General features: G+C 47.3%; 3 protein-coding genes across 7 annotated transcripts in view; all 3 read left to right on the top strand.

The window, feature by feature from the left end:
• LOC134053711 (protein argonaute-4) overlaps positions 1-9,525 on the top strand; it is a 14,763-nt gene extending 5,238 nt beyond the window's left edge. For 2 of the 3 annotated variants that reach the window (XM_062508861.1, XM_062508862.1), the window contains exons 6-18: positions 1-120; positions 286-373; positions 795-942; positions 1,019-1,138; positions 1,355-1,483; positions 1,631-1,764; positions 2,232-2,416; positions 2,657-2,816; positions 3,811-4,126; positions 4,394-4,528; positions 5,284-5,385; positions 5,575-5,774; positions 5,867-9,525. The exon at positions 1-120 is cut by the window's left edge and continues 15 nt beyond it. In XM_062508861.1, coding sequence (XP_062364845.1) covers positions 1-120; positions 286-373; positions 795-942; positions 1,019-1,138; positions 1,355-1,483; positions 1,631-1,764; positions 2,232-2,416; positions 2,657-2,816; positions 3,811-4,126; positions 4,394-4,528; positions 5,284-5,385; positions 5,575-5,774; positions 5,867-5,975 — 1,946 coding nt within the window. In that variant the 3' untranslated portion in view covers positions 5,976-9,525. The remainder of the gene's footprint in view (positions 121-285; positions 374-794; positions 943-1,018; positions 1,139-1,354; positions 1,484-1,630; positions 1,765-2,231; positions 2,417-2,656; positions 2,817-3,810; positions 4,127-4,393; positions 4,529-5,283; positions 5,386-5,574; positions 5,775-5,866) is intronic. The other variant, XM_062508863.1, reaches the window with a different exon arrangement.
• An 8,391-nt stretch (positions 9,526-17,916) lies between these two features.
• On the top strand, positions 17,917-33,942 carry LOC134053948 (protein argonaute-1). Of its 2 annotated transcripts, XM_062509326.1 has the most exons (18): positions 17,917-18,084; positions 18,841-18,961; positions 19,092-19,273; positions 19,527-19,663; positions 19,764-19,898; positions 20,167-20,254; positions 21,324-21,471; positions 21,574-21,693; positions 22,474-22,596; positions 23,008-23,141; positions 24,343-24,527; positions 24,679-24,838; positions 25,282-25,372; positions 27,044-27,238; positions 27,368-27,502; positions 28,369-28,470; positions 29,272-29,471; positions 29,898-33,942. In XM_062509326.1, the coding sequence occupies exons 2-18, from the start codon at positions 18,857-18,859 to the stop codon at positions 30,004-30,006; spliced, it is 2,349 nt and encodes a 782-aa protein (XP_062365310.1). In that variant the 5' UTR covers positions 17,917-18,084; positions 18,841-18,856; the 3' UTR covers positions 30,007-33,942. The 2 variants fall into 2 exon arrangements, with proteins under 2 accessions (XP_062365310.1, XP_062365312.1); XM_062509328.1 differs by lacking the exon at positions 28,369-28,470.
• Positions 33,943-36,834: 2,892 nt separating this feature from the next.
• Positions 36,835-60,073, top strand: AGO3 (argonaute RISC catalytic component 3). Of its 2 annotated transcripts, none has more exons than XM_062509271.1 (19): positions 36,835-36,853; positions 43,487-43,658; positions 44,693-44,813; positions 45,354-45,562; positions 46,727-46,863; positions 48,964-49,098; positions 51,244-51,331; positions 51,463-51,610; positions 51,906-52,025; positions 52,528-52,650; positions 52,826-52,959; positions 53,373-53,557; positions 53,831-53,990; positions 54,606-54,696; positions 55,473-55,667; positions 55,993-56,127; positions 56,697-56,798; positions 57,846-58,045; positions 59,045-60,073. In XM_062509271.1, the coding sequence occupies exons 1-19, from the start codon at positions 36,835-36,837 to the stop codon at positions 59,151-59,153; spliced, it is 2,583 nt and encodes an 860-aa protein (XP_062365255.1). In that variant the 3' UTR covers positions 59,154-60,073. The 2 variants fall into 2 exon arrangements, with proteins under 2 accessions (XP_062365255.1, XP_062365256.1); XM_062509272.1 differs by lacking the exon at positions 36,835-36,853 and adding an exon at positions 44,846-44,848 and having other exon boundaries at positions 42,408-43,658.
• The last annotated feature ends 8,783 nt before the right edge of the window (positions 60,074-68,856 follow it).

Here is a 68,856-nt window from a genome sequence, read left to right as displayed (position 1 = left end):
TCTATCGTGCCCAGCCTATCATTGAGTTCATGTGCGAGGTCTTGGACATCCAGAGCATCAGTGAACAAAGCAAACCTCTGACAGACTCCCAGCGTGTCAAGTTTACCAAAGAAATCAGAGGTAAAAGCTTGTCCTAAAGCTGCTGCAAGAAAACACTGAAACCTGCTCATACTATGTTGTAATCAAAGTTTGCAAGGCACATGGAGAACTGGGATGCTCCTTTTTGCCTTCAACCTTTTCAAAGGTGATTCCTTTCCCTGAATTTATTTTCTGTTGGGTTTTCAGGTCTAAAAGTAGAGGTTACCCACTGTGGCCAGATGAAGAGAAAATACCGAGTTTGCAACGTTACCCGGCGACCAGCCAGTCACCAGACGTATGTATCAAGCACTGCCTGACAGTTCTTAAAATCTTCAACTTATTAAATATATCTGGAATGTATTTGGTATTTTGTTCATGCAGGAATAGTTGATTCTGGAGGTGAAGCAGCTGTGTGGATTTACAGGAATGTTTAGTCTTAGTGGAATAGAGTAATAGTGTGGGGTTTGACTAATGTTCTATTTCCTTCAACCCGGGAAAGCCAAGCTATATCCTGGCTTTTAAATATAGTTATCAAAAGCTCCTGTTTTTAAAATAGCTAAAATTCAGTATATAGTCTAAAATCTTTTCATGAAGAAGAGATCTGGTAACTAAGGAAAATAGAGATTTGCTAAAAGTAATCTGGAATAGGTTTTTCATACCATTATTTCCTTTAAAAAAATCTGACAAAGTCTAACCAAAACAAATGTCATTTCTAGGTTCCCTCTGCAGCTGGAGAATGGGCAGGCTATGGAGTGCACAGTAGCTCAGTATTTTAAGCAGAAGTACAGTCTGCAGCTGAAATACCCTCACCTGCCCTGTCTCCAAGTGGGTCAGGAGCAGAAACACACGTACCTGCCACTGGAGGTAAGGATCTGAGTCTTGCACTGTGGGGTGTCCTCTATTAAACGGTGTCACAGCACCTCTCCCTGCTCCTGTGCAGGTGTGTAACATCGTGGCTGGTCAGAGGTGCATCAAGAAGCTGACAGACAATCAGACATCGACCATGATAAAAGCAACAGCCAGGTCTGCCCCAGACAGGCAGGAGGAGATCAGCAGATTGGTGAGTATTTTTCCAGCTTCAGTCTGTGTTTGTCACTTCTCATAGCTTTTCCAGAGCGTTGGAGCAGGTGATGATGAGGAGCATGACCAAAAGAGAAGTTAAAAAATATGTCTTGGTTAAAACAAATCCTTCTAAACAGAAAGGCTGTTGATGACAAAGAGGACAGAGTCACCTGGAGCTTCAGTGTAGTGACATCAGTACTTGATTTGTCCCCAGGTGAAGAGTAACAGTATGGTTGGTGGGCCTGATCCCTATCTGAAGGAGTTTGGAATTGTTGTCCATAATGAAATGACAGAGCTGACAGGCAGAGTTCTGCCAGCCCCAATGCTTCAGTATGGAGGCAGGGTGAGTTTCCATGTCTTGTAAAACTCCTTATCCTGAGGTTATTGAAATTCATGAGGTATTTTGTGTATCTTGTGAGGCTTCCTCTGGTGGGCTACAGTCAAAAGGGAGCAGCTCTTGATTTCTAATTTGCCTTTGGTTTTTACCTAGAACAAGACTGTGGCCACACCAAACCAAGGCGTGTGGGACATGAGAGGGAAACAGTTCTATGCTGGCATTGAGATTAAAGTTTGGGCTGTTGCTTGTTTTGCTCCTCAAAAACAATGCAGGGAAGACTTGCTGAAGTAAGTATTTTCCTATTTATTCAGGATTCTATTTCAAGGTGTATTTTTCTCATGTTTCTGAAAGGTCATGTGTGGTGTAAATTGATTTGCCCCTGCCCTTTAAATTACTCTACAGAATCTTAAAGAAAGTGCTTCTGTGAACCACTGATTGGGAAGAATCATGGTTGCAATAATGCTCAGATAAATTAGGTGAATAAGTAAAAATTTACAAGAGCATCAGTATTAGTTTGGGAGTCTGCCTAAGAATGTTCATCTCACATGTCTGTTTCTGTAAGGCTTGTAAAATTACAGAAGCTGATGACCTTCCTCAGAGAGGATTAGAGTTGAGTTTGTGAGTTCCTGATGGGGATAGAATTGCTAAAAAGCACTGGAGTGCTGTGAAATAGCAGAAACAGCATAGATCTGGCTTATAAAACTGATGAGTGAACCATAGTGAAAAGGCCAGAACAAATCCACTTCTATTTCAGGAGTTTCACAGACCAGCTGCGCAAGATCTCCAAGGACGCCGGGATGCCGATCCAGGGCCAGCCCTGCTTCTGCAAGTATGCCCAGGGTGCAGACAGCGTGGAGCCCATGTTCAAACACTTAAAGCTGACTTATGTTGGCCTGCAGCTCATCGTGGTGATTCTGCCTGGGAAGACACCTGTGTACGGTATGGAGAAAGGGCTGTAAAGTGATCAGGAGTTGTACTGCAAGTGGGTGGCAGAGGAGGCAATGGGTTCTCTTTTTAAAAGCGTATTTTGGAGCTAGTTTGTCAGGCTTGGTTGGAGAAGTTGTGTATTACCAAAGAGCAAACTGAACCTTTGTCAGTGAAGTCTCAAGGATCTGAACTATAGTAACACTTGAAAAAAATAAGAGCAAGAAGGAACCACTGCCTTATTTTCTGTCACAGCTGAAGTCAAGCGGGTTGGAGATACTCTTCTAGGCATGGCCACACAGTGTGTTCAGGTAAAGAACGTGGTCAAAACCTCACCACAAACACTGTCCAATCTGTGTCTGAAGATCAATGCCAAGCTCGGAGGAATCAACAATGTGCTGGTACCTCATCAAAGGTGAGATTAAATCAAAACCTCTTTATAATGTCTGCATTGTCAAGGAAAATGGTGTCGTTTTGTTGTGTTTGCTAAAATGATACTTTTCAAAATAAAACACACTTTAGAAATTCCCACAGTCTGGAGTGGACAGTGGAGGATATGTCTGCATTTGGAGTGTTCCCAGTAAGCCCTGAGCCAAGGGGAGTCAGAGCCATCCAGCAGTCAGAACCACCAAACTCACCAAGGTTTTTTTCCTGTCTCTTTCCTGCCTTTGGATTCACTCAGTGTACTTTTCCTCTTGCCACCTCCAAAAGCATCCTGTGTTTGCATCCAAATTGAAGGAGAAGAGTGAGGAGGAGTGACTTGGAATCAATGCTTGTAACTTGGTCTGCCTTTGATCCTGTCCTTGTCACTTTCTGTTCTTTGTGGACTGTAAGTGCTGGAGGCAGAGAATTTTGCCCTTAAAGACTTTTCACAGGTTTTAGTTCTGTTCAGTGCTTTGGCTGTACCTTCCTCAACTGTAATTTTTTTTTCTTCCTGGCCTTCTTTCTTTTTGCTGTTTTTATTTTTTATTATGAGTTGATAGGAGGCCACCTCTCCTCTTAAGTCAGGGTGAGGAAGTTGGGGTTATTTAGCCTGGAGAAGAGAAGGTTGTGTGAAAACATCACAGCACCTTCCAGTATCTGAAGGGGCTGACAAGGAGGCCAGAAAAGGACTGTAATAATGGCTTCAAACTGAAAGAGAGTACGTCTAGATCAGAGATTGGGAAGAAATTGTTCCCTGTGAGGAGGGTGGGGAGGCCCTGGCACAGGTTGCCCAGAGAAGCTGTGGCTGCCCCATCCCAGGAAGTGTTCAAAGCCAGGTTGGGCAGGGCTTGGAGCAACCTGGGACAGCGGGAGGTATCTTTGCCCAGGGCAGGGGGTGGAACTGGCTGGGTTTTAAGGTCTTTTCCGACCCAAACCCTTCCGGAATTCTGTGACCCTAACTAATAAACCTTAATCTTATCAAACAGGCCCTCGGTGTTCCAGCAGCCAGTGATCTTTTTGGGAGCAGATGTCACCCACCCTCCCGCCGGGGATGGGAAGAAGCCATCCATAGCAGCCGTGGTGGGCAGCATGGACGGGCACCCCAGCCGCTACTGCGCCACGGTGCGCGTGCAGACCTCACGCCAGGAGACTTCCCAGGAGCTGCTCTACAGCCAGGAGGTGATCCAGGACCTGACCAACATGGTGAGGGAGCTGTTGATCCAGTTCTACAAATCCACTCGTTTCAAGCCCACGAGGATCATTTACTACAGAGGGGGAGTGTCGGAAGGACAGATGAAACAGGTATTGTCTGATAATTTTTTGTTGTTGATGAAAATTGATATGTAGTTATGTGGATTATAAGGGGTGAACTCTTGAAGAAATGTATTTATTTATGTGGATTATATTTGTTATTGGAAAAATTAAGTTTCCTTGAATTGTCCTGAGCAAGCACAATGTGCATTTACCAGTATGATCATGTCCCTTACGATGTGGCGCTTGTACACAGGTTAAAAAAAAATCAAATACCTCCTGAATTTGTAACATAATAATGAAATCTTCTGCTTGTAGGTAGCTTGGCCAGAGCTGATCGCCATCCGGAAGGCCTGCATTAGTTTGGAAGAAGACTATAGACCTGGAATAACCTACATTGTTGTGCAGAAAAGGCATCACACCAGGCTGTTCTGTGCTGACAAAACTGAAAGGGCAAGTACTGACTCCACGAGGGGGAGGTGATGACACAGGAAAGTGGGGTTGTTTTATTCAGTGGGGTGGGATCCATCTTTACCACTGAAGCTGTAAAGCAGCAGCAGTATTGGTAACAGGCTTTCTCTACCAAAATAACCAGTTCCTCCCTTTTCTATTGCTCTACACAGATGGAACAGCTTGTTCCCCCTTTTGGAATAGGTGTGCTCAGTATCCCAGTATTTGTGTACCTGGAGATGTATCCTGGGTTTTTATAGTCCAGGATTCCTGATGATGAGCTGACCTGGCTGTCCACTCTGTTCCCTGTTCTGTCTCCAGGTGCATCTAAGATGTGCCCTTGGCAAAAATCCACAGGTCAGCTGAGGAACATTTTAGGGAAGCACTTGATCTGAGGTTAGCTTAAAAACCCAGATCTCCGGGGTGTGAGAGCAAACAGGGGTACAAAATAAATTTATCTCAGCAATGTGCATCTTCAGATCCTGATTTACTTGTGTAGGCTTTATCCCACTCTGCAGTTTTAATGGTGCTGGCAAGGGTTTTATTTTCCTCTGATGACACACCAGCTGGATTTGGTGAAGTTTCTAAAAATGAATTCACAGAGAACATTTTCATTCCGCCTGTGTAAACGACCTTAATATTTTTTCACCTTTTTGAGCAGTAAATTCTCCAGCAGCTTTCAATAGAGCCTACCTTTGAAAGCATTTTGGGGTCACTCCAAAAAAGCCCGTGTACTAATAATAAACCTTTCTCACTAGGTTGGTAAAAGTGGCAATGTACCAGCAGGCACTACTGTGGACAGCACCATCACACATCCCTCTGAATTTGATTTTTACCTCTGTAGCCATGCAGGAATTCAGGTAATGTCAGCTCTGCTGTGCTCAGGCTGTGTGACTAAATTCTTGTAGTTGTCCCTATGGGAAATGTCACTTCATTTTGTCACTAGGCAGACTCAGACTGTGTTGGTGCCTGCTGGAAGGCGCAGCCTGCAGGTACCACCTCTGTCCTTGCTGTTGCTCTCCAGCTGACTGCTCACCTGTTCTCTGCAGGGAACCAGCCGTCCCTCCCACTACCAGGTGCTGTGGGATGACAACTGTTTCACAGCAGACGAGCTGCAGCTGCTGACGTACCAGCTGTGCCACACGTACGTGCGCTGCACCCGCTCCGTCTCCATCCCCGCGCCCGCCTACTACGCCAGGCTGGTGGCCTTTCGGGCCAGGTACCATCTTGTGGACAAGGATCATGACAGGTAAGGAATGGCCTCATCATCCTGGTAAGCAGGGAGTGAAGCTGAGCTGTGCTGCTTGTCCCAGTTGTTCACGGGTGTGTGTCTGCTCACAGCGCTGAGGGCAGCCACGTGTCGGGGCAGAGCAACGGCCGCGATCCGCAGGCACTGGCCAAGGCCGTGCAGATCCACCACGACACCCAGCACACCATGTATTTTGCTTGAGAGCACCTGGAAAGATGAGGCAAAACAACAACCCATGCAGTCCTGAAGCGTTTGGAAGCCTCCTGCTCTATCCAGGGCCGGGGGATTTCGGACTGCCCACTACCAGCAGCTCCGGACAGTCGCACTGAATCTGTTCTTCACTGCAACGTCTGATGCACCAACACAGTTGAGCCATTTGTTTAATTGTTTTCTGTACTAGAAATCCATAGACTTGTCTTTTCTGATGCATTGGACTGAATTTTTACCTCAAAGCGCAAAGGCCGATCATCCTGAAATTTTTCAAGGACTTGGCACGAAAGGTTTCTATCAAATCTTTTGCTAGCTGTGGTTTTTCAGTTCTCCTCATCCCATGAGCTGACGGTGACTGCTGCTCTGTCTCCGTGCCCTGCTTCGTGAGTATGATGTGATGGCAAAATGTTTTATCCAGCTCGCTGTAATCCTTCTGTCATGTGGGGCCATAGATTTTTTAATGGAGATTTTAGACTTCACTACTGTAAATGCCTTTTAACGAACATGACTTTCACAGGTATTGCAGTTTTTTGTCAGTTTTACTAATTATCTTTTTAATCTCTGCAGACTTGGGCTGCAAAGCAATTGCACTATACTGCGAGTTAATAGGTGGTTCTTGTTCTGTGAATGTGTAATATATCCAATAGTGATGCCTGTCAGTAGATTTTAATGATAATGGTTATAAATAATACTGCCATGGTATCGTAACAAGTACTGAACCATCATTTCCCCCCTCTAAAAATGATAAAACAAAAAAAAAATTAGCTTTTAGGTATTTTGCAGACTTTTACAAAAGTGCCCACTTTATGCTGCTGTGTGGTTTGATAAATCTAAGTGATTTTAAAACTTTTTTCTCATAGAAGGTTTAACTTTGGCAATAAATCTTTGTTTTTTAAGCCCCCCCAAACAGTGTAATTTTCTAGCTGAGGATTGTGCATGAGTTTAACAAACATTCTTGTGTCATTTTCTGAACACACAATTTGGCAGTTTCTGAAACAAATTAGAAAAGACACATTTCCATGCTTTTTTTAAGAATTATTTTTAACTGTTTTATATTCACTGTTGGTGTCCTGTCTACAACATTTTTTATAAGCTTGGAAACTGGGTGTTCCATGTAGGAAAGGCCAACGTGTGCAGTTCAAATGTATTGTGTGATAGGCAACCTGAGGACTTGTACCAGCATTTTAAACTGTTTTTTTTTCCTGGGAATCTGGGTTGCCCACACAACTGCATTTACAGCATGTTGAACCTGTGTGAGTCTCAAATGCTGATTCTGTCCCAGCCTAGAAATTAAGGTTTTTAATCTGCTTGGCTTTTTTCAGATGCAACCTGTAATCCAGAACAGGGACCTGGTTTTCCTGGTGTTCCTGTAATCCATGAACATAGTAAATTAAGACTAGATTCCTTATTATATACCTGAGTTAGTGCAGATTAAAGCTTATTCCTAAACCGAGGAGGAGTTTGAGAAGCCCAAGGATTGCACTGTGGTCTCTGATACTCGTGTGGGGTTTGCTGCTAAGTTGTCTGCTGTCCCAAAGCTTAGGAACCAGCCCCCTCCAAATTTCAGCAATAGGAAATGCTGTTTCCTTCAGTCTTTAAGCTTGTAAATAAATGAAAGTTTACATTTCTAAATGCTGTTGTTTTCAGTTGTACCGGAGTACACTGAACATCTTTAAACAGTTTTATAATCTCCTTGCCAGTAGTATGTCTCATAAATTAAGTTTAACCTCTTTTAATTTCTGTTGAAGATGGGACTGAAGTGAACCCTGCTCCTGGCACATGCCAGGACAGGTTTAGATTGAAAAAAAAAAAAAAAGAAAAAAAAAAGATTGTTTTAAGTTTTTTAACTTTTTTTTTAAAGAATACCTCACTTGTGTAATAAAATCAGGACATGTGGGTGGGAGACTGACCGCTGCTTTTCTCAGTACTCGTTCAGGGAGAAGACACAAAAACCCTTTTTAGAGTGAACTCTGACTGACCCAACACACACGGAGAACTTTGGCACCTTGAAAAGCACCTGAGCACCTGTAGGTGGTAGGATCCAAGATCCTTGATTTGAGTTTCTGCACTAGGAATGGGGCTGGTTTAACAAGGGTGCATAAAAAATTAACTTTACCACCAATTAGTTGTCCAGTGCCAAGCACTCCTGGTTGAGACTGAGGGAAGAGAGAGCCTCTCCCTGGTTTGCCTGTGACTGGATATTTGACCTCAGACCAGGTGAAGCATCAGCCCCTGGTGAGCCCTGCACCAGCACCCGAGCAGGGCTGCTGTGAGCCCACCCTGGGCACAGGGCTGGAGTTTTGGGGGGAAAGCACTGAAGTTCAGGATCCAAGTTGCAGCAGTGCTGCCCTAGGCAGGTCTGAGCCCAAGTCTGGAGGACTTGAGGACCTGGGTGAGCCCTGTGGGCCTGAGTGACTCGTTCTGCATGTGTCAATCAATGGGAAGATGTGCATTCTGTAGCTGTAGTTTTAGGATGTTTTGATTTTTGTTTTTTGGGGTTTTTTTATAAATAAAGCCTGTTGGCCACTGTTTAGCTCTGTGGTGTGAAAGATTTTAAATGTAGCAAAGTTCAAAGAGTTGGGGAAGGGGGTTGTTGATATATATATATATATAAAATATATATTTAAAAAAAGGGGAGGGAGGGGGCAGAAATCCTGTTTTCCACCTGGTTCTGCTTGCTTTGTCCCTGCTGAGTTCTGAACAAGCTCTGGCAATCCCTAGTTAGCCTGTCTCACCAGTCTGGCTCTTGTATTGCTGTGTTACCCAGGGTGATGCCCAGAGCCACATCCAAAGGGCACAGAGGTCGGTGCAGGGGCTGTCCTGTGGCCACCCTCGCTCTGCCCTTCGGATGGGGAAGGGCCCTGGTTCAGAGCTGGCGTCTGACAGCCCCGACCCCTTTGTGGATGTGCTGTAGGAGTTTTCTTGCTCAATAGCGAGGGAGTGACTCTGCTTTCATTTTCAGAAGGCAGGGCCAGAGGACATTGGATCCATCCCGATCCTGATCCACTGCGAGGCTCTTTCCCTGTGCACTGGAGGAAAGATCTTGCACTAAATACCACTTACAGATTTTCTTAGACCTTGCTATTGACATTTTCATATTTCTATGTCTAGAGGCTGCAACTTCAGTGTAAAATGTTTGCATTTGTTCAGTTTGACTTCTGATGTAATCTTTTGGTTTCTATATTGTTAGACTTGTAATGTTTCAAATGGTATTTTATTAACTTTGGACTGGATGTATGTCTCTAGCAATACGAGGTACTTTCTAAACTGTCTTGGGGCTCACAGCCCCGTGTCGAGATAAGATGCTGGTTGTGTACAATTGCAATGTATTTTTTTTTTTTAGCCTGCAGGGATATTTTGTGTTCATGTGTCCAAAAATAATAATAATAATAAAAAAAATTGGCATTCTTGTGCCAAATGTTCTGTTTTTTTTCCTTATTGCTGTCCAATAAATGCAATGTACAGAGTGAGCAACCAATACTGTTGCCTGTAAACAAATGTCTTAAACTATTTAACTTTTAATTAAAACTTGTACACAATGCGTCACCTGTGGAACTCATTACCACACTATATCTATTTCTGATGCATTAAGAGTCAGCAAGTTAAAGAAATACACATGGGTGATATCTCCCAGGATCCTAAAGGAAGCTGAAAGTGCAAACCCCAGGGGTGTGGTTCAGAATGGGCCTGTTTTTGTAATGTTTGGGAAATTACAGAGAAAATTTGGTGTTCGTGGACTGTACTTGCCTGGAGAGGGTATTCTATATTAGAGAGAGTGAACTAATAAATACAAGAGCTGTTGGCTGCTTCATCTTCTCTGTGTGAGGTAAGGGTTTGTCTCAGAAGGCTGCACTGCACTATAAATATTGCAGAAAGGACAGGAAAAGGTTTTGGAGGAGGCCAGAGCATGGGAGCTGTGATTGAAACCGGGACAGGATTGTGTGAAATGCCCAGCACCTTCTGCAGCCCCGTGTTAAGTATCAGTTCTGTTTGCAGGACAGATCCTGGGGCTTTGGCACTGAGCTTGCTCAGCCTCACGGAAACCTGAGGAGCTCAAGCCCCAAGGTTTCTTCCATCCTGTTGTCTTCCAAACGTGATGTAAAAGGCTCTTGGACCAACCCTCAGGAACCTAGAACTGAGTGAATCTGGGATTCTGTGCCACAGCCTTGCTGTCTGTGCAGCGCCAACTCTAATATCTCAGCTGAGTCCTGCTCCAGGCACTCCTTAGGGATAGCAGGAGCTGCTGCTCATGTTTTGGGAGAACAGCACAAGGCGCGAATGCTTTGATATCCTGAATTCTTGTGGCTTTTCCACTGTATCCTGGAATGGCCCAGCGAGGAACGCATACCTGGGCTCATTATGGGAACGATGCTCCTGCGGTTTATGATGTTATTTACAAAGTCAAGGCACAGGGTCGGGATTTGCTCTTCCTGGGAAGGATGGGTCTGGAAGGTGGTGGGAAACGGGATGGAAAAGGGACGCTCTGCCTGTTTCTATGCATTCAGATGGAGCAGGGCCACGGGGAATTCCTGCCCTGCTCCCGCCTGGCTAGGCTCAGGGCACTTCAAGAACGACCGTATAGCTGTCAATACCAGAAATGGCCCTTCCTCCTCGGCCCGGCCTCAGAAAATTAGTTAAAAAGAAAAAAAAGCCACGAAATAAATATTTGTGGCAAGGGCGCAGCGGGAGGCCCGGGTGCCGGCGGGCGGGCAGCGCTCTGCAGCGAGGCCCCGGCCGGGCGCCCCTCCGCTGCCCCGAGCGGAGCCCCGGGACCGCCCCGGTCCCCGCGGGCCCCAAGATGGCGGCGGGGCCGGCGGACGCCGCCTTTGTTGCGCGCGGGGCCGGGCGGCGGCGGCGCGTGCGCGCGGCGTGAGGGGCGTGAGGCGGCTGCGGCACCGGCCCCGGCCCTGCCCGGCCCCGGCCCCCGGCACGGCCCTGCCCCGGCCCCCGGCTCGGAGCGGCGCCCGCGTGGATGGGATGGAAGCGGGACCCTCGGGAGCAGGTACCGCGGGCGGGGATGGGGGGGGGGGGGGGGGGGGGTCGGAGCGCTGCGCGCCGGGAAACGCCGAGAGGGCGACGGGGGGCGAAAGAGATGAGGCCGGTAGAACGGGGAGCGGGTGTGCGGCGGGGGCCAGGGGGCCTGTACCGGGTGGGGATCGGGGCGGGGGGTGGAGGAGCGCGGTGGAGGGATGTGCGGAGGGGACCGCGGCGGGTGGCGATGGGTGTGGCGGCGGCGCGGGATGTGCGGGGGCGATGCCGGGGATCGGGGGGTGTCGGGGGGGGTGCGGGGGTCTGAGCAGAGGGGGTGCGGGGGGGGCTGCGGGGCCGCCGGGCGGGCGCGTCCCCCGGGCGCCCCGAGAGCAGCGGCGGTGCGGCCGCCGGGGAAGGGACGGTGGAGGGACCCGCAGAAACCTCGCAGGAGGGTGCACAGGGCCGGGGTCACGTCCAGCCGCAGGTCCCCACAGCTCGGAGCGAGCCCCGCTCAAGGGGCCTGTTCTGCACAAAGCAGCAGGAGCATCCCCCCACCTCTCATCCTTTCCCCCAGCTCCCACTCCATTCCCCCTACCTCCCACCCCCATCCATCCCCACCGGCTGCCTTTCTACCCCCTTCCCTGCCATTCCATCTCCCCAGCTCCCCATCCATCCCCCAGCTCCCCGTTCCCCGAGTTCAGGGAGCGGGGCGCAGGCTGGAGCTGGCGCGAGGCCGGCGGCGCCGTGTGCCGTGACAGCACGGAGCGTCTCCTCTGCCCGTGCCAGGGCATGCGCGGAGCCGGGGCTGAGCGTGGCCCCGCGGCGCCGGGCTCCAGAGCCACCCTGTACCCCCGTGTTCCCTGCCCCGGCTAGGGGACAGGAGCAGCTGGCAGTGCCCTTCATGCCGGGCAGCTCCGCGGGGGTTTAAAGACCTGTTCCTGTCGCATCGGCTGCCGCTCGCTCCTGTGCCTGGCCTGAGCATCGCCAACTTGCTCTGCTGAGCCACAGAAGGATTTTGGTGCCTAAAATAAGGCGGAATGAGGGATGGAGTGATGGAGACGCGGGTCACTGCCTTGCTGAAGCACGGCTGATGGAGATGGGGAGCTGCTTCCCTTCCCGAGGGATGGGGCAATGGGATCGGCAGTCGCTGCCCTGCCACCTCTCTTGTGCTGGTGGGTTTGCCTCCCACCATAACTCATCATCCTGGTGAGGTTTTGACATAAACCTGCTGACTGTTTGTAAACTTCAGTCCTTTCATGCAATATTTACTTTAAATGTGGTACAGAAATCTCCCAGTGTCTGCGTTACCTTCTGGCTGCTGGTGCTTTGTGTTTGGGCTGATTTATGGCCTCTGGAAGCTGTGATTTGGCGTCTGCCGGCGCCTTGGGGTGATAGCAGTGCTGCTGCCTCAGGCCCACGTAGATAACACTGCAGGGCACCCTCCTACCCCAGCCTGAAGTGATGTTCTTAAGGTACTTTAGAAGAATCTCATGTGTTGGGATGGGGATACACTCAGTGGACAGGTTTGGATTTCAGTCCCTGGGCCTGTGACAGCTGCATTGGGAGCAGGGCTCTATTGCTGCACCCTTGTGAGTTTCCCCCTCTGTCCCCAAATTTGGCTGGGGGATATCTCCTCCCACCCAGGTTCACCCATTGGGCAGGGGACACAGGAACCCGATGTTGTCAGAGCTGCTGTGAATCCTGCCCTGCTGTGGCACCCCTTGCTTGTGCTAGACCCTGCTTATGGGCTGAGCCTCGCATGCGAGCTCTGGTGATGCTGTGGCTTATCAGGGCAATATAGCAGAAACTGGCGTGTGCCTGGATGTGCCCAACATGGAGATGCCTGGAAAGGCAGCAGGAAAACCCAGGACATCTGACCGACAGGCAGCACTCAGGGAGGCACACGCAGTGGTTTTAAAAACTAAACTTTATTTTCCCACAACTTTTATTTTTCTTTATCCTTTGCAAACTTCCTAAAGGCTGTTAATCTCAACTGTTGTCTTCCTGTGCTGAACCTTGCAAAAACCCCAAAGCTGCTCTGTCTGTTGGGGCTCTTTATCTTCAGGAAACACGAAATTGCGTATGCCTGGTTCTGGGATGGGATTAGACCAAGTAACAAAACCAGGAGAAGCACCTTGCCTGGAGAACACAGCACGGATGGTTTATCTCTAAACACTCTTTGCAGCCTCTCCCTAAACCCTGGGAAGAACAAAACACAGACAAGTTATTAAGATGGCAGACGCGAGAAGGAAGCCAAATCAGGCAGAGAAGCTGCTCCTTGGGCAGGGTGATCCGTGCGGAGCCACAGGCGGGTTCAACCTCTGCTCTGGGAGCCGGTGGCACTGCGGGGCTGCGGTGGGACATGGAGAGGAGCCGGCATCGCTTTTGTCCTGTCCTTCCGGCACTGGGGGCCGCCTTTGTCTGTGACTCCTGGCTCTGCACATCCCTGGCTGCTGCCTGGGCAGTGCAGGAGCAACAGAGATCTCACGGGGCTGGGCAGGGGGTGTCAGCCTCCACCCGGCCACCCAGCCACCAATCGTGGGGACCCCAGGGTCACTGTGCAGAGTCACACAAGTCTGGATGTGCCACCCGGTGTGCTCAGCAGGGGTGATGGCACTTGCTGTGCTAGCGCTTCTCAAACCTCATCAGGGGGATGGAAAAGAGAGCTGCTGGACAGCTGAGGCCAGCTTGGCAGGACCCTCCCAGGTCAGCTCATGATTAAGCTGTGTCCACACTGCCAGCGTCACCACACCACTGGCATCACCACGCTGCTCTCCAGAGCCAGGGCAGCTGGAGTACAGCCCCTGCGTGCAGGTGTGATGGAGTTGGCACCGCTCTTGCTGCTGTTCCTTGTTCTCTGTCACAGCACCCGCAGCTTCACACTCTTGCTCAGTTCAGCCTGAGGGACTGCACGTCCCAGGGTGTGGGGGCACCCATTCAGCCAGGCAGGTTTATAGCTTTCGCTTCAGGGTGTCACCCTTAATTTCCAGGTGGGAAGCACAGCAGTGTCCTCTGCAATGTTTAGTGTGAGGATCCAAAGAACTCAGCAGCTTTCAGATGTCAGTCCTGTAGTAAAGCAGTTCAGAGCCCTTTTTGGCTCATTTTTTGTGTGCAGCCACCCCAGTGCAGGGCAGGAGCAGAGCTTGGGCAGCTCAGCCTTGCCCTCAGCAGACAGGCTCTGGTGCACAGACAGGTTTAATGGTGAACTCTGATGGCTGCAGACTGAGCCTCTGTCCCATGTGTGCATCACCTGCTGAAATTCAGTTTGTTGTCTAACCAAAAAGCACTCACAGCTGTGTGACCCTGGCAGTACTCAGGTCACTCGGAAAGGAACAGGCAGCAGTGTCTGGGTTGCCAGAGCTGAGATGGGGCTTTTTGAAGTCTGGGCTGTGTGGAGTGGCCTTGGTCCTTGGAGCCAGTGGTTTTGAAGGTGGTGAACCTGCAGATTGGGAATGCTGATTGCTCACCCTCCCCAGCAGCTGCCTTTCCCACTGGTGCTGCCCTTTGCTTTGCTCCTCGACAGGGATTTCACTTCCCGGGGGAGGGCGGTGTTCTGGGGTGGTTTAGGATGGGAGATTTCTCAGGGTGAGGATGGACCACGCTGCGTGTCCGGTGGCATTTGTTGTGCCGCGGCCCCGTCTGCCCCTCTCTGATTCCCGGCTGTATTTTGGCGGATGGGTGTGCGGAGCGGGGGCCGGCGTGGACCCGCCGCCGCCGCCGCAATAAAACTCCCTTTTGTCTGGGCCCCGTTCCCGCGGCCCCTCGGCTGAATGCGGCGCTGGAGAGGATTTCAATGACATGGTAATTTCATGCCGTCCCACCGGCGGCTTCGCCCGGCGCAGGCAGCTGTTGGGCAGCGGGTCGTGTTCCCCAGCTGTTACAATAAATAACAGAAACAAAGCGTATTCCAGCGCTAATTACCTCAAACTTGCTTTCACTTCGGTGGCTCTGCCCTCGCCGCCGTCTCTGCCCGCGGTACCCTGCACAGGGACGTCGTCGATGCTCCACCGCCGGCGCATCCCCAGGGCACGGCTTTGTGTGCGAAAGTCTGTGATTCCTCTCGGGCCGCGGAATTTCTAATGGCAGCAGATTTCATCCCGCTCACTGGCCGCATTGTGCTGCAGGAACAACACTCGCCCTGCAGCCCCCAGCCCCGGCGCCTGCATTTACATGACAAAGTGGGAGTCTGTGCAGCTTTGCCATGGAGAGTCGAGGTATGCAGGAGCCAACTCCCGCCCATGCAGGAACCCCTCTGTGTGCTGGAGCCCCGTGTTTCCATGCACTCTGGGTAGCTTTTTAACGAAGCTTCTTCTTGCTGGCTCCTTTTCTGGTGCCCTGAGCCAGCTTCAGGTATGCGGTGCCTGAGGATGGCAGTCAAGCTGTCCAGGAATCCCTGGCAGTATCCTCTGAGCCAGGAGAAGGGTGGCTTTCACTGAGGCAAATCATGGAGGGACCCTGAGTGCTCCAGGACAGGAATGTGGCATGTGAAGGGATGAGCCAAGCCTGCATGTTCACCAAAGGGTTTTGGGGTCTCCCCCACCTGGGCTGGAGGTGCTACCTGGGCAGCTACTTTGGCTTGTCACATTCAGGGACCATGTGTTGGGGTCACCAAAATAAAACTCTCTGAGTCAGCCCAGGGGTGAACCTGCCCATCCTCGATGCTGGTCATGGTCCTGCCCTGGTCTTTGCAGAGCATCTCCCATGCCATCAGGTGCTGCTTCCTCTGGCCACTTTGCCCATTTATCTTATCCTGCGCTTGCCGTGTAGTCTGTGTCCCATCAAAATTCTGAGCCAACTTTTGTGTTGCTGGAGGCTGGCTCCTTCTTTCACCTGTGATTCATGAGCCTAATTGCGGGGTGTTATGTTCATGAAGCATCTGGGGATCCTCTGGCAAAAGGGTTTGCATGTTTAAGCCTTACTTTTGAAGTGACTGAAGCAGTGCCAAGTGTGGGATTGGTATGGGGCAAATTGGCACCTCTGCAACTCCTGCCAGCCCCTAACTGTCTTCAGCTCCTCTTGGGCACCCAAGTGCCACTGAGCAGCTGTCAAGCTGTGGCCACTGGCTTGTGTTCCCTGCGGGGTTACCATGGGCATATGGAGTTGCATGTGGTCCTGCTCACACACGGCTGCCAGGATTGTCTGGGGGGTGAGATGATCCAGAGGAGGAGAAGCTGTTGGTGCCGGCCTTGACATGGCTGCAGGAAAGGCAGCAGAGAGCTGCTGTCCCCTGACAGATCTTGCAGGTGGGCGGTATGGTTCCTCACTCAAACTCAGGGACTGGAGGCTCCAGCAGCACTGGCAAATACCTCTTTGCTTGTGAGCCATGATTTAAAAATGCATCAGCTTGCAGCCAGGGAGCTGGCCACTGCCAAGAAATGTTAATCATGTGGAGACATGACTTAGATGGGGAGCAGCTCATCTGAAAATCAGTTCCTTCAAACGAGCTGCTTCAAAAGTGCATCACATGTTTTTCGGGGGTGGCTGGCAGTCACCCTGTCCTGGGGCAGCTGTGGGTGCCTGCAGGGTCTGAGCCCCGCAGTGGACTCGGGGATCCCCACCTTGCTCTAAGTTCTGTGCTGCCTTGTCCGAGGAGGTGCTGGGGCCAGGTGAGCCCAGGCTTGGGGCTGCTGGCAGGTTTTGTGTCTCTTGAGCTCCTGTTGCAGGGCAGAAACAGGAGCAGAGGTTTTTGGAGAATTAACTTCTGCAGTTCAGCACCTGGATGCTCACAAGAGTTTTCTCATCCCTTCAATGTCCTGCAGCACTGGGGGGCCTTCCATGGACAGGAAAAGTCTTGCAAAGTTTGGGTGCAAAAGTAAAAGGCAAATTTGAAGCTTAGTTTTCTGCTCTTCTGTCTTTCTGCTTCTGATATTTTTAGCCTGGAATGGAAATTTGGATTTAAAAAGAAAGTGGATGGGAGAAAGGGGTGCTAAAAGCACCATGTGTTCAGGATCTTGAATTGGAGCTGGGTTGCAGTCTGTGGGCCGGCTGTGGACAGTTGGCCACGCAGATGGAGTGCTCTGAATACCCCCACACTCAATCCCTGCACCAGCCCTGCTGGCTCGGACCTAGACACGTTTGAGGAACAAATAGAAGGTGCAGACTGGGAGGAGTGGAAATGGGCAAAGTGGGAATAGGGCAGGAAGGGCAGAGCTCACATCAGAGAGCAGCGGTGTGGAATAATTCCTTGGCAATATTTTGAGATGCATTTTAGTCCGAGGGCACTGTTAATTTGGAAATGCAGCTCAGTCCTGTAGCCATGTGCTGGTGCCATCCTGCATCTCCAGAACTTCATGAGTGAGTCTGTGTAATGGGAATTGTGGAACACTGTTATTGCCCTCTTTACAGGTCCTTACTGCTTCAAGTGGGGATTTGGGATTGGTTTGGAATTTTTTGTTTGGTTGTTTTTTTGTTTGTTAGTTTGGTTGTTTTTTGTTGTTTTTTTTTTTGCAAAACTCAGCAGTTCAACAATTGCATAGTGCACATGGAATAATGCCTTTCCTGTTTCTTGTGGCATCCTCCCTCCAGCAGCGAGTCAGAATTTGCTGGAGAATGGAGGGGAAACACATATGTATGTCCCTGCTGACAGAGTATCCAGGGAATTGCACCCCCTTGGAAAGGGGCACTGTGATGATGGAGCTGGTGCTGCTCTTCCATAGCAGGTGGCAGTGCTGGACCCTGTGCCAAGGGAGTTGGTGGAGCCGCTGTGCCCTGGCACTGCCCTTCAACAGCTCGACTGGCACCAGTGCTCCCCAGATGGTGCCCAGGGAAGCTGCTTCCTGGTGTGCTGCTCTGAATTCTGACACTGTCACCTCATGCCAGGAAGAGGGGTAGTGGGAGACCTTCCAATTCAGGATGTGGTGATGGAGGGTGCTGTGACTCTGTGAGATCTGTCTGTCTGAGTGTGGGGTCCCTGGCAGCCCTCCTGACCTGTGCTCTCTTCCACAGCTGCAGGCGCATACCTGCCCCCCTTGCAGCAGGTGTTTCAAGCGCCGCGTCGGCCTGGGATAGGAACTGTCGGGAAGCCCATCAAGCTCCTGGCCAACTACTTTGAAGTGGACATTCCCAAGATCGATGTATATCATTATGAAGTGGATATCAAACCTGATAAATGTCCACGCAGAGTCAACAGGTAAGGCAAGTATTGGAGGTTTGGCACTTGTTCTCTGCTTCCAGTTTCCTAGTGGAGGCTCTATAAGTGCCTGTCTCTGTCTTTGCAGTAGAAGGTGTTAGTGTGACCATTGTGGCAGGGGCCACAGCAGTGGCAGGGGTTATGGCACTGCATCATGTCCACAGGTGGCTGAACCCCCCAGACATGTTTGTGCAGCGGTGCTGCTTCCTGGCCTGGGAGCATCAGGGGTCCAGAGCCTCAGCACAGTCCCTGCTGCTCTGAGGCAGCTGTGCTATTTTGGCAACCATCCCTGATTTAAAAATAGTAAGCACAGACCTCGGGCCATCATGTACTTTTCTTTGTTTTTCTTTTTGATGTGCTCTTCTCTGCCTGTCCCCTCCTGCCCTGGAAGCCTGGGGAGCTCTGTGCTTGAGGGCTGGTGAGCAGATGCTGTATTTGCATTCAGCAGCCAGTCACACTGTAGCAGCACCAGCCACTGTGCGTTCCCCTGTGCATGCCCCATGGGCACTCTTTCTTCCCCCCAGTGCCATGTACAGTCCTTCTGCCAAAGCCAATGTACTGAGCTGTGGGACAAGGCATGTGGCTGCTTGTCCAGGGGCTTTCCTGCCCCAATGGTCTCAGCTCTGCTCTTAGTTGCCCCAGAGAGGGAAGCTGGGGTAGACTAGACATGTTGCAGAAAGTATCAGGCTGTGATACAAAGTGACAAAACCAAACCTCTCCCTTCTCTCCTCCTGCCTCTCTATCTTGTCTGCTTAGGGAAGTCGTGGAATACATGGTGCAGCACTTCAAACCACAGATCTTTGGTGACCGAAAACCAGTCTACGATGGGAAGAAGAACATCTACACTGTCACAGCCTTACCCATTGGGAACGAGCGGGTAAGAGAGGGCAGCGAGCCCCGCATGAGCACTTTGACCTCCCTCCTGCCTGGGAAAGATCAGCAGAAAACAATCCTGCCTCATCCCTGCAGGGATGCCATGATCACTGTCCCTTCCCTCCTGCACCCAGGTTGACTTTGAGGTGACGATCCCAGGGGAAGGCAAGGACAGGATATTTAAGGTCTCTATCAAATGGATGGCCATCGTGAGCTGGCGCATGCTGCACGAAGCCCTGGTCAGTGGGCAGATCCCTGTCCCACTGGAGTCCGTCCAGGCGCTGGATGTTGCCATGAGGCACCTGGCTTCCATGAGGTACCTGCACTGAGGGACAATGGGGCTGTGCCGGAGGGAGGGGTGGAGACTGCTGCCATTGGCAGGCTGCTCTGGCTGGGACTGGCCTTGACAGTCACTAAAGGAGGCAGCTGTGCCAGCCATGTCCTTGGGTGCTCCTGCAAAAGAAACAGAGGGGGTGATGCAGCTGGCAGGGTGAGTGCCAGCTTGGGGGTCTGGGGGGCTGCTGTGAGGCCCAATGTGTGCCATTGACATGGTTTGCCCTGGATCACAGGTACACTCCTGTCGGCCGCTCCTTCTTCTCCCCACCTGAAGGCTACTATCACCCCCTGGGAGGGGGCAGGGAGGTCTGGTTCGGCTTCCACCAGTCAGTCCGGCCTGCCATGTGGAAGATGATGCTCAACATCGATGGTGACGTTGTTTCTCATGCTGGGTAGCTGCAGGGGGAGGGCTGGGTCTGTTTGGGAAGGCTGGTTGAGAGCAGAGACATATGGTAGTGTCTGTCCCACAGTGTCGGCCACTGCCTTCTACAAAGCCCAGCCTGTCATTGAGTTCATGTGTGAGGTGCTGGACATCCGAAACATCGACGAGCAGCCCAAGCCCCTGACAGACTCGCAGAGAGTGCGTTTCACCAAGGAGATCAAAGGTAGAGCCCCCAGGGAGCTCTGGAACCTGTCCCTTGACACTGGCTGTGGCTTGTATCCATCCCATCCCCTGCAGCGAGCTGGGGGTACAGGAGTTGCACGTTTTAAATGTCTTCTGAGGCACCACTGCCTCCTTCATGCTATTGTTGGGGTATCTGCAAGCAGGAAATTAGTCAAAGAAACTGTTGGCAGTGTCGTGAGGAAGTTGGGCAAAGGGAAATTGCTCCCATCTTCACCATGACTGTGCTGTGTCTCCTTGTCTCACATCAGGTCTGAAGGTGGAGGTGACCCACTGTGGGCAGATGAAGAGGAAATACCGTGTGTGTAACGTTACCCGACGGCCAGCCAGCCACCAGACGTAAGGCGGGTGGGCAGATGCCCTTGGAAAAATCCGCGCTGTACTCTTTGTTAACAGCTGCTGGTGTCATTACGGAGAGCTGAACAGGAAGCTCCAGTCTTTGATGGCAAAAGGAGACATGTCTGGGGTTCTGCAGGCCTGTGCCATGTGTGGAGTGGGATGCAGGGAGATAGGAGTGCAGAGGATGCTGTGTCTGGCAGGCAGAGCATGGCGGTGGGCGGGAGCTGACATGCCAGGAATTGTCCTGGTTTTTACCTCCGGGTTTGGTTTTCATCATTCTTAAAATAGTCTGCCAGAGCAGTGACTTTGTCAGGGGCTAACACGAGTGTCTGCCTTGGAATTTTTTGTGTGCCTGGGAGCAGGCTGGGCCTAGGCACCCCTCCATGTCTCCTGTGCACCAGCATCCTTGGGTCACAGCCTTGGGGCTTGGCAAGCACAGCAGGAATGTGGCACATCACTGATGTGATTAGTCTCCTGTAATTTTGGTTCTCTACAGAATATCAGGTCAATTCTGCATTTTCATGGAGCTCTTTATGGAGCTGGGAGCAGCTGGTGCTGGCTGAGGATGGGTATTACTCTCCAGCTGCAGGTGTTGTGGAACCTCTCAGCCCTGCAGCCAGGAAGTTTGATTTCCTCACCCCATTTTTGAAGGGAAATGTTCCCTTCCTACCTCCCTCTGCCCACCCTGCATCTGCTGTCCTGTACCTGGAGAGGCTAGTTAGCCTTTTCCTGGAGCTCAGTTCAGCTCCCAGAGAGGAGCCCTCCTGAGTGGCAGTGTGCTGTATTTTTGTGCCCAGCATGGCATGTGTGGCACGTCCTGCAATAAACATTTGCCCTGATTAACTGGATTAGTGAGGGACAGCTTTATTTAGGGACCTCAGTCCCACACTGGGTAAGAGTATTCCTGACTCCATTTCTGAAAATACCACTGTTGTGCTTTTTATTTTGTTGTATGGCAGCTCAGGGTGGGAGCCTGGCAGCTCCCTCTTCCCAGCCATGGTACATAGTATCTGAGGTCTAGAAGTGTCTGTTCTGAGTAGGTGCATCCCTTGTGTCCTGCCTCTGCCAGGTTCCCGCTGCAGCTGGAGAGTGGTCAGACAGTGGAGTGCACAGTGGCTCAATACTTCAAGCAGAAATACAACCTGCAGCTGAAGTACCCTCACCTGCCCTGTCTCCAGGTTGGCCAAGAACAGAAACACACATACCTTCCCTTGGAGGTGAGTGTTGGCACCTGTGGTTTGGGGCTGTGCTCATCTGTGGTCCTCTCATGTCTTACCTGTCCCCAACACATGGCTGCTGTTTGTCCCCTCCCCGTGCAGGTGTGTAACATCGTGGCAGGCCAGCGGTGCATCAAGAAGCTCACGGACAATCAAACATCAACCATGATAAAAGCAACAGCCAGGTCTGCCCCGGACAGGCAGGAGGAAATCAGTCGCCTGGTACGTGACATGAGTCCCTGTGACTTGGCACCAGTGGCAGGTTATGGCATCGTGTCCATGGTGAACTTTGCCATGGTCCTGCTCTTCAGCTCCTGCTCTGTGGTGGAGTGCTGTGATCTGCTGAGAAGGTGTTGGTGAGGTTAATGGTGGGGTTTTATCCCCCTCTTCCCACTGAATTCCTGCACAGAGGTACCTGTGTGTATGTAATGGACACTGGCACAGGGGAGCCCAGTTCAAAGAGGCCATGCAAATGCCCATGCAGCTAATTCTGGCCCTTGCTCTGATGGAACCTGACCCAAAGGGAGCTGGAACTAAAAATGGGAAACAGATTAGAGACATGCTTCTGCCTGTGGGTGTACGTGGGGCTGCAGTAAAGGAACATCATCTGTGCTTGGCCACTGGTTAGTGTTGTTCCCCAAACGTGTACGTCTGGGCTTTTGAAGCCAGGGACATTTGGTATTCCTTCTGGGATTCTTGATAAGTTTTTTGACAAGAAAGAAACCTTCTGAACCTTCCTGTTGAAATCTTAGCTCTCAGGAGCAGGCTGTACTGTTAGTTGCATTGGCTAGTGTGTTTCAAAATCAGATCCCCTTGAGTCAGTTTGCAGGAGAGGATTTGGGCCTCAGTGTTGATCTGCTCACCCTCCCCTGTCAGAGCTGCTCCATCTGCAGCTCTGTGGAGAACAGGCCTTCAGGTGCCCACATCTCGTGGCCAGCTGCAGCTGCTTGGGATGCAGCGGTTGGTCTTACTCTCTCCCATGGCCCTTCCTTCCCTCTGCAGATGAAGAATGCCAGCTACAACCTGGATCCATACATTCAGGAATTTGGGATCAAGGTGAAGGATGATATGACAGAGGTGACAGGGCGGGTCCTGCCAGCTCCCATCCTGCAGTATGGAGGCCGGGTAAGTGGGGTAGCCTGGGCTGGACTGCACTGTGCAAGGAGATGCTGTCAACACCTGGCAATATTGTTTCTGAGCAAAAGTTGTGTTTTCTTCATGTTACAGGTGGAATGTTTTATCAAAGTGCCTTGGCTTTGTGTTTTTTTGAGTTTTTTGCAATATAACTGGTTCTGAAAGTTGTAGCCAAGAGTCATTGGTGATGAGATGAAGAGAAGAGGGGTGCTGAGCATAGGGCAGCTCGGGTGAATTTTACATCACTGCTGAAGAGCTGAGGCTGTGGATTGCCCATTGCCAGGGAGTCAGCTGCAGCTCCAGCACTGGGACAGGGAGCACAGCCCCAGCCCAGGCAGGGGCTCTGGGGCTGCGGGGCCGGGCAGGCTGCGGCCGCGCTCTGACCCTCTGTTTGCCTTGCAGAACCGGGCCATTGCAACTCCCAACCAGGGCGTGTGGGACATGCGAGGGAAGCAGTTCTACAACGGCATTGAGATCAAAGTCTGGGCCATTGCCTGCTTTGCCCCGCAGAAGCAGTGTCGAGAGGAGGTGCTGAAGTAAGGAAAGGGGCAGCCCATGTGGGTGGGGGAAGCCAGAGGAGCCGTGGTTCCAGAGGTCACCACACTGCTGCTCGCAGCTGGGGGCTGCGTGTCCGGCATCACCAGCACTGGAGTGCAGGGAGCTCCACTGCTTGTGGTACCAATCTGATGCGGGGTGTCCAGTTCCTGTTGCTTTTGGTTTGTCCAGACAGCCTAACTGTTTGTCCCAGCTGCAAATGGTCCTTAAGCCATCACAAAGCTGCCAGGTTCGAATGAGTACCTGTGAGCTGTCAGTCAGGTTCTTCTCAATCTACTCTTTGAATCAGCGAGCTGCAGTACTGGGAGATGAAAATGTCAGCTTTAAAGCTCTCTTGTACTCTTCTAGTCTGAATCTCCCCAGATATAAGGGGTTCTGAGGATTAAAGGTTTCCCCAATAAACTGAAATTATGTAATTCATATAGGAAGCATCCTGAATTACCATAGGTTATTACAGAGGAGTTTTGGGCTTTCTGAAAAGCTTTGGTGATTTAGAGGATATGTTTCTGTAACAAAGTGACACAGAGCAGGAACAGTTTATTTGATTTAGGGAAATGGTCACTTTGGTTTTGGATTCTTCTGGGGCCTCAGGTTTCTCCTGACTGAGAGTGGATGCATCAAGGTGAGCACTTTGTGTGTCTCTTCCGGGTATTTGGCATGGTAAGTGTTTGAGGTTTGGAAGAGCTCAGAGTGTCCATGTCTGCAGTACCTGGGTGCAGGTGGGAGTGACATCACATTCCTCCCGTGATGCCTTTGCAGCAGAGTTGTGAGCCCTGTCTTCCCTCTGGCTCTCACCAAATCAAATCAGTCCTTGGCATGCAAAAAATCCAGAGCGTGGCTGAGTTGTGGTAAGTGCAGGCTGGCATTAGCTTTGCAGTCAACTGCAAATGGGCTGTTGCAGGCAGCAGGTTTGTTCCCCACTGCTCCAGCTTCCTAAGGGAGAAGGGCTCATCTCCGTTGTGTTAGAAAGAGTCAGTACGTGGGAAAGAGGGCACCGAGAGCAGACAGTTCATCCCTGACATGTGCTGGTCTTGTGTTTCCTGTGCTATGCATGTGCTGGGTGCTATGGAGCCCAAATAGGTGATGTCACGGCCCTGTCTCTGTCCCGTGCTGCAGCACTTGGCCATGGCACAGCTGGTGTGCAGGAGGGCTCAGGGCTCACAGCTTCTCCTCCCGGCATAGGAACTTCACAGACCAGCTGCGCAAGATCTCCAAGGACGCCGGGATGCCGATCCAGGGCCAGCCCTGCTTCTGCAAGTATGCCCAGGGTGCAGACAGCGTGGAGCCCATGTTCAGACACCTCAAGAACACCTATTCAGGGCTTCAGCTCATCATTGTCATCCTGCCAGGGAAGACACCTGTGTACGGTGCGTCTGGGGCGAGCACAGAGAGAAGAGCTTTGGGCTGGCTCAGGAGGGCTAGCTCCTGCAGGGCTCTCTCTCCCCATTCCTGAGGGTGCTGCTGGAAGTGGTGTGGGGCTGATTTGCCTGTGTGCTCACCTGCTTCTTCTGCCCACAGCTGAAGTGAAGCGTGTTGGGGACACTCTCCTGGGAATGGCCACACAGTGCGTCCAGGTCAAGAATGTGGTGAAAACCTCCCCACAGACCCTTTCCAACCTCTGCCTCAAGATCAACGTCAAGCTTGGCGGGATCAACAACATCCTTGTGCCTCACCAGCGGTTTGTACAGCCACTGCCTCTCATAGTTTTGGGGTTGTACCCCAAGTCCCTTGTGGTGCTGCCTGCCTGGCTTTGCATGGAGAAGAGGAGGCCTTCATAAAGTAGCTCTTTGAAACGGGGGCTTGTAACTTGTTTCTCCTTGTTGATAATGAGCTGTTGATGTATCCAGGTTATAGTTGGAGGTCAGGAGATATCCTTGATATCATCTGCTCATCTCCATTGGGTTGTACATCACCCCAGGATGGCCCCAAAGGCTGACTGTTTTCCTTCTCTCCTCTCCTCTCCTCTCCTCTCCTCTCCTCTCCTCTCCTCTCCTCTCCTCTCCTCTCCTCTCCTCTCCTCTCCTCTCCTCTCCTCTCCTCTCCTCTCCTCTCCTCTCCTCTCCTCTCCTCTCCTCTCCTCTCCTCTCCTCTCCTCTCCTCTCCTCTCCTCTCCTCCACCAGCTCTGCCGTCTTTCAGCAGCCGGTGATCTTCCTCGGCGCTGATGTCACTCACCCGCCAGCAGGAGATGGGAAGAAACCCTCCATAACGGCTGTAAGTTCACAGCTTGGTGCCCAAAAACCCTGCAGGATGCAGGAGCTGGAATGGGACTCCTGTGTGCATGTATTACTGCTGTCCCCATGATGACACTTCTCAGGGTGGGCCTGTACCCTGTCAGGTGCCTTTATCCCAGTCCTGGGAAGTTGTGTCCCAGTCCCTTCCTTCCTCTCCGCGCAGTGAAGCTGCAGTTTTTGGGAGGTGCGGGGAGACAGCTGCCACCAGATGGGGCTCGTGATGTGCTGGCCCCGAGTGTGGCCCTGCAAGTGCCGGGAGGTACATGGAGACACCCTGGGGCATCCCTGTCCAGCTGCAGCCCGTCAGGGACCTTCCCCCTGCTGGAGAGCTGGGGTTTGGGACATGGGGGAAACTGCGGTGACTGGGCTTCTGAGCCCTTTGGAGGAGGATTTGCCTTCTTCTCAAATTAATAATGAGCATCCCTGGAGAAAAATGCTTCTTGGTGCCAGTGGGGCCAGGGACATCTTGCCCTCCATTGGTCTGGGAGACGCTGCCCTGTGCTCGTTGCCATGCAGGATAAGCATATCAGCATTTTTCTATTAAGTTCTTAACTTTCCAGGACTCACAGCTCAGGTTTTCCTTGGCATGCAAATGCATCTTTGGAGGAATGTTTTATTTCTTAATTAGAAGGGGTTGAGAAAGGCTTTGGGCTGTTTGCTGTAGGTGTGGGTGGGACAGAACAGTCTGTTTCCTGGCGGCAGAGCTTCCCCTCTGAAAATATCTTTTGTGGTTTGTGCAGGACCACTGGGGCTTTTTTCTTAATTTTTGTGAAAGCTTTTTTGAAGCTTCAGGGAAGGAGAAGGGTAGAGCCTTTGGAGCAACTTGACCATGTCCTTGGTGTGTTGCTGATTGGACAATGGCAGTGAGTCTGTGGCTGAAACTAAAGGAACACTTTCTATTGTACACATTGGCTCTAGTGGGGGAGCCCCAACCCCAGAGCTCTGTTTCCAAAGCAAAAGTGAAAGTGTTGAGCAGGGCAGGGGCAGCAGATTGACACTGCTGAGGGTGTGGAGTCTGTGGTGCTTCCCCTCTGCTCAGGGATAGCGGGGCACATGGTGCAGTCGCTGCTGAGCGTGCGGAGTGAGGCAGCTGGGTGTCAGTTCCCCAGCATGGGCCAGCACTTGATTAAGTTGTGTCACAGTCAAACCCAGCTTCCCTGACCTGTTTCTCTGACATGTCTGAGGTCTGCCTGCACTGCAGTGGGAGCTCCCTGCTCAATAGCTCCCACACAGTGACTCGACCCAACATGCCCTTGGGCAGCCCATGGCTGTCTGGGGCAGCCCTCGGCTCTTTTGGGCAGCCCCACTCCCTCTCACTGCCAGGCAGGAGAAGTGAAGCAAGGGCTGAGAAGCAGCAGTACCCCACAGCCACAGCATTCAGTGGAACAACCGAAGTTGTCTCACTGGAAATTCCCACAAACGCTTAAAAGAGCATGGCAGAGTGTGACATCAGGATGTGGCCATGACCAGGGATGTCCCTTTTGGGCACTGAATGCCTGTACAGTATTTGCTGTCCCATCTGATCTGTGAGTTCAGGTGCTCTGCCCATGGCCATCTGTGCGTGTGGGAAGCAGGTGGAGGCTGGGAATGTCCCACATCCTCTCTGTGCTTCCTGGTGTAAGACATGGGCCTGGCCTGTCTGTCGCTGCAGGTTGTGGGCAGCATGGACGCCCACCCGAGCCGGTACTGTGCCACGGTGCGTGTGCAGCGTCCTCGCCAAGAGATCATTGAGGACTTGTCCTACATGGTGAGGGAGCTTCTCATCCAGTTCTACAAATCCACGCGCTTCAAACCCACCAGGATCATCTTCTACCGCGATGGTGTTCCTGAGGGGCAGCTCCCACAGGTGAGGAGGAATCCTCAGATCCCCGTTGGCCAGCAGGGCTGCACCAGATCCCGTGAGGTTCCTTAAGGGTGCTCAAGGACACCTGGGTGCTGGTGTGCCCCCTCATTCTGTGTGCCCTTGTCTCTCCAGATCCTTCACTATGAGCTTCTGGCAATTCGGGACGCCTGCATCAAACTGGAAAAGGATTACCAGCCTGGCATCACCTACATCGTCGTCCAGAAGAGGCATCACACCCGTCTCTTCTGTGCAGACAAGAATGAGAGGGTGAGTGCTGCAGGGTGCCAGGGCTGGAGGCGGCTGATTCATCCCTGTCTGATGGAAGAGCCAGCCTTGGCTTTGCTGAGGGGAAATCTCACCACTGGCAGGGAGAGCTCGTTCTGAATGAAGCGTGCTGCTCAGTGGACTCTACAGCCACATGGACTAGTCTGCTTCTAGAACTCTAGCCAGCTGTTTGCTGTTATTATGAGTTACTGGGTGCTGATGATCCTGGTGACTCTTGAAATAGCTTCTGTCAGCTTGAAAACATCTGTTGTTTTTGTGATAGCTGGAGTTGCTGACGTGACAGGCTGAATAACCCCTTGCTTGCTCACGGCTTGTTCGTGTGTGCTCTGCAGTAACATTGATTGCTGTCACTGTTCCTAGATTTCCTCTGAATTTAATGGTCAGATTGAGTCTGATCAGAAGGCTCCACACAAACAGGAAGATTTAATCATGGAAACTAAGGACAGTTTTCGATTGGGATGTAAAAGCCCCAGTATCTTGTGGCACAGACTCCAGCACATGCTCTAAAGAGATCCCTGATGTTTTTGCTCACTTACTTGTCATCTCTGTAGTAGGATATGCCCCTGTCCAGCCCTGCCCAGCTGCCTTGTTTCCCATGCTTTGTTTCCATGTCATGTCAGGTGTTGATGCCTGCAAAAAATGTCAGCAGGCCTATTTGGGCAGGGAGCAGAGTAGGATGAGCTGCTTCCACCCTCCCTGAATGGTCACTTGGAGATTGTCTCTACATCTCAGAGATGGGGACCCTCCACCATGGTCCTGTGGCAGGGCAGCTGTGTTGAGGACAGTGCTCTTGGCAACTGGAAATAACCAAACTCTGCAGTGCTTGGATCTCTTTCTGTTCCCTGCAGATTGGAAAGAGTGGGAACATCCCAGCAGGAACAACAGTGGATACCAACATCACCCACCCCTTTGAGTTTGACTTCTACCTTTGCAGTCATGCAGGCATTCAGGTACCGTGGTCCAGTGCTGGCTCTTGGGATGCTGCTCGGTTTTTTGACTGCTGTTGCAGATTCTGCTCTCATGCATTTGTCCTGGCCCTGTCACAGCCTCCCTTTAGCATGGAGACATGAGCAGTTGGATTTGAGAGTAGTTGGATCTGAGCTGCCACTGCGGTGGTTTGGCAAGCAGGTGCCGGGTCCGTGCTGCTGCTGCATTGTGCGGCACGTACTCAGTTTCTCTCCTGGAGCCAAGGGTCTCTCCCAAGAGATTTTCCTCCTTCAGAGCAGGCAATTCAGCAGCTTGTCAGCTGGTGTCTGAGCGTGCTGGGCTCGCCAGGGCACCCGATCATCAGCAGGGACCTGCTGTCTGGCCGTGGGCGAGAGAGCCAGGCCAGCCATCTCTGCCTGCTCTGCAGCTGCCTGGCTGCAGGCAGCCAAGATTAGTCAGAAACCAGACTGGAAAAACTGCACTCATGTAATCTTCCCCTGCTTCTGGAAGGGAGGCTGCTTGGCTTCCCCTCCTGTGTGCAGACAGAGGTAGCTGGCCCAGGTCAGTGGGAGTGCAGTGGGGGATGCAGTGGGCTGTCTGACACAGAGGCAACAGGCACGAGGAGCAGCATTAATACTACTTTGCATCTCAGTGCCAAGGGCTTTCCTGCCTTGCTGCTGCATTCTCACAGCAGGGAAGCACAGGCATCCCTCCTGCCTAGGCTGGCTGACAGATTATTTGGATCAGGGAGGGGCTGATGGGGATGTGAGGCAGCTGCATCTGGGTGCAAGCAGCATCTCTCACACCGGCCCCCTCCTTCCCAGGGCACGAGCCGGCCGTCCCACTACTACGTGCTCTGGGATGACAACCGGTTCACGGCGGACGAGCTGCAGATCCTCACGTACCAGCTGTGCCATACCTACGTGCGCTGCACCCGCTCCGTCTCCATCCCGGCCCCAGCCTATTATGCCAGGCTGGTGGCGTTCCGGGCACGGTACCACCTTGTGGATAAGGAGCATGACAGGTGAGAGGCACAGCCTGTGGCCCTGGGAGGGCAGAGCCAGGCATGGGCAGGAGACCTTGATATTTGAAGGTGCCTGTGTCTGAGAGAGCTGCAGAAGAGCCTTTCTAGGGGAACACCTGCATGTAGCTGTACCCTCTTAAGGCCCAGCACAGGGGGAATGGGGATAAAGAAGGGTTAAATCCTATCTTGAGCTCATCCCAGGCTTGTGGGAGCATTCCTGGGGTGTCTGAGCATTTCCAGCTGCCTCAAGATACTGGAATCTGCAGTACAGGCACAGTCACCAGTATGCACAGCATCCTTGTGCACTGCAGTGAGGTGACTTCCTGTGCTGCCAGCACTCAGCTGAACCCCATCTCCAGGGGAGTTTCTCAGTGGTCCTGGGGAGAAAATATGAAATAATTACACAGTCATTTCTTTGATTTTCAGTGGCGAGGGCAGCCATATATCTGGACAGAGCAACGGCAGAGACCCCCAGGCCTTGGCAAAGGCTGTGCAGGTTCATCAGGACACTTTACGTACCATGTACTTTGCTTGAAAGCCTAACTTTTGTTACCTCACTCAAGAAAGCTTTCAGATTTGTAGGAGCCATACAAAAAAGGAAGCATTGGGACACCTTGTTTTTTTTTTTCCAATGAGAAATCGCTGCAGGGCAGGCAGTGTCGACTCGAGGCAGGAGACCAGCACCACGGGACAGAACGATCCAACACCTTTGTAGGATTGGAAGAGACTGATCATGATGATGATGATGATTATTTTTTTAATTTTTTCTGGCTTTGCAAAATTTTGACCTGACCAAACACATGAAGGCATTCAAGGGAAGGGATAAAACTCCCGGGAGGCAGAAGCAGGTTTTCATTTTTAAGATGCAATACTAGAGACTCCTGACTGTGAACTGGCGGCTTTGGTCCTCCGTTGCCCACCAGGCGCTGGTAGGTATTTTTTGTGGGGGTTGGGGGGAGGGGATTTTTAGAGCCTTAAAACAGAAGACTAGATTTATAAAACTAATATTTTAGATTATGAGATGCTTTAATGGGTTGAGGGGAAATAAAACAACCAACTAGTTTATAGGAGAATTGTAACACTAACAGTTCCCCGCCCCTGAGTAATTCCCCCCGGATAATGTAAGGCACCCTAGCACTTAGTTCAGAACTGAAAACTGTCTTCCTCGTGTTACAAGCTAGTCAGCTGCTGCCGCTCGAAGCAACAGTCACAGACTTTTCCATGGGTGAGTGCCTTACTATGATGCTGCAAAATTTCAATGTTTTTAATCTTGTAAGGAAACTAGTAATCTTGTCTTGATGGTGGTCCATATTTCCATCAGAAGGAGTTAATTTCTATGGTCCTCAGTTGCAGTTTGTGTCAGATCATGACCTCACAGTGGTTAAACCCCATTGAAAGATGTGCACTTTCATACAGGACACGTTTAATGGCTGCTGACCCATTTTTGTTTCCAATGTACTATTTGTTATTTAAAATTGTTTCTGACAAATGGGGGTATCTCCATCCCATGAGGACAGAAAGCGCTATCCATACTTTTCTTCCTTTTTTTCTCCCACTGAATTTTTATGATGGACACCGGGATTTTTTTACTAAACATTATTTTTATACGATATTGAGTCTGTTGCCAAAATCCACAAGTCATTAACATTCTCAGAGTTTACATCCCTTCACTCCTGAGGCTGTGTGCTCATGCCACGGCCCTCCAACGTTTCTGTCTGATGAGTGCTGCCGACTGCAGCCCGTGCTGTGCCGGGTGCTCCACAGTGCCCATTGCCCATGTGCATTTGGCATGTGTCTGCCCGGGCTGGCTGCTTTCCCACCTACCACATCCCCACCTCCAGCACCTTCAGGCTCTCACCCTCTCTGCTGCTAGGTTTTGCTGCTCTTTGTGTCATGGTATCACTGCTCTCGTGTCCAGGGTTTTTATTCTGAAAGCACACCAGATTCCTTAGAATGATCCCCTCTTGTTGTCATGGGGGAAACTCCTGATTTGTGCTTGTACAGGGAAAACAGCCTTTTTCCCCACAGGAACCTGGTCACTGCTTTTCAGACCCATTTTGCTGCAAAGTGACCATACGCACGGTGGCGGGGCCATGGTGGCAGCTCAGTACCAATATTGTCCAGGCTCATTATCTGGGGTTTTTTCTATGAAAGTGTTCACGGCGCTTCCTTCAAGAGACAAACGAGTCGCACGCTCCTGCCAAGCTCTGAGGGGAAGAGCTCTGGTATTATTTTCCTGCCGAACGCGTTTCCCAGGCGGCCCCACGCGAGCGCTGCCCCTGGCCCGTGCGCGGACAGAAGCACATCTACACCTCTTTGGTTTGTACTTTCTGATGTTGAAACTTGCCTTGCCTTCACGAAAACCACACCAGTCATGTTGGCCTTGGCCCATTGAGCTGTCCTACTCCCGGGAATTCACTCTTCCCGTTTTCTTTTGGGGCAACGTGTTTGTGAAGTGACAACATCACTATGCTATGCAAACTAAGTGCTGAGCCCACTGATGTCACATTTGGTGAAGATCCTACGTTTAGCACAGTCCTGTTTTCCTCGAGACCACAGGGTTTGGTTCATATCCTCCTTTGCACCTTGTGTCAACCTCCACTGCTGTATATCCTCAAGGTGAGGGGGAGGAGACCAGGAACTATCCGTGGTCAGTAGGTAGGGAACTCTTAGGAAGGCTTTTAGAGCGTAGGGAACACATCAACACTAAGTGTCAACATGAGAAGCCTACATTCCTCTACACAAGTGCCTGCGTAGTGACACCAATCAGCACCTCCATCTCATCCTCTGAACTCTGGCTTGTGTTCATTGAAAGCAAAACAATCTCAGAGGGGCTGTTCCTGCTCACCTGGTGTTAGAAAGCTCCTCATTAAGAATAAAATCGGGGTCAAGGTCAAGGTTCTCTCTGCAAATCAGTTTGTTCACCAGCATTACACCGGAACGCGCCTGGCTGCTGCTCTGCAGTGAGGGGCAAAGGTATTTTGGTTCCTCATTTTTATTTCAGTATTTTAGTTGGGTCTAGAATTCTGAAATGTCTTTTAGTAGCTGTGGCATAGCACGTGCCATTTTTAACCATTTGAAAAGAGATAGTGTGGGCATTTACAGAAACAGCTTGTTGCTCTGTAACAATTTTTTTTAACCTTGAGACTTGAAATGTAAAATGGACCTTTAAGATTTGCACTCATTTGTAAGGTGGCTGTTCATAGAAAACTATGAATGAAGACTTGCTGATGTAGCACCTACTTTTAACAGCAATTTTAACTACACAAAAGCTTCACAGCTTCCGAAACTCTCAGCTGTTGACTTGCAGATCGTGTTCTGCCCTTATTTCACCCTCTGCGTTGGGTTTTCATGGTTTTGGATAAACAAAAAAAGCCAAACTCAGTAGCTGCTGTGCCCTTTAAACCCTGTTTCCACTTTGAAGAAGTTTAGAGAGTTTGGAGTGACCCGCATGTTTTTCTATACCGGACTATGCACCGTACCCTCTCCGCGCTCCGGCATCAGCATTTCTCCCCCTCTCTTGTCCAAGATGCAAACGAGTAGCTGCATGTTGAGGTGCATTTTGCTGCCTGTAGCGGATAGGTGTTACCCCAGGTACATATCAGGATTTGTAGTTAGCCACAAACCCCACACGGGCATCCCGATCAGCTCCGAGTCTCTGCCTTCTCCGTGCGCACGAGTTCCAGCTGCGACTGGAAGTGTCGCCGAGTGCATGCAGTTCTGTGGGAAGAGGAGTAGCTTTCGTTTACCTGTTGTATGCTGTTGTTTCCCTTATATCTGAACAGAACGGGGTGAGAGGGCTGCTCTGCCCTCTCCCTGCAGCTTCCAGGGCAGTCAGGGTGTTCTGGGATCGCACACGATGTCTCAAACAGCCCAAGCATCCAGTGTTGCCTCGCAGAAGGTTTTCTTCTTGGAAAATCAGTGTGAAATAAAATAATGTGATTGTTTCAGGAAGGAAAGCCAGACAGCAGGAGAGCAATAAACAAGTGAAATTCGTATCTTGACTGAGTGATTTGCACTTCAATAGTTGTGAAAGAAAAATTCCAGGACTCCAGTGCTTTTGTGTTCGATTTCCAGCCCCTTTCGTACCTCCTTTCTACAAGCAAGTGTGGGACTGTACATAGGGTGTTTACAGGACGCTCCATTTGGGTTATTATTTTTCTTGTGGGTTTTTTTTTTTGCTCTAGCTTGAACTCTGTATGGTCCACTTGTTAAATAGCCGTGAACAGTTGATGTACAGTACTTACTAAACAAGCAGCAGCACAAAACTTATTTTATTAAGAAAATATGGCTTATATTTTAAAGGTTGAATATCAATTTTTTTTTGTATGTGTGGAATTAAGACTGGTGAAGAGTAACAAAATCCTTGGATTAGGCCAAAAGAAAATACTGTAAGATCCTAACCACCTCTTTATTAAAGAAAGCAGTATGATTAAAGCGCTCCAGAACATTGTATTTATATTGGATTTGATTTAATTGCCTTTGTGGATTTTTTTTTTTTGCCTCGGTCCTGATTTTTGCTTGCAACTTCAACTTTGCAGTCCCAAGTGTCTGTTACCCTGTAACTGTTGGCAGAAGACCTAAATAAAAGCAATGTGAATATGTCGGGGTGACACTCCTGAGTCACATCTCGTGGGGGAGGGACATGCACATCCCAGCCATTCCCTCGGGAAAGCCTGGGGGACAAACAGGGAAATGCTGACTGGAGCTGAATTGCATCAGACACTGCAGAGGATCCAACACCCCTCACTGTCCAGATCTCAGTTCAATGAGATAAACACTTTAGCAAACAAATATGTGCTTAAAGCTTTTGGGAATACAGTACAATTCCACTTTTTATTAAAATGTCACCTGAGAACTGATTTCAGACTCCTGGGTTACTAGATAACAGAAATGTACATCAAAATCTGCTGATCCTCCTGCCTCACCGAGTGCTTGAGAGGCTCATGGCTCTGAGGTGCTTTAAGGACAGATTTCGGACTCCTTTTGGGTTGAGGTTAAACTTGATCTTCTGGGTTTCTGCACTGCCTCATGTTTTACATTTCCCACAGTGTTCTACATTTCCCAGCTTTGCAATTCTTGCAGACATCCTAGTCTTCTCCAATGCCAGCAGCTTATGGTTGAATTTTAGGGTCCAGAACTCGTTGTTTGCCATTCTCTGAGTTCTTTGTTGCAGTTCTTTGTTTTACCTTACAAAGGTGCAGGGGCAGACCTTAAGCCAATGAATGATTTAGCAGTTGAGCTGTAACTGGGTTTTTGAATAATGCCAAGGAAGTGCTTGTTAATGGCATGCAGGCATTCATCAGTTAATTTACCTAACTACAGCACCAGAAAGTTCTGTCCTGAGCTGGGCACCTGTACAGGTCCTGCACACATCCAGCTGCTTTGTGGGTTCTGTCACCTATTTGAAATTATTCCTACTTCATAATAGAATCTTTAGCAATTTTAAAGGGGCTTTTTCTGTGAGAGGTACAACAGCAAATCGTGCCTTGTGCAGCTGGGTCTGGAGTCCTGGAAAACAGGTCAGAAAACTGGTTTCAAGTGTTAGATGGGCATTTGAGCCCCAGCCCTGGTGCTGATTACAGTACCCAAGCTGTGGGACCAGATGTGCTGCCCCTGAGGAATGTGTCTTTGCAGAGATGCCACTCTCCCACCTATCAGCTTCATCTTGGAGATCACATTTCCCACTCCCAATTTCAGTTAAGGAAATAATCTAATAGGTTATCTTTAATTTGCATGGGTTTAAAATGCTCACTGTGTCACTTACCTGAGAACTAAATTTATGCTTTTAAAGATTAATTCAGCTGGGAATCTTCAGGATGGTAATTCTTAATGACTCTGAAATTTGGATTATGGATCTTTAACTTCTGCTGGCCCAACATTCCAGTTCTTCAGTACCTTCCCAGTTGTTTCTCAGGGGAAGGGCCCCTCTCGCTACCAGAAAAAGTGAGGTTGTTTCTTCACAATTCGTAGCAGGTTCAAACCCACTTAGACAATTCCCACTATACTGTTCTTACCAAAAAATGATCTTTTGAGGGCAGAGAAATAAAGGTGTCACTGCCTGACCCAGCACTGAGCCTGTTGTATCTGTCACATTCGAATCTCTTCCCCTCTTCCCCGTGTGCCGTTTGCCCCTTTCATCCCTCTGCTTGTTTGGTATCTGTTTGTGTAACAAATCCATAACCAAGTGGTACTGAACATTGCAAAAAAGTCTCTAAAAACGAGAACAGGGCAGGCATAAGCTCTGAATTTATGTTGATACAGTGAATCATCGATTCATGAATCATGGAATATCCCTAAATTGGAAGGGATCCACAAGGATCATCCAGTCCAATGCCTGGCCCTGCACAGACACCCCAGCAATCCCACCCTGTGCTGAGAGCGTTGTCCAAACGCTCCTCGAGTTCCGGCAGGGTCGGGGCCGTGACCATTTTCTGGGGAGCCCATTCAGAGCCCGACCACCCTGTGGCTCCCGCAGCGCTGTCGCAGCCGGACGTTCCGCGTGTTGCAGGCCCCGCAGCCCAGGCCGGGGGCAGCGTGCGGGACGTGCCGGCACACCCAGCGTGTCTGTGTCCCGCCCATGGGAACACCTGGGCGTCACCGGGGCCAGGCCGCGGGGATTCTTTTGGGGGTTTAGCGAGGATTCAAAAATCGGACGAGTTCATTGCGGACCGGGCTGGAAGCCCTCCAAGCCGCCGCACACGGCAGCTGCTGCGGCGGGGAGAAAACGCCGCAGACATAACACGTTGTACTGAAACACCGCAACACTGCGAGGTCGGGAATAACCCCCCGGAAATTCCGCTCTGATTCCCGACGGGCTCATGTTGTGCTTTCCCGGCGCAGGCGGCCCCCGCGGGCGCTATCGGTGTCCCAGCCCCGTCCTTCCCGCTCCGGAACAGCCGCCGGCGCCTGCGGGGCTCCCCCCGCGCTCCCCCGGCCCCGAGGGCCCCGCCGGCTCCCGCCGCCTTTCCCGCCTCCCCCCGCTGTTGCCGCGGTAACCGCGCCGGCTCGCGCCCCGCCCGCTTCCGGCGCCGCTTCCCGTTCCCCCGGAAAGGAAGGGGCGCGCGCGGGGGCAGGGGAAGCGCGGGCGGGATTTCCGGCGTGCGGGGCGCGCGCGCGCGCGGCGGGGCGGGAGCGGCCGCGCGAGCCGGGGCTGCGGGGCGGCCACGCCACTTCCGCCTCCGCCGCCGCGTGAGGGGCCGGGACCGCCGGGAGCGGCACCGAGAGCGCCGGGAATTCCGGGAGCGGCACCGAGAGCAGCGCCGGGAGCGGCCCAGTCGGGAACGCGGCGGAGGAACCGCCGCCCAGCGCAGCCCCGCGCCGGCCGCCGCAGCCCCTGAGCGGCTGCGCCCCAGCTCCATGAATGGAAATCGGCAGCGCAGGTGAGCGCGGGCCCGGCGGGGCCCGGCGGGATCGGGGAACGGATACCCCGCGCCATTCCCCCCGTTCACTCCCGGTGCCCTCCCCGGTGCCGCGGGACAGCGGCCGGGCCGAGTCCATCCCGTGGGGGATCGGGCGGGAGGAGCTGAGCCCCGCGGGCAGGGCCCCGGTACCGGGTAGAACCGGGGCCGACCCTCTCCGTGCCCTGCTTCCTGTGCCGGAGGTGGAGAAGGAGTTGTCGGTATTTCATAACCGGTGTGCCCGGCTTGCGTAACCCGCGCCGTGCCGGTGCCCCAGGGACGGACCCGCAGAGCCCGGCGGGACCGGGCAGCGCTCCCTCGAGCAGCTCCTGCCGGGCTCACGCCGGGTGTTTGGTCCCTGTGCGTCAGCACGCTGAGTTTTAGGGCTAATTCCTGTGCCTTTGGGTGTGCTGCTTCACAATAACCGTTCCGAGGTGGTTATGGCTATTGCCCAGAGAAGCTGTGGCTGCCCCATCCCTGGAAAGTGTCCAAGGCCAGGTTGGATGGGGGCTTGGAGCAACGTGGGATAGTGGAAGGTGTCCCTGGAATGGCATGGGCTTTAAGGTATTTTCCAGCCCAAACCCTATGAAAATCTTCACATTTTGGCCATTTGGTCCTTTTGCCAGGAAAGCACATGCTCAGTATCTATCATCTTTGTGGTTTAAATGGATTTTGAGGGTTGGAGAAAGAAGTTCTGATTCAGTTTTTCAAGATAATGTATTCCAAGTCTGGCAGAACAGCAGAGGGTTCAGAGTTGGGCAGTGTTAAATTGGCAGTTTCCTGGCTGTACCTCGATGGCAAAGGGAATGTCCTGAGCCACCTGAAGTTCCACGTCTATCACTTGAATAGGTACCACAGGTGGTGAAAATACAAGACTGAGACTGAAGGTGTCAACACCAAACGTGCCTTCCTATCTCTATATGGAGATCCTTTTCTAACATACTTGGAGATTTAAAGACAATGATAGATTTGGCTGGAAAAACTCCCTACCTCAGCTGTTGCCTGGCTTGAGGTTGTGGTGGGTTGAGAATATTTTAAGATGCAGGATTTTAACAATCTGGTGGAAATCATATGATGCTCTCTTACATGGTGTTAAATAAACTCTAACCTGGTGCAGTTGTAGTTGTTTCCCGATGAACAGATTTGCAAGAAGAACTCACAAATGGTTTAGTTTTCATTTGGAGTGAATTTACCTCCTGTTAGGCTGCAATATGTTGGCTTTTAGCAAAGCTGCTGCAGAGTGTTCCTTGTGGGCTCAGGCGGTGTCCAGCATGATGGATGGTTTTTCCTATGCCTATTCTGTGGTGAGGGAAGTGTTAAGTACAGTGTTCACGTTCCAGGTCCTGGGGTGTTGGAACAGGAGGACACAAAGCACCCTTGGTGGAACAAATAAGGATTAAAGCTCTGTCATGAAAGAGAGAAAGACACTTAAGATGTGCTTTGTTTTCTGTGCATGAAGAGAAGACATGGAATAAAATAAGCAGAGAGGGGAACAAAGATTGGTGTGTGAGTATCCCTGAAATAAAGTGGAAGCGTGTGCTAGGACATCTTGGTGAAGCAGTGCTGTAGGTGATGTCCTGTTTGTGTGAGAGGCTTAGGCTGAGGAATCTGGGAAGTATTGTGGCTCTCCTGGTCCATGAAATTTAAACATCCCTGAAAGCAGGAGCAGGATGTGAAGGTGGCTGCTTAGGGCGTGGGTTGTGGTGAAACTAAACTGAGGACCAGCAATAAAATGTTCATTGGGGAAAGTGAAGGAAAAGCTGCTCTTGGCACAGATCAGGCATTACTGTACTTCCACCAGGAGAATGTTCAGTAAACTTCCAAAAGGCAGGGAGGTTCAACCAATTCAACCAAAAGGGGATGTTCTGTGGTGTAACCAAGTCGTATCAGTGCTGATTGTGTTAATTTCCCTGTCCTACATTGTTCTGTCAAAGCTCACAGCTTTTTGTGTTAAAAGTGTTAAGTTGTGTTGGATTTTTTTTTTTTTTAATTTCAGTTTTTAAGGAAGCACCGCGGGCATCCTTAATGTTCTGTTTATTTTCCATACAAACTTTGGGCAGAGAAAATCCCAAGAAGTGTCTTTTCCCTCTCTGATTCAGAGTAGTGATTTAGGAAGTCCATTAAAAGTCCCGTTTTTGTGGGTGTGGTAGAACAGTGAAGGGGGTGATTCATAGTTGCCTTCAAAAGTTACTCTACTGTGAGATACAGTGGCAGATTTCCTCTGGAGTTGCTCTGGAAGTTGTTTGACTCACAGTATGAACTGTTTCATCCTCAGAGCTTTATTTCCTCAGTGAAGGTGTCCAGGAATATTTCTTGAGCTAATTTTTACCTTCCTGATTTTTGGTCTGTGGAAATACCTTCCAGGGAAAACTCTTACAGGGTTTGTGTGGGCTGGCACATTCTCTTCTCCCAGAGCAATTGGGTATTAACTTCACTGTGTGCATATAAGCTGCTTTTTTAGGCTTAAAGCTTTTTGTATTTAGATTTTTTTAGTGGTTCAGAAGCATTGATTGTCTTTTAAATTCTCCTGAAACACTTCAGTGTGTTTTCTGTACACCCATTAGGCCAGAATGAGTTACCACACCACTATTTGGCAGTCACAGAGCACGGCATTGAAATGTTGGCTTTTGATGAGTTTGAACATGACTTAGTATCTGAAACCTTGAAAAAAAAAAAAAACCAAACCCTAAATTGCAAGGAGGAATGTTTAGAAAACATGGCTTGCGTTACTCATAAATAATGTAATGCCACCCAGCAAGGCCGAGTGACAGAAATGAGGCAATTCATGATTTCTGGCAGATGGAGCTCAATCACTGAAACCAACATTTGAATCAAATCTCTGTGTATTTTTTAAATCCAGAATTAGGTTATTTATCGCTAGTGATAAGATTTTCTTAGAGCTCCACAGGCTGGGCCTCTTAGTAGAAGCCAGGGGCCCTGTGAAAGGGAATCTTTTCTTTTTTCCCCCTCCATGGAGAACTCTAGCTCTCCCCAGTGCAGCTCCAGCCTGAGGCTGGGATCGGTTCCACAAATCTGCCTCGTGTTCCTGAGCCAGAGCAAGTTGTATTTACCTGCTCAGGCCTTGATGATTTGTTTTGGGTTGTTCCAGCACCCATTGAGTTGGATTTAGAACTGTATAAACAAAAATAAAGCTACTAAGTTATCTCTGTTAACACAGTGTAGCTTTATAATGCTGAAGCCACAATGGGAAAGAGGATTTCTTTTTTCTGGAAGCTTGGTGGGGATGGCCCTTTCTGTAAGGAAATCTGCATTTCCTATTAGCATCCTGCTGGAGATCAGGGCTTTTCTTCATTCCGTAAAAACACCGCGTGTGCCAGAAGCTGCAGTTTTTTGTACAGTGGTGTGTTGGAAGCATTTGCAGGTTTCTGAGCTCCTGCTCATTGTGCTCAGGCTTTATTCCGACAGGGCTTCTCTGGTTGCTAGGTAGGTGCAGCCAATGTTTGGATGCAGGCCAGACATGTCCGTGTGCTGGCTGGGCTGCTGAGGAATCGCCGTCCCTTTCAGCTGTGTTTAAGCCTGATTGGAACATCAATACTTCCGTGGAAGAAAAGATTCTCACTCAGAGCTCATTGGAACCCTTAGAGGGACTTCCACAGTGGAACTGGGGGAGCTTTAAGGTCCCTTCCAAGTCAAACCGTTCCATGATCTTGAGACACGCTCCCTTGCTGCACGGAAGCCTTCCAAGAATCTGAGACACCAGTTTTTGTTCCTGTTTGTGTGCTCCTTGTTTTCTGTTATAAATCAAGTTGAGTTTTAGTGCTGGGGACTTTGCTGAGCTGGTTTTAAGAATTGAGCTCTGCTCCATCGCAGTGACAGACTTGGTTTGGGGGTTTTCCTGGGATTTTTAAGAACATCCTAGGCATATATCTGAAGGGAGCCTACAAGAAAGATGGAGAGGGACTATTTACAAGGCCTGGAGTGATGGGCACATGGTTTCCCACTGCCAGAGGGCTGGCTTAGATGGGATATTAGGAAATAATTCTTCTCTGTGTGAGTGGAGAGGACCTGGCACAAGTTTCCCGGGGAAACTGTGGCTGCCTCGTACCTGGAAGTGTCCAAGGCCAGGTTGGATGGGGCTTGGAGCAGTGTGGGATAGTGGAAGGTGTCCCTGCCCATGGAAGTGGGAGTGAGATGATCTTTAAGTTGCCTTCCAACCCAAACTATTCCATGGTTCTATACCTGGTGCTTTAATGGCAGAGTGTATTGGTTTCTTTAACACAAAGGAGTTTCTCCTCTCAAAGCTGTGGACAGCTGAGCAGTGCAGAACTCTCTGGAAGCAGTGAGGAGCTGCTCCATCTCCTGTGGAGGAGACCTCACAGTGCTGCTGCTTTGAGAAAGGTTTTTGTGCCCCGACCTGCTTTGTTTTTGCAATGGTTAAAGGACTTGAAGGAAAGGATCTGCCACTCGGGCATGGTGTACTCTGTAGAATAATTGTACTTTGATTTTTTTTTTTTTGTTTGTGTGTTTATTTCTATGGGCTTGACACAGGACTTAGGCATGAGGTTGGGTGAGTCACTGGTAGATATGCGGCAGAACCATCCCCAGAGCATCGCTGGTTATTTGTGTTTTATTGGGGTTTGAGTCACAGCTTTGAAGCCACTGACACAAGACTTTGACAACAGAATCTGGCAAGTCAGTGTGTCTGGAAAGCAGGGTCTTCTGAGTGTGTGCTCCTGTATTTGGGCAGTACTGGCATACTCATGTTTTTAAGTTCATTTGTTCAAGAGAGCATATGATTCACACAATAATAGCAAAATAGCTGTTTTTTAAAAATTGCACCTGAACAGTGTGTAGTCCTGCACTTCATATTCATTTATTGGTCACTGAATTCCTGTTTACCAAAATCTGGGTTCTAACTTCTTCCAGGATGAGCTGGGTGAGTGGGGCACACAAGGCTGACCAGACTAAAAGAACCTTTTTAATGTCTTTATTTCAGCAGTTTCGTTAGTCTTTCCTACAGATAGGAACAAAATATAAATTGTGGTGTGTATGTCTTCAGAATATTAACATGAACTGTTGACTTGTTTATGCCACTCAAATGTTTAGTAGTAACATTTTTTGCTTATGCTTATGTTCTGCAAGTATAACTGGAGTGAATTCTAGGGCTGCTTTTACTCATATGAGAGTATTAAAATGAAGGAAAAGTTGAAGAGAGCAGATGCTTGGAACAAGTTTTGCATAAGCAGAGTCTGTGAGCGGGTTTTAAATGATGCTTCTTGGTTTCTGTTTTGTTTTATCTTGTGGCTCCAAGCCAGCCCCACTCAGAATTTTTCAGTAGTTTTCTGGGTAGAGCCAGACAAATGTTACAGAGAAACTTGGCTTTGATGTTCACCAGTTCTCAGGACATTATTTCCTTCAAGATAATGCAGGGCTTTTTACAGAAATTATGGAGATTAATCAAAAGGCAAATAAAAAACATTTTTCCCAGCACTTGACATTTTAACTCTGCTATGAAAACGAGTGGGCTGGAATCACTGCCTGCATCACGGAGTAGGAGGAGAGGGGAGAACTTTGCACTACTTTGCTCAAATGCTCTGTAAATCAGGAGGACATTTGTACCATGAGTAACTTCTTAAAACTCAGGCTGCCGAGCATTTTGGTTTTGTTATTGTTTCTTAATGGAAGGAGGTATTTTTAAGTGGAAATGCCGGTAGAAATTCTGAGAAATGGGCTATATTTACTACTGTGTTTGGTTTGTAAGGCATGAGTAATGCAACTCTTGAGTGGAGGGTTCTCACCTAAAGGATGCAAAGCAAATTAAATAGATGAGAATGGAACAAATCTGGGCAGGTGTTTTAGCTGCTTTTCAAAATACCCGTCTTGATGTAGATTTGTTTGTTTCTCTGAGCAGTTCTGGGTATTCTTCTCTAGCCTACAAGTAAACAAGAGTTTTACAATCCTGTCTTAATCTGAGTCTTTACTCTTCTGGCAAATTGGCTTTATGGGGGCAGTTAGATGGGAGGTAATGGTTTTACTCTTCATCCATTTTCAGCCAGCAAAGTTCAAGAATAATCTTTCTTCCAAGACTAAGCTGATATTGGCACTGAAATGGAGAGTTTATCTCAAATCCTGTGCATCAGTCCAGAGATACTGCAGTTACTTGGTTATTACCAGAGTGTTCAGAAAGGACTTGTAAGACTTCCTGCGTAATTTTTGGGGTGGTTTTTGTTTAAAGTTTTTTGCTTTGGTTTTGTTTTTTATTTTTCACTGTCTTGGTTGGTTTTCTTTTTATTTTTTTGTTTGTTTTGTTTTGTTGGTGCTTTTTTTTGGTGGAGTTTTTTCGTGGTTTTTTGTTTGTTTGTTTGTTTTTTTGTTTTTGTTTTTTTTTTTTTTAGGAAATCTCCTAAACAAAACATGATTTTATTAATGCTGATCACTGAAACTCACGAGTAATAGAACAGTCTAGATGTAGGTGTGGGCTTAAGGATTAATAATGGGCAATCATTTGTTTGGAATTTCATGGGCAGCATGATGCTGTTGGAGACAGCTGATTTCCTTTCCTCGAGTGTGCTGGCTCTGGTGCCCACCTGGGAGTTGATTCAGGGAATCGTCTGTGGTGGTTTTCTCCTAATCTGTGGGATTTTTCCTTTGCAGGACCCGTGGGGGCACAGCCCCTGCTCATGGTGCCCAGACGTCCCGGCTATGGCACCATGGGCAAGCCCATTAAACTGCTGGCCAACTGCTTCCAAGTTGAAATCCCAAAGATTGATGTCTACCTCTATGAGGTGGATATCAAACCAGATAAGTGTCCTCGGAGGGTGAACAGGTGAGAAGATACATTTGGCTTGTAAATTATACCATTGGGAATGTTGAGTAACATCAAGAGCTGTGAAAAGGAGAATTTCATTTTCTCCAGTCCCAGCTGGGAGGTGAAAGTGCTGCTGCTCATTCAGCTTGAAGAGGAAGTCATATTTATCATCTTCCTGAAGTACTTTGGGATAATATTGCCTGGCCAGGATGTGGTGCCTGGAAGCTGCTGTTATGCAGGAGCTGGTTTGCAGGTGCTGAAGGAAAATGTTTCCATTCTGTGCCACTGAAACACTAAGACTTCCCAAAGAATTCAGATCTCAAAGGCCTGTTACAGTTAGGAGTGTTCCAAAACTCTCTTTTTATCTACTAGTTGCATCAAGAAGCATTTTTGTATAAGCTGAAAATTTCATGATGGTTTTTCAAGTGTCATTTCAGTGCTTGTGTCAGGTTAACCTTTATTGCCATCAAGTTATAATAAAGCAAGGGAGGCAAATTTATAATTATGTCCAAGTTGGATCAGGCTTTTACATGATTTTGTAGAAACTCAGGTTTTTAAGGACTTATAGTCAAGCCATTTTTTGTTAGAGCATCTCATGTTTATAACCAGTATAGGCAGAATTCAAAACTCTCATCAACTGAGGAGCAGATAAACATTGCTGCAGACAGTGCAATGAACTGGCAGAACTTCCACTGGGGGGTTTGTGCTGTTCTTTAAAATACCACTTTGTGGTTTTTTTCCAAGGTAACAGTGTCCTTGTTCTCCATAATAAAGATGATGCAAAGACCTTGATAATTTCTAGGAGTTTCTGAAATTATTTCTGTACCAATATTTCCCGGTATTTGAGATTTTCATTGATTCTGATTTTATTCTGTAGTGTTTATTTGTTTAGTTGAAGTATGTGAAGCACCTTTTGGAATAGCAGTGGTTGTTTATAATTCACTCAAGTATTGTTTATTACAAATACTTCAGCAAAACACCAGGGAGTGGGAGCTAGCCTGGGTCTGATCCTTCTTCAGAAACATCTTCAATGTAAATATCCCCTTTTCCAGGGACGTGGTGGACTCTATGGTGCAGCATTTTAAAGTGACAATATTTGGGGACCGTAGACCAGTTTATGATGGGAAAAGAAGCCTCTATACAGCAAATCCACTTCCTGTGGCCACTACTGGGGTAAGATAACTGGGAAGATGTTATATTGGTAGCAGGTTCATAGGAAAGGAAAAAAAACAACTTTAAATATTGTTGATTTCAGAACAGCTGGAACTGTCTTACAGCATCTGTACTAAAACTGAGTCCTTCCGATATATTTCCTACAAATTCCAGTGTGTTAAATATTGATGTAATAGTTGCATACAGAACTTACTGTAGAATTTAGTAGCTGCATTCTACAGCAAAATCTATTAAAACATTGAATTTTACAGACTGTAATATGTGATCTTATGATGAATTGAAAAAAACAAGCCAGAGTTTTTCTAGAATATGTTGCTTTATGATTTGAGATGACAAAAATTATTATCCTCTTCTGCTCGGTCAGGGCCCAGTTCTCTTCACTTCATGCATTTGATAATGTACTTTCATCAAATGTGCTCTGTCTGCAATATCTGAGTTTTTGAGTCTCTGGCTCAGTTATGGGAAGGAGTGGTATCTCAAGGCTACCAGACTCCAGATTAAAATGCTGTGTTTTGTTTCTTTCTTTTCTCCCCTGCCCAGGTGGATTTGGATGTGACACTACCAGGAGAGGGTGGAAAAGATCGTCCCTTCAAAGTGTCAATAAAGTTTGTTTCTCGGGTGAGCTGGCACTTGCTGCATGAAGTTTTGACAGGAAGAACCTTGCCTGAGCCTCTGGAACTAGACAAACCTATCAGCACTAACCCTGTTCATGCTGTCGATGTGGTGCTACGACACCTCCCCTCCATGAAGTAGGTTCACTGTCTTCCTGCAGTCTGTCTTTACCTGAAGTATTCCCACTGGGAGACCTTCATCCCCATTTCTTCACAGGTGAAAAGAGAAACTGCTCATTCCCCTTTGCAGCACAGCTGGTGAGCTGAACGGGGAGCTTGTAGTCAGTCGTGTACAAATGTTTCTGTAGGCAGAACAGGTGATGTGTGTGTTGGAAAAGATCAGGAAACAGCAGGCATTTATAATAGGCCTTCATTGAAATGCTGAGAGGTTCCAGTGAGCTGTAGCACTGCTGTCCTGGTTCTGCTCAGCTTGAGCCAAGTGATGGCAGTAGCTGTGAAAAGCATGAGTCTCTTTAATCTATTGATATTCTATCAGCAGTGCACGCTTCTCGTGTCTGAAATACATGGCTGGGACCAGATACCTATCCTAACAAAGTCTCCTATTTGTTATTTTATCTCAGGACCCTGAAATTTAGAGAAGGCAAATTTTTCTTGATTTGGTTGATGAGAGGTACTTTTGAAGATTGTTGGCTTTAGGCAGCACGATGGCTTTGCTCTGATAGGTTTCACTGCGTGAAGCTGAATCCTAAAAAAAGTGCCCTGTGGTTTTGTGGAATCCAGTGTTCCTCAGCTTCCCCAGGTCTGAATATGTTAACCTCTGTACTAATGCCTATGCATTATAAAACAGGAGGTGTGGAGGATCAGGAGCAGCTGCTTTCTACCTGTGAGAGAAACATCATTTCCTCTAGCTCTTTGTTTCCCCCATAGTTTTTGCTTCTCTCAATGTATCTTGTATTCAAAAGTTCCCTATGAAATAGGAAAAATGGTATTTAAGGGTCAGACCAGTATAGGCAAGGCTATTGTACAGACTCTGCCGTGGTGGGGATTCCACTTTCTTGAAGCAGAGAATCAGGAAGGGTAAGTTAACTTAGTTCTTGATTCGTTGTAAAAACTGAAAGTGTTTTGTGCATTGCTAAAAATAGTTTATGTTTTTGTCCAAATTTAAAAGCACTGCAATAGGAGCAGAAGCATTCAGGATATTTTGTTTATATTTGCTTCTTGGCACAGATTGCTGGTGCACAAAATACCAAAAAATCATAATGCTGTGTGTTTTAATCTTTGTTACGTGAATTTTATGTTTGGAAAGCAAGAACATAAATGTGTGGCCACCTGTTTCACCAGGTACACCCCTGTGGGCCGCTCCTTCTTCTCAGCTCCAGAAGGCTACGACCACCCCCTGGGAGGGGGCAGGGAGGTCTGGTTTGGGTTCCATCAGTCAGTCCGACCTGCCATGTGGAAAATGATGCTCAACATCGATGGTAAGTGGAGATTCAGGGCTGGGATTCAGACCAGACATGTATGGCAAAGGCTACCTAGAAATTCTAGTCTTTTTTCCTTGCATTTGTCATCATGTCGATGTTTGAGCTGAAATTTAGCTGCCATATAAAAACCAATATCACTACATAAGAAGGAATTGCACAGGGCTTGTTTTCCTTAATTTCAGTATTGGTGCATCAGTGACAGAGGGAGGTTGCCTGCACTGTGTCTGTGCAGCTGTAGACAGTGAGTGGTGCTCAGTACTTCCAAGAAAACTCTAAAAGCATACCCCAAACACTTCTCTGAATAGGGCTGATTGGGATGGGCTTTCTTAAGCAAAAGCATAAGATCTGCAGCAGTGTATAGAGTCCCAGATGAATGGATCTGAGATTGACTGGTGCCTGTGTCAGACTCCTGTGTCCTGTGAGCACTCTACTTAATTGTTAAACCTTCATTGAAAAGTGTCACTGGTGGAGGTGCAGGTGCTGCCTGAGGTTTTCTCTGATGTACATCCAGTTCTCACTGTCTTTGAAATGCTTTATAAACCCAAGGTAAATTGTCTTGCTCTACACTGAGCACTCAAAGTCAGGTTGTGCTTAGCATCTGTCTTGGAGCATAATAAAATATTGCAGATGTTGAGCTGTCTTGCTGAAAATTTGCAAGTCTACGTGTTCTGGTTTGCATAAATTGTGGGGGATTCTCGTGTGACTGAAGTCATATGGTTTGTTCTTGTAGAATTGCCTTTCTCACAGCAGCTGTGGTTGAAAAATTTAATATAAAATTTTCAACCTGTCCCCAAAAGAACCAGTGCTGGTATCTGTATGCAAGGTACTGAGAGAACTGCAGCTCAGGTAGGAGAAGAGGATGAATTTACATTTGATTGCATGTACCAATTGATGATGTACTGTGCTGTAACTTTGTGAGGCAAGTTTTTCTTACCAGCATTTGCAAGTGTAGTAACTCTTGGAGTAGAAGTCTTTCAGTCCTCCTTGTGAATGAGGAATTTTAAGCCCTTTCTAAGTGGTGATTCACAGAGTTGTTCTGTTTCCTGATTTGAAGATGTGAAATTGTCCTCAAACTCCATCTCTGTAGGTTTTTCAGTTGTTTAGTTGGATGAGGTTCTTAATGAAGGCATTGTTGTGGGAGACAACCCACATAATGCCAGGGTGGGAAGAGTGAGGATTTGGGGTCACTCAGAAATCTGGAACAATCTCAGGCATCTGAAGGTGTTGGCTAATGTGTCTTGTGAGGTTGGTAGGCTGCTCAAGTGACACATGTCTGAGGAATGTTGGGTTGTATGAGCACAGATGTGTGGTGGATTTGGTACATGAGTTCTGGAAAACTGATAGATACTTGTTGAGTATTTCTTTTCTGTTGTTGCCATTTAAAGTTTTAAACGTGTGGAACAGTTTGTGCCTGAGCTCTGTCTAGTCCTACCTCACCTTTCCTGGCGAAGGTGTTGTTTCAGTTGTTTATAACTTTATCAGGAAGGTAATTTATGATCTTCCTTGCATGGAATAAGTTAGCTGTCCTGCTTAAAAGCAGTATATTGTCCCTTAAAGTGATTGTGTCATTAACATGTGGGGAGGGTAAGAGATTTGAATAGATCAAGGGCTGCACTCCCCACTACACCAACACAATTTGTGCGTAGTCAAAATAGTGCTCGTGTCTACACCAGGTATTGTTTCAGTAATTGAGTAGATTGTGTAATTGATATAATTCAACACAATATATAATTTTGTTAGCTTTTAATATTCAAAAGTCTGCAGTAGAGAGGTATTAATCCTGTCTCTGCAGCTTCATACAGAGGTGAAAGAGAATGTCTCTCTGGGGTGTTGCAGCTTTCTAGAAATAAATGTTCTCTGGGGAAAAACCCTTTCAAACCCCTGAAATTCCAGGTAGTAGCAGGATGACTGTACTGGAGACAGATGTGTCACTGTGGACCTTTTGCTGCCTTTTTGTTATTTCACTCTTGCAGAACTTGCTGTTCTGTTTCTAAATGTGCCTGAGGTTTACGTGGAATTCTAGGAAATACTGATGTATGAACTACTTCACAATACCTTGACTGGGGTTTTTTACACTTAGTATTTTGCTCTTTCTAGTTTCTGCCACTGCCTTCTACAAAGCACAACCCGTAATTCAGTTCATGTGTGAAGTCCTTGACATTCATAATATTGATGAACAACCACGACCTCTGACTGATTCTCATCGGGTAAAATTCACCAAAGAGATAAAGGGTGAGCAGAAATGGGTTGGTTTTGTCCCAGGTAACACAATAAAGGTAATTCTAAGGGAATTGTTTTAACTGGAAGGCTGGTTAACATGCATCTGAAGGGCCTGGAACTGCCAAGAGAATTGTAGTATCCATGTGTGTAGCTGTAATCCTGAGAGAAACAATGCAGCTCTGCAGAAATGGGAGCTGAGAAACATTCCCAGTGGCTTAGAGGAAAAGAGGGAGCACATTGTTCATTGCCTGGGCAGAGGTAAGTGACTGGTGCTAACCTCTCTTAACCCAGGGTCCCTGAGGCCACCTGGAATTGTGTGTGGGCTCCTGCTGTTTCAGTGCTGTGGCAAAGTGAACACTGATTTCAAGGCTAACATTGATTCTTTGAAAGAGTGTTGTTATAGTGAATTCTGATAACCGATTGCCTTGTGGAAAAACAAGTACCACTTGCAGCTGAAGGCCAAATTCCATTCCAAAGGAATTGCATAAGCTGCTGGTTTGAGTGATTTTACTCCATATATGCTACTTGGGTTTATATTTTCCCATATCCTTCATTCCGGTGTAATTTGCAGAGAGAAAAGCCTTGAAGGAGCTCAGCTCTTAAACACTTGATGCAAGATTGGACTCTACTGAAATACTGGGCAGCTAAGAAGTAAATTTGAATTGTAGTCATAAAGGGATGTACTCACAGAAGAGTCACGACTGAAAAAATACTTACAGGAATTATTTTGTACTAGTCCTAACATGCTTCCTTTTACATCTGCCTATCTGTCTTTGTTCTGTAGGCCAGGTAAGTGGAGATTGAAAAACTGCCTCTGCTTGATTTCAGGTGCTCAGAGGCTCTGTTACCATAGTCAGAAAAATGGAAAGTTGCTCTCAGACTTGTCTTTGCTGTTGTAGGGTCTGGAAGCTCCAGCCAGGACATGAGCACCTACATCAAAACAAGCCCTGCATTAGAGCTGGCTGTGTGTGAGAAGCACTGGGGGAGGGCACTGCCTTGGTAGGGGCACAGCAGAGTAATGACAGAGCAGGGAATGGGTTTCAGATATCTGTGTTCATCAGCCCTTGGCTGTGGTCACAGTGCCCCATGATTTCTTTTATTTTCTCTTAATGCCATGTCAGGGCAGTGGTGGTTTATTTTTGACTGTGCTATTCTCTGAGTAATACTGATGTTCTTGATGCAATTAGTGTTGTCAGGGAGCAAGAAAGCACAGTCAGTGTTTCTTTGTGATTTCTGTGTCCTCAGTAAACTAAACACTGTCTGATGTCTGGTACCTGGGGACCTGATTTTGTGTGGATGTTCAGTCAGTGGTCCACAATCCACACAAACCTCAACAGCATGAGCCATTCAACTGCTCTCTCCAAGGCCTTTACTACTAGACTTCACTAGTATTAGACTTTACTATTGGAGGTGAATCCTTTGAATACCCAGGCTCTGTTCTTAGCTGCTTTCTGTCCTGTGGGACTGGGGAGAGACAGCAGTATGTGGATGCTGTGCAGCCCTCGTGTGATAAGCTCTGTGCTCCCAGCAGATGTTGAGGCTGCTCTGTGTGAACAGCACAGTGTGTGCACAGTCACAGCAACAGCCCCCAGAGCCTCTTGGAACTGCCACTGTCATGATTATCGTGGGCAGAGATAAGTCTGGAGAGGCTCTGGTGTGTAGACTGGATGCTTTTGAGACATTGCTCAAAATGCAATGTTAAATTTGGTCAGTGAAATTAAATTACAGGCTGCATGTGGACACAAAGCTGGTGGAAAGACAATAAAGTACAAACTTGGTTTTGTCCTTTTAATTTCAGTTATATTGGAACTGATAGTTTGGAGAGATGTACAAGATTGTGAATGAGAACATGAGTATATGGTGAAAACTGCCATCTGAATTCAGTCAGTGCTATTTAAATGAAACTGCTAAATGAAATTCAGAAGACATTGAACATTAAATATTTTATGTCATGATTTCTTTCTGAAGATAGTAATCAGGATTAGTCAGAGCTCAAATTATAATGAAAGTAAAACTGTTTGGCAAATAATAATTTCTTATGTTTGTCCCATTTGATGCTGACCCCAAAGCTGTTATGTTCTATCATCTGAAACCTTGTGTCTCCTGTGTACATGTTTGTGTAGTTACGGCATCAGTTTTTTTGATGCTTTTATGCAGGTCTAAAGGTAGAAGTGACTCACTGTGGGACAATGAGAAGGAAGTACCGTGTCTGTAACGTAACGAGACGGCCTGCAAGTCATCAAACGTAAGAGGCTTTTTGTCAGAGCATGAAATACAGGGCAGTTTCACACTGAGTATCAAAACCTGTTATTTCATTAATTTTGGGATGATGTTATTTGACTTATTAATATTTTACTAAAATGTCTGTCTTTTCAGCTTTCCTTTACAGCTAGAAAATGGCCAGACTGTGGAGAGGACAGTAGCACAGTATTTCAGAGAGAAATACAACCTCCAGCTGAAATATCCTCACCTTCCTTGTCTGCAAGTGGGACAGGAACAAAAACACACCTACCTGCCTTTAGAAGTAAGAGCCTTATTCTGATAGATCAGCTAAGTTTGGGTGGGTTCTATCAGTTGGCAAAACATTAAGAATGTATGCTCTTTGCAGTACAAGTGTGTTTACAGGTTTACATGTTCATTGCTCTTTAATTTCACTAAATACTGTCTGCATCTTAAAGTGTGGAAATACAAGAAAGAACAGGCAGTTGCTCCAACATGTTTGGATTGTGGTTTATAGTGACAGCACAGTGTCATGTGTGTACTGTGTGGTGTGATCTGAGTGCTTCTGGTGTGAATTAATGCTTTGATTTCTCCTGCAGGTGTGTAACATCGTGGCTGGCCAGAGGTGCATCAAGAAGCTGACAGACAATCAGACATCAACCATGATAAAAGCAACAGCCAGGTCTGCCCCAGACAGGCAGGAGGAAATCAGCAGATTGGTGAGTGCCCCAATCCCAGCTCTGTGGGACACTGCTCAGAGTGACACTGGGCTGGATTACATCCATGGATGTAATTACATCTGGATTACATTCCTAGTCTCTTCACTCCTCCTTGTCCCTGAACTTCAAAGATTTTAATGACTTTTTTTAGTAGGACTTATTTAAAATGGCCTGCAACCATAGCATGAGTCCATACTACAGGCTCTTGCCTTGTCATCTCTGCACTTAATTTACTGTGAGGAAACACTCAAAAATAAGCTTTTGAATGAATAAACTGCAAAACGAGCACTGAGTAATGAAGAGAACAGAAACTATTTCATCCATTGTATCTCACAGTAGTAATTGTTTTCACTGGGGATGGGTTGATAGTATTGAGTGGTCAAGTCTGAGCCTTTTTCAATGAAGTGGTTGTAGGAACACTTCTGCAGTGTTCCTGTTAACCTATTATTTGTTATATGGTTTATGATCAGATAGTCCTGTAACGTGGAAAAATCTCTCCTAGGTGAGAAGTGCAAATTATGATGCAGATCCATTTGTCCAAGAGTTCCAGTTCAAAGTGAGGGATGAGATGGCCCATGTGACAGGACGTGTGCTCCCAGCCCCGATGCTGCAGTACGGAGGACGGGTGAGGCTTTGGCTTTTCCTCTGGTTTCTGTTTTGAGGAGTGATTTCCTGTACACCTTGACTCTACAGGGATCAAACTTTGAATAATAAACTCTTCTTTTTTATACTGAAGCTGCAAATAGCACCAGCTGCTTCTTTTTCAGTCACTTGAGTGTCTGTTGCTTTTGTTTCCCCAGAATCGAACCGTGGCAACACCAAGCCATGGCGTGTGGGACATGCGAGGGAAACAGTTCCACACTGGGGTGGAGATCAAGATGTGGGCCATAGCTTGCTTTGCAACACAGAGACAGTGCAGAGAAGAAATTCTGAAGTAAGGCATGTTGTGGTTCAGGCTTTGGACTGTTCTCTTAATGGAATGAAACACGAATGTAGGATTACAGTGAGCGTTTTACCTGGGTTTAATGTGAGATGTTAGGGTGAGGATCTGGGCTGGTTTGCTTCCATGCTGGAAGGTACAGTCAAAACACTGTACTGGGTACAGTGGGGTATTTGTCCTGTCACATCACTGTATATAGTCCCTTCTGACATCTTGAACAAAGTACTGAAGGTGTCTAGACTATTTTTTAGCCCATTCTGGCCTGTGGTGCTTCACATAACAAACATTTTTAAAATGCTGCTTTCAGAGCTATTTGGAATCATCCTCCTTTGATGGTTCTGTCCTCTTTGTGCTTTGGTTGTGTTCTGTTGCTACTGCAAAAATCAAAAAAATCTCCTCATCTTCAGGGGTTTCACAGACCAGCTGCGCAAGATCTCCAAGGACGCCGGGATGCCGATCCAGGGCCAGCCCTGCTTCTGCAAGTATGCCCAGGGTGCAGACAGCGTGGAGCCCATGTTCAGACACCTCAAGAACACCTATTCAGGGCTTCAGCTCATCATTGTCATCCTGCCAGGGAAGACACCTGTGTATGGTAAGGGCACACCTCTTTCTTTACCTGTTCAGTCAGGTGTCTTCTGGAGAAATCTGCTGCCTAGCATATGTTAAAATTTACTCAGAATCATCCTTTAGGTGTTAGAAACTACTGTTTTGTGTCTGAAGATAAATTGGAAGCAGGTTTGAGTATGCAGATAAGTTAGAAGTTACTGCAGAGTACGTGCACTGAAATTGTTGTGACTTATCTAAGATGAAAATGCAGCAATAACCTCAAATGGATTCAGGTTGTCTCCTTGTATTTGCTTCCCAGCGGAGGTGAAGCGTGTGGGAGATACACTGTTGGGAATGGCCACACAGTGTGTTCAGGTCAAGAACGTCATTAAAACATCTCCACAGACCCTTTCAAATCTGTGCCTGAAGATTAATGTTAAACTAGGAGGAATCAACAACATCCTTGTACCTCATCAGAGGTAAGACTCTGGAGATTGCTTTGGGTTTTCTTTTAACTGATGTGGTTACATTTGCTACTTCGCACCCAAAATTTAAATGTGGCCAAGCTTTAAATTAAAAGTCTTCTGATAGTACGTGGTATTTGAAGTAGAATTAAATTCCTTCCAGCACATGCTCAAAGTGGTGGTTGGCCTGTGCACTTAAGCCTTCAGCCAAGGTTCTTGTCAAATGTTTGATCAGTATCAAAGTTGAAATGAGGAACAGTTGTGTGAGGAAGAATATTTTAAATGCAGTGTAAGACAATCCTGCTGCTCAGTTCCTGGAGAACAGTACAGTGTGTATGCTGGTGCTATAGCTCAGTGGTGCCTGGGGGACCCTGGCTCTGCCACTCTGCTGAAGCCCTGGGGCTGCTCCCCACTTAGAATCATGCCCCGGTTCTGGCAGTGTGTTTGCAGCATGTTTTGGACTCTGCTGAAGAGGGTTCCAAGTTCACCTCTTGTGCACAAAGATCCCATTGTTGAGCCTTGGCCCGGGTACCTGATAAGGCTGAAACAGAAATAACCCCCACGGTGAGCAATGACCTTGTGGCAGCTCTTCAGCTACGAGTGTGACTTAGCACTTTTTTCTTTTTGAAGACCTTCTGTGTTCCAGCAGCCAGTGATCTTTTTGGGAGCTGATGTCACTCACCCTCCAGCTGGAGATGGAAAGAAGCCTTCCATTGCTGCTGTAAGTTTTATTAAATTTACATGGGGTCTTTTTCATCTTGGGTAAATGTTAGAATAGTAAATGCGACTCATGGACTATGTCTGTATCAAGTATCTTTCAGGGTTTATGCCAGTTCTTTGTACACGTTGTCAATGATATTAAAAATCATGTATTTAAAAGCAAAAAACTGCCTGATGCTTCAGAGTGGCTCCTTAGCTCTTTAATTTTTAAATCAAGGTGAAATGGCATTGTTAAATAATACATTTCTGTAGAAACATTCTCAAGGAAATAACACAGCTTGGTGGCATTAGCTAGTAACATTTTATGTCTTTTTAAAGGTGAAAACTGTAATTAAAGGCCTGGCTTGGCAGAAGTGTTTTTGATATTTCTCACCTTTTGTGTTGGTACAGTCCAGCAACTCAAGGTAGTGATTGCAGGCTTGGTCAGTCCTCTTTTACTTCTTCCCCCTTGGTATTTTAGTTGCCATTGATTGCATTTATGGAAACTGCATCTGTGTTTAACTAAGGGAAGTTGAGGTTTTTCTCAATGTAAAACATGAGAAAATGTCTGTCTGAATTATAAAAATAATGGCCTTAGTGAGAAGCCAGGTTCTGCAGGTGCATTTCAGAATGCTTGGGGGAAAAAGGTGTTAAACCTGTACAAATTCCTGTTGAAAGAGTTACTCTAGTTGCTGTTTAGCACAAACATCTTGTACGTGGCGCTCTTGGCCTTTTTGTTGTTAATTGTTTTGGTATAGATTTGAGCTTGAAGCCTTCCCTGCTGCACTCTCCCCACAGGTTGTAGGCAGCATGGATGCTCATCCCAGCAGGTACTGTGCCACGGTGAGGGTCCAGCGGCCCCGGCAGGAGATCATCCAGGACCTGGCCTCCATGGTCAGGGAGCTGCTCATCCAGTTCTACAAATCAACACGGTTCAAGCCCACCCGTATCATCTTCTACAGGGACGGGGTCTCTGAGGGACAGTTCCGACAGGTTGGTTCAGTTGTGGGTTCCTTGAAAGATTCTGTTACTCTGTAGTAGCCACGGGTCTTTTGTAATGTTTGAGCTGCTTATATTTACATAAAATAATTGAGGCTTTTAAGGAGAGAATTTCTTCATCTTTTTGGATAAGAAGAGTTGCAGCTGTTTTCCTGTGTGGGAAGATGTCTTTAAATTTGGGAAATCAAATCTCTACTTTCTGAGATTACCAGTTGCGTGCCAAAGTTGTACCTACTGTTAACTACACCGAGTTAGTAGGTGCTGTGTGTAGAATACAGTGGAAAGAAAAACCTAAATTCTTCTGTTCTTGTGCTCGTAGGTTTTGTATTATGAACTGCTGGCCATTAGAGAAGCCTGCATCAGTTTGGAGAAGGATTACCAGCCTGGAATAACCTACATTGTGGTGCAGAAGCGACATCATACACGGCTGTTCTGTGCTGACAGAACAGAAAGGGTAATCACTGCCCTCTGAGGAGACTTTTGGGGAAGCTTCATGTCGAGCTTTTAGGCTGCTGAAGAAAATATTAGCTTGAGTTTCTGTCCGTCTGGTTGAATGTACATGCAGGGAAGTGTTGATTCAATAAAATGGGGTCCAAAATTGAAAAATCATTGACCTTAAGTACATTAAAAACCCCCACAACATCACATTGGAGCTAAAGTCCATGTGACTCCTCAGAAGCAATCTCCACTGTTGTAATAGAAGAAAGTACAAAATGGTGGAACCTTTTTTCTGAGTTAGTCAGTCCAAACTGAAGCTGGCAATTCTAAATACAAATGTCTGTGCTGCTCTTCAGTCTGAGCCGGCAAGTTCTGATGTGCTGGAGGTGCAGTGTTGCGTAAGGTGCTGGAGAGCCATCCAGTGTCCTTGTCAAACCTCCAAGGCTGATGTAGTGGCACATTCCAAACAGTTCTGTGGCACTTCATGTGCCGAAACCTTGCCACTGGTGAATAGAAACTTGTATTTTTCATTACAGTTGAGCTGTATAAACAGCTGAGGCCACACTTACCAAACCTCTTCTCTAGGTTGGACGAAGTGGAAATATTCCAGCTGGGACAACTGTAGATACAGACATTACACACCCCTACGAGTTTGATTTTTACCTCTGTAGCCATGCTGGAATACAGGTATGGTTGCTTTGCGTAAGTAAATGTGAATTTAGGCAACGTTGTTTTTCTCCTTTTTCTGACACCTGTTTACAGTTATTTAGCAGGGAGATGTTCTTTTAGCTTGGTTTTATCTATAATAAAACATTATTGTGGGACTTATTTGCTTAAGAGGTGGTCTCTGATACACGTTTAAATTTGCACTGATGGCAAGTGGTGCTTTTTAAAGTTTGTTTTTAAAGAGGTCACTGTATTTTTTAACATTGTTATTTCTGAAAAAAATATTTCAACTTGTATCAGTCTATTGCTAAAAACATAAAAAAAAATTTACTCTTTAAATTTTTATGGTGTGAGTCTGGCCACAATGTCATCAGTTTTGTTTAGGTTGGCTGGGCATGACTTCTTTTCCAGTTTTGAATAATTTCAGTGGGTTTTTTGTCAACCTTTACACTGTATCTGAGCAAGCTGTTTTATTGCCCCTTGGAAAAGAATTGTTACCGAAGTTGGAGCAGAAATGCTGGGTGTAGCTGCAGCTCCACTGTGTTTAATATGGCAAGGCATAAAGAACCTCAACTAAATTGATACTTCAGATGTATTTGTTTTAAAACAAGAGACTTGTAGCTTGGCTAAAGCACAACTATTTACCCAGTTCAGGTGCACTGTGAGATTTAACTTGGGTTTCTAGTGTTCATACTTGCAGGTAGGGTTCTCAGGAACTGGAAGGATGTAAAAACACTGGTTATTTCTCTGGGATGTTTCTCTGTGAGAAACAGTTTAAATGAAGGTAGGTAAAAGGTGCTATAATTGTGGTTTAGTCAGGTTGGGAGCACATGTTGATCGCTGAGGGTTATGTAGAAGTTTTATCCAAGGAAGAACATTTAGAGCAATATAATAATGTATATACTAGCCTGATTAACCTTTAACTACATTTAGGCCTGCCATAAAACTGTACTAGTTTGGCTGCTGTTATATAGGAGTTAACACTAGATAATTCACACTTTCTGTACATCAAAACCCGACCTGTTTATGGAAACCCAGAGAAGTGACCCTCCATCCCCATCTGTGCAGGGAACCAGCCGTCCCTCCCACTACCACGTGCTGTGGGATGACAACTGTTTCACAGCAGACGAGCTGCAGCTGCTGACGTACCAGCTGTGCCACACGTACGTGCGCTGCACCCGCTCCGTCTCCATCCCCGCGCCCGCCTACTACGCTCACCTGGTGGCATTCAGAGCACGCTACCACCTCGTGGACAAGGAACACGACAGGTAAATCACAGCCTGTGCTCAGGTTTTGGTCCCCACTCGTCTTCTCAACTGCCAGGCCTAAAGCCACCTGACTACGGGTGATTCCCGCTGGTCTTGCGCTTAGTTTTTGTTGCTTCAAGGATTGATGTTAAGATCGTCGCTTCTGGCAGCTGCTGCTCTACATCAGACCAGAGTGGGTAGAATTCACTGGATAATATTCAAATTAAAAGAATTCAGTTACGGAAGTATTTTGGATGATTTTGACGTGGTCTAAGGGAATCAAGCCACAGATTTAATTTTCTTGCTTTAGGATCAGAGTAGTCATGAATGAACCAAATGTTAAGTGCTTCCACTTATCTAGCTCTGTATGTCAGAAATATTTTATAACCTTCAAGCCATCAATGTATTTATAAAAGGCTTATTTTTAGATGAACAAGCTCAGCAGCCATGGTGAAGAGATTTGTCAAAAGCCTCAAGGTTGCTGGGTGAATATGAGAGTTGATATTTCTCAGTGTCCAGTTCTGTCACTGGGGTGGTGACTGGAGAAGTATCTGGAGACTCAGTCCTATGGGTAGCAGCTGGGGGGAGCTCAGCCTGGAGAAAAGGAGGCTCAGGTGGGACCTTCTCAGTCTCTACAACTCCCTGACAGGAGGGTGCAGCCAAGGCTGGTTGGGCTTCCAGGGAACAATGGACAAGTCAAGGGGAAACAGCCTCATGCTGTGCCAGGGGAGTGTCAGGTTGGACATCAGGAGAAATTTCTCCATGGAAAGGGTGGTCAGGCATTGGAAGGGGCTGCCCAGGGAAGTTTGGAGTCCCCATCCTTGCATGTGTTCAAGAACAACTGGACATGGCACTCGGTGCTCTGGGGTGGGTGATGAGGTTGGGATTAGTCACAGGTTGGACTCGGTCTCAGAGGTCATTTCTAACCTCAGTAATTCCGCCAAAGAGATGCGAAAGCAGCTTTTTGATCCGAATTAATACAATTTACAGCCCTGCCTGTCTCTCCCTCGTTCCCTGCAGTGCTGAAGGGAGCCACGTGTCAGGACAGAGCAACGGGCGAGACCCGCAGGCCCTGGCGAAGGCTGTACAGATTCACCAAGACACCTTACGCACGATGTACTTCGCTTAAGTCAATGACCCGGGAGACACTCACGGAGAGGAGAACTGAGAACTTAAGCCACATACAATGTATGTTTCCAGGGGGTTGGTTTAGGGGCTGTGCCTCCCATCGTGCTGGAGCTGACGCTGTGCAGGGGCGAGAGGCTCACCCTTAAATTGACATGAGGAAGATTGTTTACTTCATCCAGGAACACAGCACTATTATGCAATATGAAACCAGCCAACTGCTTTTTTGGGGCGGGCTCCCGTGGGAAGCACCGCCATCATTTTTTTTTTAATTATTATTTCTCGTAGTTTAACCCTCTTCTGCCTTTACCTCAAGTTGCTCGGCAGCACAACTATTGTTGCAAAAAAAAAAAAAGTAATAATAAACTAAAATCTATTGTGTAATTTAAAACAAAAAACAAACCACCTTTTAGGAACAATCACAGTGATTGTTTGGAGAAGGGAAGTGTGCAAAAAAGAAAATAAGTTTTTAATCCCCGTGCATTGAGGAATCTTTCTCTGTGTTGCCATCGAGCATTCGAATGTGAACATATCCAAGTGCATTGGAATGTATAGCACTAGCTAGGAAACAGTGAGGGGGGGAAGATGTTTTGCACACTAGTCCAATAATTTGAACCTAATTTAGCCAATGGCTGCCTTTGTGTCTTTTCTAACAGCTTTGGAGTTCTCAGCTCCAAGAGTTCCCTTTCAAAAGCAATCCAAGAAGCTCGTGGTTCATGTGCAGGCAGTAGTGACCCAACTCTTCTTGCTCCCTGGGGGAATTTACTAAAGCTGCTGTTTTACCTAGTCCAAAAGTTTCAATTTTTTCCTATCTGGCAAGTCAAATCTGTTGAAACTTCACATAAGATCTGATGTCCCAGGTTTTCTGGGATGACATACAGTAACCACCAGAACTGAAACTTTAGAGCTAAGGTCTTTTTGGATAAAAAAGAAACCTGCTACTTTACTTGCTGCCTCTCACACCTTAATGTGATTCATATGTATGTGTGTTTGAAGTTTAGCTTCCTTTTGTTTCTTTTATATTTATTAGAGTAATAATAATGCTTTAATTTAATTATTACAGAACATATGGTCAACATCAACTTTTATTTTTTAGAAATGTAATCATGTTTATTTTTAAAAAAAGAAACTGACAACTTGTTTTGCTATCTTTTAGTGCAATAAGCATTCTAAAGAAAAACTGTGTCCATTGAGCTGTACTGAAGCAGTGTCTGTACCACAGACTGTGGGAGAATGGACACCTCCAGGATTTTAAAAGGACAAAGTAAAAGCCTTAATTTTGAAAGGAAAGTTTTATAGTCAGAAGGAATCTTGAATTTTCCTTTTTTAAATCAAAAAAAAATACAAAAAATGCTTCTAGACTTCTGCAAGCTTTACTTGTCGCTGCAGTCTTTTGATTTAACAAAGGAATTGGCCTTATTTTTGGCTTTGAAATGTGGAGCATATTTGAATTAAATGGAAAGGGTTTTGTATTAAGATCTCAGTTTTTACATGCTTAATTAAACCTATTTGACATCAGTAAAATGTCTGGAATTAATAAAAGTTTTTAAGCTTTTTTCCTCTTTGATAGTGACTTTCCTTTTAAAATTAAGTTACTGGTAACTTCATTTCACTTTGCAAATAAAGAGGGCTGGGATAGTTCTAACATGTTAAATCACCGAAATGTGAAACAAACCAATGGGACTCTTTCATTCCACTTTAAAACCAATGTTTAAGATGTCAGAGACGAGCGTTTATTCAACGAGGGGACTGGGGAGTTTTGCACTTTGTAAACTCGTGAACTGCATTTTTTTTGACTGTTTTTATTTGCACTGGTTCATAGTATATTTACTGCAGCTGTTTGTATGGGCATTGCTGTGATCCCAGCCCTCCCGACCTCCACCTGCTCTCACATGAAAACCTGGTTGGTCTAAGTAGCTTCTCTCCTTGTTCTCACCAAATCTGCTGTTTGCCAATATACTGTATTTTGAGCCTAAAATCTGAGCCCGTTTTGCTTCACCAGGCATGAACCCCCTTTTTTCTGCCAGAAAAACCAAGTACTGTATTTTGTGTGTTTGTATATTGTATGGAAGTGTCCGTAGTGCTGTTCACAACACTGTCTGCAAGAGCTTTACTAACAGCTGGTGTAGATAGCTATTTTATCTCTCAAAAAACAAGAAAAAATCACGTGAAAGACTAACTTGGCAAAGCTAAAATTGCACTGGAAACAGTGGTAGAGGGTGGGCATGGCTGGCAGTGCTCACAGGGGAGGTGGGGGTGGCTGGGGGGGCTCAACAGGCCCTAAAGGGTTGGGGACCCCCAAGCCAAGGGGGTCCCAGCTCGGAGTGCCCTGTCCCTGTGAGTGCCTTTGGACACACCTGGTGCAGGGAGGGGGCTGTGACCGAGTCCTTTGAGCGAGGTGGTTTCTCAGTGAGTCTCTCGGATGTTTTTCCCAGTCTGTGACCTGACACTTTTCTCCTAAAGCTCTCTCAGTAGCAGTGCCATTTGTAAAAGGTTCAGCTTAAGCTTTATACAGAAATTTCTTTTGGAACAGAGAACTTTTTTTAAAAAAAACCCTATTTTACAAAGCGTTCTTGTGGACTTCTGGCATTTAGCTGAAAATTCCTTTTTGCAAAGCCTTCTAACTCTCCTTTCAAAGCTGCTTCTCATCCTGCCCACGCTTGGTGACTCGGATTTGAGGAGCTTTTTGCTCACTACTTTCACCAAAAACTAAAGAAACTTCATTGGCAAAGTGACTTCAGTTGTCAAGGTAACATTGTACCTGGTTTTCATGTGAAGAGTATTTGGAAGTTTTAATCTCTCTTCTTGGTTTTGCAAATATCTACGTCAAGTGCCGATACTTCTTTGTATTACGATATCAAGTTACTGACGTTGTGAGGGCCACACATTTAAGATGCTGTAGCTGCTATATTTATTTAAATGGAGATGGACAATTACTGCACTAAGGAATGAGGAGAAAAGCAAGGAATCAAGGTTAGTTAGATATCTTGGGTTTTTTTCAAAAGAGAATTAACGGTGTGAAATATCAAGTGTAACAAAGGGTGCTGTCATTTTAACTGAGATTAAATAGCCAGATATTCTTCTTTTGTTTAAAAACATATATATTTTGATGTTTGCAGTTTGGGGGTGGGGGGTCGGGATAAATGGTACCTCATCTGTGGTGGCAGTTTCCAGTATATTTTCAGAGTATATGGATTTCTTTTATTTTTGTACCTGCTCTCCTTGAAAAAGAAAAAAAAAATCTCAAATTTTATGTGCTGTTTGAGGAAATCTTCAGTGGCACAGCAGATCCCCCCCCCTCTCTGGCCGGGAGCTGACTGTAGATAGTCCAAAGAGGGATATGGGCACAGGCTGATGGCTCTTCTTGCTTTGCAGACACTGGCCTTGGGTTTCTGCCTGTGGAGAAAAGCAGTTCCCGTCTCCTCAGACACTGCACCGAGACCTCACTTGTACTGAACAAGTGCCACTAAGTGCTCCCGTGGTGGGGGCAAGCCCAGGGAGCAGCCCCAGGGTATCGCCGAGCCCCTCCTCACCCAGCCAGCCCTGCCCAAACCTCCTACCTGGCCACTGCTAGATCCAGAGCTGGAGAGAATCATAGAATGTTTGTGGTTGAGGCGTTAAACTCGTGACATTTGCCAACAGCAGGAGTGACTCCACTGTAAGTCGCCTTTTTCCCTTTCTAGGGACTTGAGCCGTGGCCATTTGACTCAGGATGGCTGTGTCACTGTTCCGTGTGTCATCTGGTTACACGTGTCCAAAAGTTATTTTTATAGGATTCGTTCCGGTGTTCTTTTGGGAGTTTGGCCACAGAAATGGTTTTCAGGAGTAAAATGGGTTTCTGGAAGTTGTCAGTCAAATTATTTCAAGATGCTCTTGGTCTTAAGTGATTTTCACTTCTTCATGTACAAATACTTGTCCTATAAATGCTCAATATGAGATACCATGTAGTCTGCTGTAAAAATTCCAGCTACAAATACTGGTTTTCTACTAGTCTTAAAGTTCACTCTGGTGAAATTCCAAGCTCGAGTTTGAGGCCTTTTTTTTTTTTTTTCCCCCTTTTTCTTACACTTTCTTCATTTCTTGTCCACTTTTGGTATTTTCCCTGTTTAGTGAACTGAGGGTTTAGAACCTTTCTCAAAGCACTTTTATAACCAAGGAATCAAAAGCTCAGATTATGTATGTTGGACCAGTAAATTCATTTTTCAGAGGTGGTTGTTTGTAAATGGCCATCGTGGTCTCTGGTCAGGCTGGGTAGATGCTCTGTCCCTTTCAGTGCTGTGGAGTTTCATGGCTTCTACTGGCTGGTTGATTTGATCTAGTGAAAAATTCCATAGGGGTGTCAAAGGGAAAGATTTCTGTCTGTGTTTTCTACCCAAAGATGGTATTTTAGGTTGATGCTGAGTGTTTGGAATATAATTTTTGGTTTGGCACATGTTGGAATCAAACTTCGTTTAGCCAATTCACTCCTTGTTTTTGTAAAATATCATGGTTAGAGCTTGAACTCATTGATGCTTTCTGCTGGTAGAAGATTTTGTACTTTCTGTAGTTGAGGTATGAGCAAGATGGATACAGGATCCTACATCTTAACCTCCAGAGCAGAATCTTAAAAATCCTGATCTCCGTGACACTAAAACCCAAACTGTTGTCCCCTGAGTAGACAAAGGTGCATATGAAGGGGAAGGAATTGTAAGGGAGAGGCGTATGAGGGAAAATATCAAAGTATTGGTTTGGCAGGAATGACAGTGTTGGGGAGACTCCATCCACTTTCCATCCTGTGTGCCCTGGCCTTTCACATCCTGTCTGAGGTACCCCCTCACCTGACACGGGTTGTTACCGTAGGGTCCTTTTCAAACAAAGCAGTTCCACTGTTTAAAACTTGGAGTGACTTTTATTTTTTTAAGCAAGACAGTCCTCAGAAAGTGCCTTTTTAGAAGATGGTGCTGTAGATTTTTATTTTCCAGTTGTACGTGGCTGCAAATTTAAGATAAATTATTGAAAATGCCAAGTGTTTGATGGTATCTTTTAGGTACTGTCAAGCTTCAGCTTCTCTGAGTCAGGACCAAGAATAACCAGGAAGGTGTTTTCCTTTGGAGGGAGAGGCATTGAGGAGCGATCACCAAATTCAGCTGGCAGGCTGGGGTTATCTTGGGTTTGGTCCATGTGATTTACCTCTTCATATTGAGGGGGCTGGGGGTTTGGGGTGTGGGAGAAGCCATGGGGATGTGTTTGGTGCCGAAAGCAATCCGTAGATCCCAAAGGATGTCTTCTCTTAGGGGAAGTACATTCCCAAAGATGGAGACAAGCTGAAGGGTGTCTTAGGAGGCTGTCTTAAGGACTACCTGGGAGAAGATTGGTCCTCACATGGCTCGTGTGTGTTCAGGACAGATCAGTGGGTCTTTTGATTGCCAGCTGGGAGCTGGATGCTCTGGATGGGAGCAGCTTGGTGGCTGGGCAATGCTGTGGTGGGGGTGGGTTCATGGTGAGTTTGGTGAGCGTTCCTGCAGTCAGGAAAAGCTGTAGACTAGACTATTAAACACTGCACCTCAGTAACCTTGTAATGCTGCATAAAGTAATAATAATAGCAAAGGTGTGCTTTGATGACACTGTAATGTGCTTGCACATGCCTGCAAAAAAACACTTCCCTTTCTTTTGGTATCGGTCTGAGTAGCAGTTATGGAACTTTTTTTTTTTTTTTTTATGATGAGCCTTGTCCTTTGTTGTGGTGTTTCTGTATATTTATTGGTGGTCTGTGTGCAGCTCATAGGTCTGTGTGTCTGCTCTGTGTGTTGCTTTTAACACTTATTTTTAGGCAGGAGAAGTTTCTGAATGTTTTGATTTTCTTCTCCAAAGAAAGTTGGCTTAACCAGTCGTGTTTGAGAGGAGACAATTAACCCACTTGCCATAGACAAGTGCTTCATTGGTACCTTGTTTCTCTACAACTAAAATGATTTTGTGCATTTTCGTACTGTTTATAGTGTTGGGCATTCAAGATGTGAAATAACTTGATGTCAGGATATTTTTGAATATCAGGAGCTTAACCGCAGAACTCGCTGAGTAATTCCAAGTGGTCTCTTTGCAGGAATATGTTCATGTCCAGACTTCTTCTAGGAGTAAGCAGAGCTTCTGGACATCATCAATGGAATATGTGGGGTTCAGAGTCCCAGCACTGGGCAGTGCTCTCACTGAGTTAGCCCACACCTCATTATTGAGGGGATGCTGCAGCTCCCCAGGCACAAGTTGACTCTCTTTGCTCTATAATTTCTTCTGATTCAAGTTTGAGACATGATCCAATGTCTCTTGTAGCTTGTACCAACTTTCTTGTCTTATTACAGTGCCCAATGCCACTGTGTTGGTATTTAAGCTTGCCATGATGTTCAATTATTTTATATATCTGATTTCTCAATGTTACTAGGCTGGGGTTTAGAAAGCGTTTTTCAGTCTAAATTCTGAGCCAGAACTGTGTCTCCCTCCTGACCCTTTCAGTAGTAGCTGTTTCTATCTTTTAGACTAAAAAGGGCCAAAAATCCTGCACCATCCGCTTGTTTGCAGCAATATTCCATCTCTTCCCTTGCCTGTAGACCAACTGCTTTGTTTTTCTCTACGTTTAGCTCATATTAAACCTGTTGAGATGTAGAAGGAAGTTGCTGCCTCTTCTTTCTATCAAAAGGAATGAACTTGCACCCGATGAAGCAGTTTTCTGTTGGGCACAAATCTCTTGCCTTGGTGTCCATGAGCTGCCACATGCGAGGTTTAATTCCAGTAGAAATATTTCTGTAGAAATCATTGGAGGGTGCATGATGGGTTACAGTATCCAACTTAAATAAGAGCTAACAAACCACTGAAAATAGACATTATTAAAATACTTTAAATTTAAAAATAAACAGCGAACCAAAACATGGCAAGAAGCAGCTGCAGGTGGACAGGGAGGACCTCCTCAAGGAGATGGAGAACCTGTGGGACATTGAAATCCTGTGGCTGTTGGGACAGCTCTACAAGGGAAATAAAAAAGGTGGAAGAGGCAGAAAGGGCAGACTCAAAGTAACAGAGTGCAGTAGGAGTTATTTAAACTCCTTTAAAATTATCAAGTGGGAAAATCAAAACAGTATTAATGCTAATGAAGAAGCAGCAGAGCCTCCTTTGCCTCCTGTAGCAAATAAATAAAGGAAAACTTGACAGCTGATGTTTTCCTTCAGTACATTTGAGTGCTTGAAAAGGCTTGTAAGAATGATGGGGGTGATCTTTTAGGAGGGCCTGTTGCCACAGGATATGTGGTGATGGTTTTAAACTGAGGGAGGTGGGTTTGAATGAGATTTAAGAAGTTTTTCTATGATGTGTGTGATGAAACACTGGCACAGGTTGCCCAGGGAAGCTGTGGATGCCCCATCCCTGAAAACATCCAAGGTGGCAGGTTGGATGGGGCTTGGAGCAACCTGGTCTAGAGGTCCCAGGTCACAGCAGAGGGTTTGTCTGGATGAGCTTTAGAAGATCCCTTCCAACCCTGAGTACTCTGTTATTCTGTGGCTGCTAATTCAAAAACTAATACATGAGGGAAAAAGAATGTTCCTGTATATTTTTAGGGGTGCCTGTTCTCCTGGACTGTGCTGTGAGCAGGTGGCAGTGACTGTGACAGCTGCCTCCTAAATCAAACTGTGGTTTTATCCAAACCCTGCATCCCTTACTTGGGTGAAACAGATGCAGCTTCCAGTGGATCTGCTGGTTCAGACAGTACTGACCCAAGGGATTTCGTGAGCAATATATGGCCCTTCTGTACAACACAGATGCCCTGAGAGTTTCCTGGTTGCCTGGAGGTGTGCCAGGAACAGCAGGAGGCAAGTGTAGAGGTCATTTTACTGTAGCACTGCAGTTGCCCTGCTCTTACTCAGCTCTTACCTACCTCCCCATTCCCTGACCAGGGTCTCTCTTCCTCCACTGCCTGTATGGAATTAGCCATGTTGAGGGTGCTGTGGCTTCGTGGAGCACAGATCAGCTCTGGATGTGAGGGTGGGGGTGGAATTGTGACAAAAGCCTGTAAGAAACAAGGGACTGGGCAGGAGGTGGGTGGATGTCAAGTGAGCTGTGATCAGTTCACACCTTTCAGGGACATTGATGGAGACATCAGACATGAGCTTGGGTATCCTGAACTGTTTGTGTTGGATTTGTATTCACTGAGAGCAAGTATGTGCCTTTTTCTGACCAGGAACAGAGCTGGAAAAACCTGTATTTGCATTGGTAGGATGGTTAGTATTTTTCTTGAACTGTTTTTAAAGCTCAAAGTCCTTGGTCAGAGTTGGTTTTGTGTTGAATTACTTAATCAAAGTGAGCCCTGAATTTTTTGTGAATTAGAACTACCCAGAGAGGAGAAGCTTTCAAAGTAAGTGGTTTCTAAAGAGTAATGTCATCAAATAAACCTACTTCCTGGTAGACTTGCAATTTTTAAAAATAAAATTTAACCTTGATATGTTTATCTAATGAGAATCATGAATTCTGCCTTTGACTGTTGCCTGTCCAGTGATGTCCTCGCTCTTTACTGTGCTCCTGCAGCTTTCCATACACTCCATTTGCCTCTCTCCTCTCCACCCATTTGGGGGTGGCTGGGACATGGGGAATGTTGTCCAGTGAATGTCGGGGAACAGTGCAAAGCTCTGGCTCAGTGGCAATGTGAAGGTGAGGATTACACATCACAGATAAGTTCAAAAAGCAGTTTTCCAGCAGTGGGGGGTGGCGATGTCTGAGAACAATCGTGTGGTCACTTGGGTGTGGGAAGAGGAACAACCCCCCCATCCTCTGACACCACGTCCCTATTGTAGACACTGCATTGTGCCTAAGTAGGCACCTGTGTGCTTAGATGTCAGTTTGGGCTTTAAGCTGCTAAAAATAGTGGATTTTCAGACCAAAATGGAAGAGCTTTTCTAAGAGGTACTATTTGAAGCTGTTTTGAAACATTGGCAAGTTGTCCGGCCAGGAACTCTTCTGCTGGCTCTGAAGCAGGTTCCCTTTCTGACCTAGAGGAAACGATTCTGCCTCATTTTTCGTCTAGAAAATGTTTGTGATGATTCACATCGCCTTAGGAGAGTGAGTACTGGATGATCTGAGGGTGCACCATGTTGTGACCGTGGTAACCTCGTGATACAAACCTGTGCACTTCTTGAACGTTTGCATCTTCCAGTGAATCCAGTTGTTTGGAGCCCATCCCTGCTGGGAGCCAGAGCTCTTCCCTCCCATCCCATTGCAGCTCTGCCCGAGGTTGAAGCCCCTTGGGGTCAGTCATGTGTTTGCCATCTTGCTTTCTTTAAACTAACCTATTTGTTGTAAAGCATGCTCAGAGGGCAAGTTTATTTAAATGAAAGGGTATTTTTTCATTGCTGAGAATTACACAGGTCTTTCAAATGCATTTGGCAGTTGGAAAATTAATGCTATAACACTATCTAGCAACACAAAAATACAGCTGTATGTTGAGTTTAGGGCTGTGCTTGCCCATGAATCATAGATCCACAACCCATTTCAGTACAGCTGTGCAAAAGTTAGTTCTTAAAATAGTTACTAATAAACTTTCATTTTGCTTACACTTGCAAATCTCTTAAATATCTTTGAAACCAATTTCTTTGATAGGTAATATGTGTCTTGGTAGGTAGTGTCCACTCAGATGTAATAGCAAAGTGATGCCCACTGGAGCAATCCCGAATTTAAAGAACTTTTGGAGGTTTTGG

The sequence above is a fragment of the Cinclus cinclus genome, chromosome 26 (assembly GCF_963662255.1).
Source record: "Cinclus cinclus chromosome 26, bCinCin1.1, whole genome shotgun sequence".
Lineage (NCBI taxonomy): Eukaryota > Metazoa > Chordata > Aves > Passeriformes > Cinclidae > Cinclus > Cinclus cinclus.
This window is presented reverse-complemented; position numbering and strand designations above follow the sequence as displayed.

Bases quoted from the DNA above. Each gene is read 5' to 3' on its own strand.
- LOC134053948 (XM_062509326.1), top strand. From the start codon at position 18,857: ATGGTGCAGCACTTCAAACCACAGATCTTTGGTGACCGAAAACCAGTC. The intron at 19,664-19,763 runs GTGACGTTGTTT...TCTGTCCCACAG, and splicing joins GATGATGCTCAACATCGATG to TGTCGGCCACTGCCTTCTAC. The intron at 23,142-24,342 runs GTAAGGAAAGGG...CTCCCGGCATAG, and splicing joins TGTCGAGAGGAGGTGCTGAA to GAACTTCACAGACCAGCTGC.
- AGO3 (XM_062509271.1), top strand. The intron at 51,611-51,905 runs GTAAGAGCCTTA...TTTCTCCTGCAG, and splicing joins ACACCTACCTGCCTTTAGAA to GTGTGTAACATCGTGGCTGG. The intron at 56,799-57,845 runs GTATGGTTGCTT...CCATCTGTGCAG, and splicing joins GTAGCCATGCTGGAATACAG to GGAACCAGCCGTCCCTCCCA.